Source organism: Ylistrum balloti, unplaced genomic scaffold, assembly GCF_031769215.1.
Source record: "Ylistrum balloti isolate Yb309-2 unplaced genomic scaffold, AGI_CSIRO_Ybal_v1 Utg369646, whole genome shotgun sequence".
Classification (NCBI taxonomy): domain Eukaryota; kingdom Metazoa; phylum Mollusca; class Bivalvia; order Pectinida; family Pectinidae; genus Ylistrum; species Ylistrum balloti.
The window spans coordinates 1,768,813-1,840,901 of NW_026781904.1; the positions used below are offsets into that span (position 1 = coordinate 1,768,813).

Here is a 72,089-nt window from a genome sequence, read left to right on the forward strand (position 1 = left end):
AAAACCCCTTTAATATTTGAGGATATCATTGATAAGGAAGTAAGTTTATTCCTAATCTCAGCTGCCTTCGATTAATTGAACTGGAATCAAGATAATATCAAATAAATACTTCACAAATCTAAAGAAACATAAATCATGTGCTCTTTGAGTCAAGTTTTGAAGAGATCCATACTTCATCTTAGTAGTTTGTATATTTCATACAACATTTTATATATCTGTTTCTCATTCTGAATTGGTCAGCGAAAAGAAACAAATATATTTTTTATATTGGCCTTGTTGGGTACAATGTACATATAGGGCTTCTCTACTTCATCCACTTGACCCCGGGACTCCTCAATAAATCACTTCTATGGTTTGTTTGTTTTTCTCTGGGTGATACTCCTGAAAAAATTTGGTAGGATCTTACTGGAATATTTGTATCCCACAGGAGATATGATTTATGAAATGAATGTTTAAAAGATTACAATATTAGCATGTCTTTGATGAATTCGTTTTATCATATTATCAGTTATTTAAGAAAATATAAAAATACACCTCTGACATTTCAATGGAGTCTTTCAGCTCTTTCATATAGTCTTCATTGTTACATCAAAATGCTATCTGTGTGACGTAATCTCATTATCTAAAACTGACCTCAAAATAGGTTATGTTACACATGTTAAGATACAGAACATATTACTGGGGTATACCCACTGTGTAACAAAGGCTATTGTGATAAACAGATTTCTTGTTTACAAACAAGAAGACCGTGTGATAGATCAAACATATTTTCAGAAAATAAAGATGAATTCTATTACGTACTAAACTGTAGTTGGTATTTATATACAATTACTTTCAGTATCTTTAAAGTCTTTGAAGATTTGAGGAAAAGCATACTTAATTAGTAGCTGAATTTTAGGCTATGATTTTTTTATGCAAAATATCAATATTTTTTGTCAATATTTGCTTTATAATTTGTTCACAATCATCAAGGTCCATGTAGTAACTCTCAAAGTCTTCCTATTTATGTTTATTCAGTGATAAAGAATCATCTTGCAACGTATATAAAAGAAATTATGTAAATATCCATTTTAAGTGATAAATAGTATATTCTCCTTTATCAAACTCAACTTATGTAATAATGATATAATAGAATTCAATGAAATGCTTACTTATTATTTGTTAAAGGGAGATAACTCCATGCAGTAAGAGTTGTAATTTGAATAGCCAGTATTTAGCAATTAAATAGTTAATATAGCAGTTGTTTTATAACAGCAATGGTAATTAACATAAACGTTCTGATTATCATTTCAATACTTAATTATTATTGTAACAGAGGTCATTATTTATTTCAATGCCTCCACTAAGATTTGAATCAGGGACCCCTGGCTGACTAGTCTGATGCTCAACCGATCAAGCTAAAGAGAAGTTCTCTCTAGCCAAGTGATATATTACAGCTAGTATTTACCAGAGTTATATTGTCAAGTCAAAAAAATATTGACAATGAATTGATCTGTGTAGTAAAAGTTTGATTTATTTAACGTGGGGTATCAAAATTAAAGTTGGTAACATTACTGGATTTAAATATTTTAAAAACGATTTTAAAAAGTACTTCTGACAATTGTTCAGGAATTCATTGCTAAGTCTTTTTATCTAGAGGAATATTTTCATAAGAAGAAGCACATTGTACAAGAACCATAACTCTCTTTTGCAATATACATTGATCATACTAAGAGAATGTACAGTATTCTTAATTCAAGGCCTGCAACTTCTTAATTACAGAATTACTGCCTTTTGATTAAATTTTGTATCAAATAAAGTCATTTTCTGGAGCATTCATCAGTTTCACTGATACTATTGTTTATTTTTTTTATACAGAAGCTGTTCCTTCGTCATCAAAATCCAGGAGGAGGAAAGCTATACCTGCAAAGGCGGCTTCACCAACAAAGACATCAAACGAAGATGCTGAAAAATTGAAACCTAAACCTGTTCAAGTAAGCAGAAAGAGACGCAGATCTAAGGTAGCAGATGAAGATCCAAATTTTGAACCAACAACTGATTCAAAAGCACAGGCCTTCGAATCAACACAATGCCATCGAGGTACACGATCTGCATTACGAGTAGCTCTTAGAACTAGAAAAGGCATAGGTCCAGATAAGGACCATTCATATTCATCGTTTGCGGGCTATTCCACTCCCAAAACAGATAAACCTAAGAAAGAAAAAGGTCGCAAGGAAGAGTGCAAAAATTTTGTTCCTTCTCACATTGATGTCTTTTCTCTTGATCATCCTGGAAATAAGGAAGTAGCTGATAAAATCTTGACTACGTTCCAGAAAATTGACCCCGATAAGCCTTCACCAAATTCACCAAGAGATTCATCTAAACCATGGGCATGTTTACGGTGTACTTTTGTCACAACATGCCGAAAACGTGCACTGCTTCATTTCCGGTTAGTGCACGATTTGAGGGATCTGTGGTCTCGTTTTCATATTTGTCAGATAATGCCAGAAAAAGGCAAAGAGGATGAGGAGTTGCAAGATCAGTACCGTCTGCATCGCCCTTTACTCTGTGTTTTGTGTGGTAGAGACTACGTCAACAAGTCAGCTGAGTTCCACGTCACTAAGGATCACCCTGGGATTACCAGTAAACAGATACCTCTCATCATCATTAAGAAAGAAGCTGGTCCAAAACTGATCATTCTGTATTTGTATGGTCGACCCCCAATTACTTATCTGCTTGATACCAAAGGTCGTCTTCATGAGGTCAAAAAGATCAACACCTCATCCCTGAAACAGAAAGTATCCTTTGCTTTCCAGGAAATAAAGCCGTCTGTTCCTATCAGTATTGACGGTGAGGTGAAGGAAGAAGATGAAGAAGATTTGGAGAGCACCTCGCGGTATAAGGTAGAGGTCATAATGTATGGCTGTTCTCTGGCAGAGGGCCAGCCAGGAAGTCTATCAATCTTTGCTAGTGAGGATGTAAGTAAACCTCCAGAAGATTTGTCTACGTTACGCACCAAGCTCCTAGAAAGAGTCCGTATTGGCACCAGTTTGCCTACTAAAAAGACAAAAATCAATGCGTCTAACAAAATAGAAGAACCGAGATATACTTGTAAAGTGTGCCATGCCGCGTCCAACTCTAGGAACATACAGGAAATGCACCACATTAATCATCCAAAACAAGTTGGCAAATGGGAATGTACACTTTGTGGGGAGCGCTTCACGAAAGCCAATCTCATCCTCACTCATATAGGTATCTTCCACGACCTTCTGGCACAACAGGCACTTTCTCATATGAAAGCTATTGGAGTGGAAACTTCTGCAAAATTGCTATACAACCAAGAGAAAAAAGAGCATTCAGATAACGAGAATGAGGGAGCAATTTCTGAAGGAGCAGAGGATTGTGGGACTGAAAATGATAAATCGAAGTTGGAAGAGTCGAATGGGAATGATGAAGCAGTTTGTAGTCTCCCGTCCACTGAAGAAATTAATGTTTGGAAGAAACAGCTTGAAAACATTAAGCACTGTGAAGTGTGTTGTAAGGCTATGAATACTAATGCGGCACTAATGAAACACATGAGAGTAGCCCACAAGATTAGGAACTACAGATGTCCAGTATGTAGCATGTCTTTCATTTCCTATAGCTACCTTGTATACCACATGGAGGAATCACACCAAACTAGCACCAACAATAGTAACTACCTGTGTACGTCCTGTAGCCGAGTATTCACAAGCAGAAATGACTTTGTCCAACACTGTGTTAACCATATCAAAGAAAACTTCAGATGCAATATATGTAATGAAGTTTTGTTGTCTGCAGACAAACTGAGTCTGCACATGAAGAGTCATTTTCCTAAAAAGGCACTACTTGACACGCCTTACGTCTGTCCAATATGTAACAAGGTCATCAAAGAGAGGAAGAAAGTGGAGATGCACTTGATCACACATTGTACCACAATGATAGAAGCCTATAGGTGCACCATGTGTACAAAAACTTGTGTGACAGAGCAGGGTCTACGTACACACATGGAGGGACACAAGCAGAATAAGGAGATGGTTTGCCATATCTGTGGTAAAGTGTTCAAACGACCACACCGTCTGCGAGATCATCTACGAATGCATGAAAATCCTGATCCTTTCAAATGCAGAATCTGCCACAAGATGGTATCCTCGGAAGAAGGCATGAAACGGCACATGGAGCTTGTGCATTCCACGACAAGGAAGAAAGAAGTGGTTTGTCATCTCTGTGGTAAAGAGCTTGCCAGCAATTACTCCCTTACCATGCACTTGAAATTGGTGCACAATCCAAACAAGGTCAAAAGGCCTTTGAAAAATCGTCAATGCCAGTATTGTAACAAGGTTTATATTAAACCATATCAGTTAACTCATCACATTGACGTTCACCATGCTGGGCGAAACTTTTACCCGTGTAAGTACTGTGGAGAGACATTTAGTAGTCGATCATTGTACAGAAGGCATGTCGATATTCATCCAGAGTTTAAACCATGGCGATGTAAATTCTGTCCTGAAAAGTTCGTGTTCCAGAAAACTCTTATTGATCACATCACACAGAATCACCCAGGACAGGAAAACGCTAAAGTGGAGACACGATTCGCATGTAATATATGCGGAAACACATATGGTAAGCTTTGGTCATTACGGAATCATTTAGACGTTGAACACAACGACCAACGTGAATTGGCAAACTGTGAAAAGATAAAATTTTACTGTCCTTTCTGTAATCGTGGCTTCCTCTATAAAACAGGATTAGACATTCACATGGCCAAGACACACAAACAGGAAATGGCTGTCACGAACTCTGAGCTGATTGCCGTTGAGGCTGTGGCTCACGAGGAAACAGTGGCAGCAGTGGAGGCTGCTACAGAGGCTGCTGCAGACGAAACCTGCATAATAGAGGCTCCAGCTACCATTACGCTTGAGCAAGAAGAAGCTGTACAACTTCTAAGTCAACTGCAATTCCAGGTGGAACAGAATTACATCATTCAGTAGATTTTCTACCTGTGTTAAATTTATTAAGGATTGTGTGGTTTATGTGTGTGTTCGAAGTACCAGGAAAACCAAGTAATACATTCACTAGGTATTTTAATTTTGAGCAGGAAAACAGGATGATTGATTCGTGCCAAATTAGCTGCAGTATGGATAGTATACCATGGTACTTTACTTTTGTATCCACAGGGACTTGGAATATCACGGTTATAACTATTCACTTATGTGTCTTTTGTACATCTTTATTACTTTCGTATCCATGGAGACTTGGGCTACCAAGGTAGTTTTACTTTAATATCCACAGAGACTTGGGGCTACCAAGGTAATTTACTTTTGTATCCATGGAGACAAGGACTACCAGGGTTGTTTACTTTTGTATCCATGGAGACAAGGACTACCAGGGTTGTTTACTTTTGTATCCATGGAGACGAGGACTACTGAGGTTGTTTACTTTTTTATCCACCGAGACTTGGATACGGGAAATAATTTACATATTATAAGCTTGAAAAATGGGAATGTCCATTTAAAAGAAAACCAGGTGATCGTCTTTTGATAAATAATCTTTAGCAAACAGTTTGAAATTCTACAGTGTATAATGGACAAACTAGATATATTTCATCATCAGATCAGTCATGAAGTCAGACTTGTTTCTCTAGACTTCATAACTGTCATTTATCATTTTTTATTCATGTGTTTATATAGGTATGATATATAAATATGTTCATGTTCTATTGTACATTGAGCAAGGGGAAAAACATCCTCTATACTTCAGGGGTTACAATCACTTTCGCTCTCTATTTAATGAAAGGTTTCAGATGGTTAATATCAGGTATCATACCTATAAGATGGGATGTGATGAAGAGAGGATCATGGGAAATTAGGAAAGTATGAAATGTAGTTTGTTAAGTGGTGATTTCCTTCTTGATAAGAGATGATATATTTACTCAAATTTCTCAGCAATCTTTTCACCTTTTTATAATTTTTCAGGCAAACATTTCGGTAAGTTTTCATTCAAGAGCGTAACGGTTAAGACACTATTGTAATTTCATTGAAGTTTTGAAAGTTCAAGAGACTCTTCAAAACATCCCTAAATGATAAATTATCAGATGTTTTCAAATGGAGACCATCAGGTCAAAATGACCCTTGTCCAAACTAAAGGTCAGGTTTCCTGTCAACAGAAGTTGTGTCATAGAGGTGCAGATTATAAAGTGTTAGATATGGACCAGGACCTGTAGGTGTAGACAGGAGTTAGATATACACTGGAGTCTACAGGTGTAGACAGGTGTTAGGTATAGACAAGTGTCTATAGGTGTAGATAGGTGGAAGGTATGGACTGGAGTCTACAGATGTAGATAGATGTTGAATATGGACTGGAGGTTACAGATATAGACAAGTGTCTACAAGTGTAGACAGGTGGAAGGTATGGACTGGAGTCTACAGATGTAGACAGGTGTTGAATATGGACTGGAGTCTACAGATACAGACGTGTTAGATATGGACTGGAGTCTACAGATATAGACATGTGTTAGATATGGACTGGAGTCTACAGATGTAGACAGGTGTTGAATATGAACTGGAGTCTACAGACATAGACATGTGTTAGATATAGACTGGATTCTACAGATGTAGACAGGTGTTGAATATGAACTGGAGTCTACAGATATAGACAGATGTTGAATATGGACTGGAGTCTACAGATATAGACAGATGTTGAATATGGACTGGAGGTTACAGATATAGACAAGTGTCTACAGGTGTAGACAGGTGTTGAATATGGACTGGAGTCTACAGATGTAGACATGTGTTAGGTATAGACAAGTGTCTACAGGTGTAGACAGGTGTTGAATATGGACTGGAGGTTACAGATATAGACAAGTGTCTACAGGTGTAGACAGATGTTAGATATAGACAAGTGTCTACAGATGAAGACAGGTGTTAGATATAGACAAGTGTCTACAGGTGTAGACCGGTGTTGAATATGGACTGGAGTCTACAGATATAGACAAATGTTAGATATAGACAAGTGTCTACAGGTGTAGACAGGTGTTGAATATGGACTGGAGTCTACAGATATAGACAAATGTTACATACAGACAAGTGTCTACAGGTGTAGACAGGTGTTAGGTATAGACAAGTGTCTACAGGTGTAGACAGGTGTTGAATATGGACTGGAGTCTACAGATATAGACAAATGTTACATATAGACAAGTGTCTACAGGTGTAGACAGGTGTTAGGTATAGACAAGTGTCTACAGGTATAGACAGGTGTTTGATGGTTTGCTGATACATGTGTGATTGAAGCTGTTTTTTCCTCTTTTATTTTTTTGTTTTTTGTTTTTTTTGTTCTGGTTGATTACATTTGGCAACTGAAAGGAAATGCCATGTATATTGAGGTTTTCTCTATAGTATGTTATATTTCATTGACATTTGGTATGTTTTATATCTATGGTTATACAACTGTGTCTTGTGTCTCATCTCTGCTCTACTGTGACCTTGAATCGACAAAACTATATGTGAATCAATGAAGTATGCAAATTCTGAATTCCTGGTGTGAATAAGAAGAGAAATGAGTTGTGAATTTCTACTGTGAATAGAGAGTGAAGTGAGTTGTAAGTTTCTGCTGTGAATAGAGAGTGAAATGAGTTGTGAATATCTACTGTGAATAGAGAGTGAAGTGAGTTGTGAATTTTTACTGTGAATAGATAGTGAAGTGAGTTGTAAGTTTCTGCTGTGAATAGAGAGTGAAATGAGTTGTGAACATCTACTGTGAATAGATAGTGAAGTGAGTTGTGAATTTTTACTGTGAATAGAGAATGAAATGAGTTGTTAATTTCCACCCGACTATAGAGTTGTTAAAGTTACATCATTATCAATAATTAAATTTTAAATCAGGTCTGAACATTGTATCTGATCATATTTTCCTGTCCAAGGTGTGCTGTAGAAAACTTTGAGGTTTTACAATATTTTACCAAAATTAATCTGTATATACCTGTGTATACCTGTTAATTATATAACGAAAACGAGAAAAATGAGAAATTGTGTAAAAATTATACAAGTTGTTAGCTATCGTTGAAAGTCATATGATATTGTTACTATGGTAATGGAAAGGTGAACTTCTGGAAAACATCCACTGGTTCAATGTGTACATTTCATATACAGCCACCTGTACATGTGAGATTGGAGTCTTCCAGCTTCCTGTACATACGAGATCGGAGTCTACCAGCTACCTGTACATTAGCGACTGGAGTCTACCAGCTACCTGTACATATGAAATTGGAGTCTACAGCTACCTGTACATTGGAGTCTACCAGCTACCTGTACATACGAGACTGGAGTCTACCAGCTACCTGTACATTGGCGACTGGAGTCTACCAGCTACCTGTACATTGGCGACTGGAGTCTACCAGCTACCTGTACATATGAAATTGGAGTCTACCAGCTACCTGTACATATAAAATTGGAGTCTACCAGCTACCTGTACATTGGAGTCTACCAGCTACCTGTACATTAGCGACTGGAGTCTACCAGCTACCTGTACATTGGCGACTGGAGTCTACCAGCTACCTGTACATTGGCGACTGGAGTCTACCAGCTACCTGTACATACGAGACTGGAGTCTACCAGCTACCTGTACATACGAGACTGGAGTCTACCAGCTACCTGTACATTGGCGACTGGAGTCTACCAGCTACCTGTAAATTGGAGTCTACCAGCTACCTGTACATACCTGGCAGCTTCCTGTACATACTGGAGTCTACCAGCTACCTGTACATGCGAGACTGGAGTCTACCAGCTACCTGTACATATGAAATTGGAGTCTACCAGCTACCTGTACATATGAAATTGGAGTCTACCAGCTACCTGTACATATGAAATTGGAGTCTACCAGCTACCTGTACATATGAAATTGGAGTCTACCAGCTACCTGTACATACGAGACTGGAGTCTACCAGCTACCTGTACATTGGCGACGGGAGTCTACCATCTACCTGTACATTGGCGACGGGAGTCTACCAGCTACCTGTACATTGGCGACTGGAGTCTACCAGCTACCTGTACAGCTGATACTGGTAACTTATCACTCATTCTTCAGATAACCATTACATAGTACGTTAATCAGCAGCCATTTTACGTTTCTTTGTTTTTCTCACGGCTTATTTTATTTTGTAGCTTAGGGTCATAAGTGTTATGGCAGGAGGCTGACTTTTAATGACAGAATGTTTTATTGCATTGTTTTGTTATTTGCTTAATAAATCAGTATCTCTTCAATTCTGGGTGTAAGTGTCCTACCTTACATTACAATCATCCCTGAAGATGAGTAAGTCCTGAACACATAGACTCGCCATTTCTATAAGATATAAATTACACCACAGATGGACCAGTAATTCAACATCAAACGCGCTGCATAAGAATTATCATGAGTCTAATCAAGGTAATTGGATTTCAAGCGAAGATTTTTTTTCCTTTTTTTTTTTTTTTTTTTTCCCTAAGGTATGATTTGAACAGCCCACTTTCAGATGATGGTGGACTAGTCGCACGAAGTCCTATGTTCATATAGAAACTTTGCTAACAATATTTCTTGCGAAGTTATGGAAGGATATTTCTGAAACATTGGTGGCCATCTTGGATTTTGACAGTTTATTCTTTTAAGAATTACAAAAATAGCAATACAGTTACATCTATACTGTTGTATGTAACAAAAAAATACATTTTGACTTCTGTACCCAACAAAATAAAATAATCTTCACTGTTATATATGTACTTTTTAACCATCCTTTCTTAAACTGAAGAAGAAAGAATCATTCTCATTGGGATGGTTGAGAAACTAATCGCGATTATATCACATAATCACAAAATTGGACCCTGTTCCCGTGTCAAGAGCACTCGGTCACACTTGACTGTTGCACGTGCCACAGGAACTTCACGATTAGTCACAGTGAATACGGACATTACTTTGTTTATTCGTGTTTTATAAAACTACAATCTACTGAAAAACAGGCGGTACATCATCCCCTTTTCCTGTGGTTAATTACGTTAGTGTTTGGTTACAATTAGAAGTATTAGTTGTATTATCATGGGCTCGCACATTCAATCCCAATCGCCGACTTTATTGTTTTCTTTTTTTCATTTTTTTAAATGTAATTCTAGTAACGAAAGCGGATATTAAGTAACTCTTAAATATATGCATTAAAAAATAACAGAATTATTGAAAATCAATAAATAAATAAAAATGTAAAACAAAAAAAAACCGTATTACAAATATATACATATATTACATTTTGCTCATATTTGTTTATATAAGTTTTGGGCGTGTCACCGGTTGATGTCCCTAATGACGTTTTATGTGTTGACGGGCCGTTCAGACTGTAATAATAGTAATTAATAAATAACATAAATTTTGGGACCGTTTCGTCAATTAGAAAAATCAGCAGCGTCATGACGTTGTGTACTTTCCATAATGCCTACATCGGTGAAATGATAGGGAAAGCAACATATTATGAGTCGAAGGAAACTTTTTGAAATCAATTTAAGAGGTGTAGTCTTTATCAGAATCTGACAGTTCTAACCATTTTATGTGTACATGCGAGTCAAGCTTGTACAAGGCAACTTCATTTTGTTTCACTGAAATAAAATGATGACGCCAATCGACGCTTTTCAAAATAGCATAGCTAAAATTTCTTGAGCTCATGAATTATAAACTAAATGTCATAGGGACAGAGAGTTTTTAAAAGTCCTTGTGTATATATTAAGGAATTTGTTTAAGTTTAATAAAATAACCTCATCCGATTTGTTGAAACATATGTGTGTACCTTCGCGGTGGGCCTTACAATTATGACTGTTTAAAGGGGAACGATTTAGAGTAGACTTCAGGTCTAAGGTGACACTGCTTTAATAAACAATGCTTTAAGATAATATTTTGCTTCATATAAACAAATGGATTGGTCGGGCTCAATTATAACAACGTATCTAGACGCTCTCCTCAACTATTACGTTACAATTATGGTGATAGCTATATGTGAAGTATTTATTATAGTCATTGTAGTATACACTATGTTATTGTATCAATTTTCATGGCCCTGCTGTACAATTCAAGTGCGTTATATACGAGATTCTACACTTCTGGTTCACAACCGTGTTTTCACAAGTTTTCATGCTAGACAGACATTTTGACGGAGCCATGTTTTGATGAACGGGATGGCAAGATTCGGATCTATATCAGACAGGGATCGGGATTCCAATATCACGGAATTCCTGACAGACATTTTGATGAACGGGATGGCAAGATTCCTCGGGATCAAATATCTGACAGACATTTTGACGGACGGACCGGCCAGATTCCTCGGGATCCTATATCAGCCATGTTTTGATGAACGGGATGGCAAGATTCCTCGGATTCCAATATCAGACAGACATTTTTACGGACGGACCGGCCAAATTCCTCGGGATTCTAAATCAGACATGTTTTGATGAACGGGATGGCAAGATTCCTCGGAATCCTATATCAGGCAGACATTTTGACGGACGGACCGGCCAAATTCCTCGGGATCCTATATCAGACATGTTTTGATGAACGGATCGCAAGATTCCTCGGGATCCTATATCAGACATTTTTACGGACGGACCGGCAAGATTCCTCGGGATCCTATATCAGCCATGTTTTGATGAACGGGATGGCAAGATTCCTCGGAATCCTATATCAGGCAGACATTTTGACGGACGGACCGGCCAAATTCCTCGGGATCCTATATCAGACATTTTGACGGACGGACCGGCAAGATTCCTCGGGATCCTATATCAGACATATTTTGACGGACGGACCGGCAAGATTCCTCGGGATCCTATATCAGACATGTTTTCAGACAAATATTTTGACGGACGGAATGGCAATATTCATCGGGATCCTATATCAGACAGGACAGACGGCGGCAAGATTCGGGATCCTATATCAGACATATTTTGATGAACGGAATGGCAATATTCCTCGGGATCCTATATTAGACATTTTGACGGACGGACCGGCAAGATTCCTCGGAATCCTATATCAGGCAGACATTTTGACGGACGGACCGGCCAAATTCCTCGGGATCCTATATCAGCCATGTTTTGATGAACGGGATGACAAGAATCTTCGGATTCCAATATCAGACAGACATTTTTACGGACGGACCGGCCAGATTCCTCGGGATCCTATATCAGCCATGTTTTGATGAACGGGATGGCAAGATTCCTCGGATTCCAATATCAGACAGACATTTTTACGGACGGACCGGCCAAATTCCTCGGGATCCTAAATCAGACATGTTTTGATGAACGGGATGGCAAGATTCCTCGGAATCCTATATCAGGCAGACATTTTGACGGACGGACCGGCCAAATTCCTCGGGATCCTATATCAGACATGTTTTGATGAACGGATCGCAAGATTCCTCGGGATCCTATATCAGACATTTTGACGGACGGACCGGCAAGATTCCTCGGGATCCTATATCAGCCATGTTTTGATGAACGGGATGGCAAGATTCCTCGGAATCCTATATCAGACAGACATTTTGGCGGACGGACCGGCCAGATTCCTCGGGATCCTATATCAGACAAATATTTTGACGGACGGAATGGCAATATTCATCGGGATCCTATATCAGACAGACATTTTGACAGACGGACCGGCAAGATTCCTCGGGATCCTATATCAGACATATTTTGATGAACGGAATGGCAATATTCCTCGGGATCCTATATTAGACATTTTGACGGACGGACCGGCAATATTCCTCGGGATCCTATATCAGACAGACATTTTGACGGACGGACCGACAAGATTCCTCGGGATCCTACATCAGACAGACATTTTGACGGACGGACCGGCAAGATTCCCCGGGATCCTATATCAGACAGACATTTTGACGGACGGACCGACAAGATTCCTTGGGATCCTATATCAGACAGACATTTTGACGGACGGACCGGCAAGATTCCCCGGGATCCTATATCAGACAGACATTTTGACGGACGGACCGACAAGATTCCTTGGGATCCTATATCAGACAGACATTTTGACGGACGGACCGGCAAGATTCCTCGGGATCCTATATCAGACAGACATTTTGACGGACGGACCGGCCAGATTCCTTGGGATCCTATATCAGCCATGTTTTGATGAACGGAATGGCAAGATTCCTTGCGATCCTATATCAGACAGACATTTTGACGGACGGACCGGCAAGATTCCTCGGGATCCTATATCAGCCATGTTTTGATGAACGGAATGGCAAGATTCCTTGCGATCCTATATCAGACAGACATTTTGACGGAAGGAGATATTGAGATGTTTCAAGCCTAGTGACCTCAACACTTCCCCATTCACACATGGGAAGGGAGATACCTCTGTTGTATGTGCCATTTCCCGGTCTTTGAAGAGCTACGCTCTTATTAAATTTGTACGTGAGACCAATCCGGAACTGTCAAAAAGATGCTTCCTTTTTTTCTTCTTTTGTTTTAATGTTGTTTTCTTCAAATCATGCATTCTAGATGACCATTACACCAAATGAGTAAATGAGACACAGTAAATTGTTTAAAAAATATGTTTTCGGTTCCCATCAAACCAACACAGGTAATTTTGATAATTGTTTTATGTTTTTATAGTTGGATTTTGCCTTTCCTGTCAGATCTAAACAATTTCAAATCCTTTCACAACTTCCAGAGAAGTGGATTATCTTTCGCTTAAGAAACAGGACCAATCATAGCCAAGTAACTTTCCCGAGGTCGATTACAATGCTTCGATTGTATCACAGAATTAAAAATGGACAAATTTTGAATAGAATCTACAACTTAGAAGTTCGTAATTTGAGATACTGCAGCTCTCAGCAAAGAAAAATCTAGACTAGCGTTTCCAGGGGTATAAAATTCGATAAGCAGTTGTTATGCTGATATCTTAATGGGAGTGAAAATATCTTTGCCCGCTTGCAGATCTATTAGATGTTAAAGATATTACTGCAGTTCATGTGTTTTTAACGCCAAGACCTATTCAGAAGATATCTTTACAGCGGCATTTACTACCGACGGAAGCAGACTTCCCAGCGAAGGAACCGTACACAATCTACGGAACAGCTTTATAAGTGAACCAAGTTGTATATCAAACATTTCAAGGTAAACGGCTCACATTAAACCGATATGTCCATGTATTTAAAATATGTTAAACGATAGCTGTATATAATTTATCAGTTATTTCGATGGGAAGGGGCCAAGATAGCCCAGAAGCTTGGAGTGATGGCCTTCCCAAAACAAGGAGAAGACCGAGGAACGTGGCTCGAAGTTCCTTACATGTGTCTGTTTGTGTTTCTCGGGAAGCTGCGAAACGGATTCATCTGTACTGAGGTTATTGTGTTCTTCGTCAAAACACTTTGCCGCTATTTCCTTGGATGGCATGCGACGGGCCTCCCGCACATTGTTCAGTGAGGTCACTTCTTCATGGATACCCTGTCTCAAAATAACGCATGTTGTTCACAGGGCGATAAATCCAATAACAGTCAACAAGATTTAAGGATCACCCGCCACCGTGATCTTAAATAACCCATATTTCATACTTAGACCAAAAAAAACCTCCAGAATTTTGGCGAGATAAAACTCAATTCTAAAGTCTAAATTCAATTTCTTTAACAAGAGTTGCGGAAAAAGTGAAAGGAGTCTATATCAATAACTTTTGTTGACCTGGTTGGAAGAGCACGACGGGTTCCCTGGGAAAGCAAACACGGAGACTCAATACCTTTTCACGTCCGATAGGGAATCGAACTCGGGTCACGTAAATGATTGGTGAGTCCGGTATCACTGCACCGCCCGACATCTCGTGAGTGACGGCAAATATGGTGTTTTCTGCAAACCAAAACGATATTTTAATTCCCTCATATGTTTTTCTATAGTCTTTTGAGATAGCGGAGACTCGTGTTGAGACTGGGGAAGAATATGTCTACTGTATACGTCATATGAACCTGGCTGTCAGGGTTCTCCGAGAAATGAACACTAAATGAAGCTCTTACTTATTCTGCGAACCTTCATCTGTTGTCGATATACCTTCTGGATGGATTAATATTATTAATTAAAATAAGGTTTTTAACAACTATTGATAATAAAGCTACCGTTGTAAACCTGATAGACTATAGATTTGTTTTAGTTCGCATATTTCTTTTTCTATTTTTACACTTATTACGCAAAGTACGTTTTGTTTTTAAATCGTTGCAGAAAATATTCCGATTTTCCTATTAGCGATTTGTAAGACTTCAATATTTTTAAACAATTCTATAGATTTGTGATATCGGTTCTAAGTATCTACATGTCAACACCATTTTGATTTAAATAGATGACGTCACGGCATTTTTTTGAGGTCAAGTTTCTGATTCAGTGGCGTTAATAAGCTCTATGCATTTTCTATGTACAACGACATTTTATAATTTGAATGAAATGTACAATTAGAAATGTAAACATAAGATATACATATAAAAGAACATGGTTGCTAAACTTTAGCATAAGATCATGATTTTGGTAGCTAAACTGTAGCGTGAGATAATGATTTTGGTAGCTAAACTGTAGCGTGAGATAATGATTTTGATTGCTAAACTTTAGCGTAAGATAATGATTTTGGTTGCTAAACTCTAGCGTGAGATAATGATTTTGGTTGCTAAACTCTAGCGTGAGATAATGATTTTGGTTGCTAAACTCTAGCGTGAGATAATGATTTCGGTAGCTGAAATTTAGCGTGAGATAATGATTTTGGTTGCTAAACTTTAGCGTAAGATCATGATTTTTATTGCTAAACTGATGTGTAAGATAATGATTTTGGTAGCTAAATTTTAGCGTAAGATAATTATTTTGATTGCTAAACTGATGTGTAAGATAATGATTTTGGTAGCTAAATTTTAGCGTAAGATAATGATTTTGATTGCTAAACTGTATCGTAAGATAATGATTTTGATTGCTAAACTGTAGCGTTAGATAATGATTTTGATTGCTAAACTTTAGCGTAAGATAATGATTTCGGTAGCTAAACTTTAGCGTAAGATAATGATTTTGATTGCTGAAATTTAGCGTAAGATAATGATTTTGATTGCTAAACTGTAGCGTTAGATAATGATTTTGATTGCTAAACTTTAGCGTAAGATAATGATTTCGGTAGCTAAACTTTAGCGTAAGATAATGATTTTGATTGCTGAAATTTAGCGTAAGATAATTATTTTGATTGCTAAACTGATGTGTAAGATAATGATTTTGATTGCTAAACTGTAGCGTAAGATAATGATTTTGATTGCTGAACTTTAGCGTAAGATAATGATTTTGATTGCTAAACTTTAGCGTAAGATAATGATTTTGATTGCTGAACTTTAGCGTGAGATAATGATTTTGATTGCTGAAATTTAGCGTAAGATAATTATTTTGATTGCTAAACTGATGTGTAAGATAATGATTTTGATTGCTAAACTTTAGCGAAAGATAATGATTTTGATTGCTGAACTTTAGCGTAAGATAATGATTTTGATTGCTAAACTTTAGCGAAAGATAATGATTTTGATTGCTGAACTTTAGCGTAAGATAATGATTTTGATTGCTGAAATTTAGCGTAAGATAATGATTTTGATTGCTAAACTGTAGCGTTAGATAATGATTTTGATTGCTAAACTTTAGCGTAAGATAATGATTTTGATTGCTGAACTTTAGCGTAAGATAATGATTTTGATTGCTAAACTTTAGCGAAAGATAATGATTTTGATTGCTGAACTTTAGCGTAAGATAATGATTTTGATTGCTGAAATTTAGCGTAAGATAATGATTTTGATTGCTAAACTGTAGCGTTAGATAATGATTTTGATTGCTAAACTTTAGCGTAAGATAATGATTTCGGTAGCTAAACTTTAGCGTAAGATAAAGATTTTGATTGCTGAAATTTAGCGTAAGATAATGATTTTGATTGCTGAAATTTAGCGTAAGATAATGATTTTGATTGCTGAACTTTAGCGTGAGATAATGATTTCGGTAGCTAAACTGTAGCGTAAGATAATGATTTTGATTGCTGAACTTTAGCGTAAGATAATGATTTTGATTGCTGAAATTTAGCGTAAGATAATGATTTTGATTGCTGAAATTTAGCGTAAGATAATGATTTTGATTGCTGAACTTTAGCGTGAGATAATGATTTCGGTAGCTAAACTGTAGCGTAAGATAATGATTTCGGTAGCTAAACTGTAGCGTAAGATAATGATTTTGATTGCTGAACTTTAGCGTAAGATAATGATTTTGATTGCTAAACTGTAGCGTAAGATAATGATTTTGATTGCTAAACTGTAGCGTTAGATAATGATTTTGATTGCTAAACTGTAGCGTTAGATAATGATTTTGATTGCTAAACTTTAGCGTAAGATAATTATTTTGATTGCTAAACTGATGTGTAAGATAATGATTTCGGTAGCTAAACTTTAGCGTAAGATAATGATTTTGATTGCTGAAATTTAGCGTAAGATAATGATTTTGATTGCTGAACTTTAGCGTAAGATAATGATTTCGGTAGCTAAACTTTAGCGTAAGATAATGATTTTGGTAGCTGAACTTTAGCGTAAGATAATGATTTTGGTAGCTGAACTTTAGCGTAAGATAATGGTTTTGGTTGATAAACTTTAGCGTAAGATAATGATTTTGGTAGCTAAACTTTAGCGTAAGATAATGATTTTGGTAGCTAAACTTTAGCGTGAGATAATGATTTCGGTAGCTAAACTTTAGCGTGAGATAATGATTTCGGTAGCTAAACTTTAGCGTGAGATAATGATTTTGGTAGCTGAAATTTAGCGTGAGATAATAATTTCGGTAGCTAAACTTTAGCGTGAGATAGAGATTTTGGTAGCTAAACTTTAGCGTGAGATAATGATTTTGGTAGTTAAACTTTAGCGTGAGATAATGATTTTGGTTGTTAACTTTAGTGTAAGATAAAGTTTTGGTTGCTAAACTGTTGTATAAGATAATGATTTGGGTTGCTAAACTTTAGCGTAAGATAGTGATTTTGGTGGCTGAACTCTAGCGTAAGATAATTCTTTTGGTTGCTAAACTCTAGCGTGAGATAATTATTTTGGTTGCTTAACTTTAGCGTAAGATGAAGTTTTGGTTGCTAAACTGTTTATAAGATAATAAGTTTGGTTGCTGAACTCTGGTGTAAGATAATTATTTTGATAATTACAATTGTTGACAAAATATTTACCGAGTAGCAGAATTCGATTAGGATAGCGAACTTCGTTAAAATGTTTAACGAATCATTACAACTGAAAATATGGACATCTGCCGAGTATAAATGTTCTGCACGGCGTACAATCTGGAAAGCGATGAGTTGGGGATGCGATAACATCGTCTGATTTGGCATTTTGTGTTAAAATATTCTTTATATCTACAAACATTTTTGCCATTCGCAAAACTTATTTTTACTTTTTTAAAATTTACATAACATTTATAAAGGATGCTACTTTAAAAAAACAACAAAAAACATGTTAAAGTGATGCTATCAAAAAGTTTCTAATCTTTTAAATGATAACCGTATCTGTTTTGCCGGCATTTAGAGATATCAGACTTAATAAACACGTCCATTACTGTTTGATGGCAAACTGAAGGAACGACATCAAAGATAGACCAGTTCGTACAACAATCTTCGTGAACTGTTGACATGTTTGCAGTACGATATCCCATCTTTACGATTTGTAACTTAAACAATATAGAATATCTGTAAATTGCTTATTCTTTTTTGCAAAATATATCTTTATATTATATAAACTCGACTCAAAGAAATGTTTTAAAGATGTCAGTGTTGCAAAATGTAAAGATAAGTTCTAGCCCGTATTTCAAACAGAAACGAAAAAAATATCTTCTTTCTTTTTTCATTTCTTTCTTCCTCTTTCTTTTACGATACCACATTTTAATGTTAACTCCACTTTTTATGATGCCAAAAACATATTTTGCGTTTCTGTTGGATAAACGTCTCAATTTTATAGTAATGTTCCGGCTCTGACTTGTCATCATCATCGTCGTCGTCGTCGCCGCCGCCTTCTCCGTCCTCAAAACATTAACTTCAAACAAATCTATATAAGTATATTTATACATATAAGTCTATAATCAAGGACATTTTGTAGTTATACGTTTCTTTACCAGTGTAGAACCGCGATAACACCTATTCTAAAATACGCGTATAAGGACATCTATCGACGGAACACTCCTGCGTACAGTCACCTACCGTTAACGGCTATATTTACATCTCTACACCAATCAACCTCAGCCCCGAAACATTTTGAATGAATGTATCAAGTTTTTGTAAACAGAAGCATGTTTGTCAATAGAAGTTTGTACCGATTGAATCCAATTAGCTATCTCACCAGCTGACGAGTTTAGTTGCCTTTGGAATGCCTTTTCTGTGAAGCTGGACCAGATTCTGATCGACTTCTGACCACCAAAGGCACAATGTTTTATGTCAGCTGACGGAAATATCCATTTATTGACGTAACGTATTACAATATGATGACGTCATATTTCCTTATCCTTATGGCACCATGATTTTTTAATGGATTTTGTTGTTTCATTAACGACCTGGTTTAGTGCTAGGGAAATGTCAATGGGTACACATTAACGGGTAGTCAACGTATATAGCGTATGCTTATAAAGATTTACAGGTTTAATAGCCCCGATCAGTTGATTTACTGGAAGGAATTTTGAACAAACAAACAAAAACACAACCCCAAAATATTTTTCATCACATACCTAATAAAAGTCTGGCAGGTTCTAAAGGAAAAAATATTTCGAGATAACGAATTCACGGGGCAGCCATTTTGTTGCACCATTTTCATTTCATGACGTAACATCATTATGTATTATGACATCACAATGATTTTTCACTGACGCAGCCAATGAAAAACGCTTCAGGGTATATTATTCTAGTGACATATACTTAAAGATATTAATAGACAAATTGATTTGATATCAGACGGATTATGTGATCAAAAAACAGTTATGTTAGTATTAGTATTACATGTTGATGTATATATAAACAATGACGTCACTGCCGTCCCGGCTATTTCTATTTCGGTTGGTTGGACGGCGCAGTGGTTAACACACTCGTCTTTTACCTGGTGCTGATTGACGTGTTCCTCATGTAACACATTGCCACGAGTCTAGTGTTGAAATAAAATCCCTGGGTTCGATTTACCGACCGGACATGAAATTGTATGGGTTCACCTATACTCTGGTTCCCTCCTTAGCTGAAAGTTTGTCTAAATTTCAAGTTCAAACCAATTTCTTTATTCTGTACCTCTTACAGCGTATAAAGTTCAACAACAATTACAAAGTTAGAATGATATGTAATTCGATAGCGGAGGAACACATTCTTAAACCTCATTTCACAGTTGTTATTATATAAATTTAAGACTTTTCTGTATTATATTTTTTTACTTTATCTATCTCCTTGTATTTGTGATTCTGTTTCACAAGTCAGTGTGTGCTGATATCTAACTATCCGTACTATTTCCCTCAGTACAAGTCCATTTAAATACCTCTGGGTGTAAACAACATCAGATAAAATATACCACCCCTTCTAAGCCTACTTCAACAGAGGTAAACTATTGAGTAACTAAAAGTCATTTAGTATCGTTACTCCAGGAACTCCTTAATCACTAGTCTCTATCAACGAAGTCACTGTTATCCTTCCATCGCAGTGACTACAGCGGTTGCGGAGGGGGAGGTTACACACTTACGAGAGATACTGGAGGGGCCATAACGTAAATGTATTACCAGGAGAGTTGGAGTAGGAAACCACAAGTTTCCGCGTTTCTCGTTGGATACGGCGAAAATTCGTGGGATAAATAACCTTATATATATCAGATTGTGTTTACAGTGCATTTATATGTTTACTTTTCACGTTTGAATTGTTATATTTCCACACGATAGATCCTAGTATATAACAGCTCTCGTCATCATCAATATGCCGCCGGAAGATTGTGAAAACAAAAGGTAGGTGTTGTTTATTTTTTTATTTGCACCCTTTAATGCGAAGTTTATCGTGATTTCAGTAAAACGTATACGATATCACCTATAGACTTGCTTACTGTATACTAAAATATTTATTGTTAAGTAGCAATGTACGGATGTATACATCACACAGGATAAAATGTTACTAAAGTTTTACAAATATCAATAAATAAATAAACAATTGCATTTGATGCTAGAATTTGTAAATGACAATTTATATATGTATATACGATCTGAGACTTTTCCATTGAATATTACATACAACGTACCACGACCCAAACACTACTCGGATAGAAAACTATTTCGTCAAGATACATAGTATAATCATGATTATTTTAACATCTATGTTGTTTGTTGAAGCTGTAGTATTTACATGAAAACATTGAAACAACAACATGCTTCCATTGACCTGAGACAATAGTTAAAATCATTTTTTTCATTCATGAAGTTAGCAGCACATTAAATACCATACCGCACATTGAATACTTAAACTGCACATTTTGATGTACCTAACCCACAATGAAAATGCTGAATTATGACACGAAATAGCCAGACTGAATATTGAAGTACCACACGGCACATTGTATATTTTTGAAGCTGTACTATCTTTAGATTTGTTTTTCGTGATTTATTTTTAATTATTTCTAATTATTTTACAAAAAAAAGTGAATATTCTTTTAAGAATACGTTTGCACGTTTATCAACCAATGCCTATATCGAGTCTATTATCAGTCACATAGTATATTATAATAAAACGTTTGCAGAAAGTCGCATACCTTGGCAATTCAGACGTAACGCGGCGAAAGGTTGACGTTATGGGGCCGTTCTAAGATAGCGTGGAAGCTAGACAAACGTTTTAGCTGTTACAGATGCGATCTACTTAGAGATGTGATGTAGACACGCCGGAAGGAGGGGGATCTGATAAGGATACCGCTCTTTGACAGGCTAAATAAAACGGTAGTTAGCAGAGATAATCTTTTCACCACGTTCAGTATTGTACCATTAAATTGTAGCATCCTTGAAACCGTTCATATACAAACTCTATACATACTCCATTCATACTCTATACATACTCCATTCATACTGTATACATACTCCATTCATACTCTATACAGTACTCTATACATACTCTATACATACTCCATTCATACTCTATACAGTACTCTATACATACTCCATTCATACTCTATACATACTCCATTCATACTGTATACATACTCCATTCATACTCCATTCATACTCTATACATACTCCATTCATACTCTATACATACTCCATTCATACTGTATACATACTCCATTCATACTGTATACATACTCCATTCATACTCTATACATACTCCATTCATACTCTATACACACTCCATTCATACTGTATACATACTCCATTCATACTGTATACATACTCCATTCATACTCTATACATACTCCATTCATATTCTATACACACTCCATTCATACTGTATACATACTCCATTCATACTGTATACATACTCCATTCATACTCTATACAGTACTCTATACATACTCTATACATACTCCATTCATACTCTATACAGTACTCTATACATACTCCATTCATACTCTATACATACTCCATTCATACTCCATTCATACTCCATTCATACTCCATTCATACTGTATACATACTCCATTCATACTGTATACATACTCCATTCATACTCTATACATACTCCATTCATACTCTATACACACTCCATTCATACTGTATACATACTCCATTCATACTGTATACATACTCCATTCATACTCTATACATACTCCATTCATACTCTATACATACTCCATTCATACTGTATACATACTCCATTCATACTCCATTCATACTCCTCATACTCATACTACCATTCATACTGTATACATACTCCATTCATACTCTATACAGTACTCTATACATACTCCATTCATACTGTATACATACTCCATTCATACTCTACACATACTCCATTCATACTCTATACACACTCCATTCATACTGTATACATACTCCATTCATACTCTATACATACTCCATTCATACTGTATACATACTCCATTCATACTCCATTCATACTCTATACATACTCCATTCATACTCTATACATACTCGATTCATACTGTATACATACTCCATTCATACTCTATACAGTACTCTATACATACTCCATTCATACTCTATACATACTCCATTCATACTCTATACATACTACATACTGTATACATACTCCATTCATACTCTATACATTACACTATACATACTCTATACATCCTCCATTCATACTCTATACAGTACTCTATACATACTCCATTTATACTCTATACATACTCCATTCATACTCCATTCATACTCCATTCATACTGTATACATACTCCATTCATACTGTATACATACTCCATTCATACTCTATACATACTCCATTCATACTCTATACACACTCCATTCATACTGTATACATACTCCATTCATACTGTATACATACTCCATTCATACTCTATACATACTCCATTCATACTCTATACATACTCCATTCATACTGTATACATACTCCATTCATACTCCATTCATACTCTATACATACTCCATTCATACTCTATACATACTCGATTCATACTGTATACATACTCCATTCATACTCTATACAGTACTCTATACATACTCCATTCATACTCTATACATACTCCATTCATACTCTATACATACTCCATTCATACTGTATACATACTCCATTCACACTCTATACAGTACTCTATACATACTCCATTCATACTCTCTACAGTACTCTATACATACTCCATTCATACTCTATACATACTCCATTCATACTCTATACATACTCCATTCATACTCTATACAGTACTCCATTCATACTCTATACATACTTCATTCATACTCTATACAGTACTCTATACAGTACTCCATTCATACTCTATACAGTACTCCATTCATACTCTATACATACTTCATTCATACTCTATACAGTACTCTATACATACTCCATTCATACTCTATACAGTACTATATACATACTCTATACATACGCCATACATATTCTTTACAATGTTCTATACATACTCTAAACATACTCTATACGGTACTATATACAAATTCTATACGATACTCAGTACATATTCTATACGATACTCCGTACAAATTCTATACGATACTCCGTACATATTCTATACGATACTCCGTACAAATTCTATACGATACTCCGTACAAATTCTATACGATACTCCGTACAAATTCTATACGATACTCCGTACATATTCTATACGATACTCCGTACAAATTCTATACGATACTCCGTACATATTCTATATATACTCCGTACAAATTCTATACGATACTCCGTACATATTCTATACGATACTCCGTACATATTCTATACGATACTCCGTACAAATTCTATACGATACTCCGTACATATTCTATACGATACTCCGTACAAATTCTATACGATACTCCGTACATATTCTATACGATACTCCGTACATATTCTATACGATACTCCGTACATATTCTATACGATACTCCGTACATATTCTATACGATACTCCGTACATATTCTATATATACTCAGTTGTTGGACGTTTCCATATTTCTAACCTAAGTAAATCATGAAAGTTTCTGAACTTTCTAGCTGACCTGTTCGACGAGTTTTTGAGTTGATGTAAGTCACCTGGCGCCGACGTTTACCTTGTCGTTTTTAAATGGTGAAATAGCGATAAACTGGAATTCGTCGGACCATTTCGGCGAGTTTACCTTTTACTCATTTCATCTCAGCATTGTACTTCATGTTACAGTATTTCATCACGTGTAGATACGGTAGAAGACAATGTGGTTAGAGATATCTATAGAGGTTAGATTTCGTAACTTTATCACCAGTTAAGATGACCCCGTATAGAAATAAAAGAAAACATTCACACTAGGAATTAACACTTCTCCGGATTGTATTTCGTAGTGTTGAAAAAAGTCGTGTAAGGCAAGACTGTGTAATTCAGTAGAAGTATTTACAGAAATCTTATCATCGATCAGTGAGAACATCCCTTGATTTTTATCCATGAATTGACCGCGGGGTTACCGCATCCTTGATACTCAAGCGGTTGCGATCACCTTCGGTCTCTGTACCCCTGGAACATATCATGACAAAAATGAAGGCACAAGCGAAGTAATTTGATTGGTTCAAGGAGAAAAAATCCAACAACAGGTTGATGCGCCCCTTTTGAAGATAACAAAGGAGCAACACCAAACATCAAAGCCACTACAATATACCGTTATGCTACCTCGAGATTCGTTTGCTGTGCATCAAAGGGTCAATCTAATCTTGACCACAAGGTGTCGCACATTGGCGAGTTAACCCCTGGGGTGCCAAGGTGGGTTTCCGTTCCTTTGTGAAATAAAGATGTAGAGTCCTTAAACGCCGTCGAATGGAATAGAGACAATAAAATATTTAAATAGTAAACAAGTCTTTAGACCTGTATTTCTAATGCTTTATACTACATTTCAATCAAAGAATAATTAATGATCCTTAGCGCATGAGTGGAAGTTTTTATATTTCAGTACTGAGCTGTTTTCCCGCTTATTAAATCATAGCATTGATTAAAGTCGCTTAATATGAAAAACATTTTGTAAAAAGCAATATGCAATAAATTTGTATTTTCTAAAAATCATTTTTGTTCTTCCTTGGAAATATATTTTCATTATCACACAATGCTGTCATATCTGTGTTTCCAGTAATTTTATTGCAATATTCTTTTAAAATATAAACAAAGTCGGGATATTTTTGGCTTCGTAAAATGGGAAATCTCTGCTACTGATAAAGATTCACTCATACAAATTACACTATTATCACTAAGGATGATGTTCAGGTTTTTGATGCATACTATATCTCGCGAGGCAAGACAGATAACATATAAATTTTAAATAGTGTAACTTTCTTCAAAGTTTTTATATGATTAAAACCTGTTTTCGTGTATCGAGATTTAAATTTTACACGACCGTTATAGTGAATAAGCACTTAAACTTGTGGGGAACTTCGAAAATGGTTTCCAGGCGTGGAATAATTTTCTTTCCAATCACATATATTTCTTAAATTTTCATTCAGATTATCGCCTCACTAGATTCTTCGAAATCTCTATTTCATTATCAAACCTCATAGATTTAATTAATTTTGAGTAGCTGAGGGTAAATGAAGAATATACTAACTCACAGTAACTGAGGGCAATGTTGTACGAATATGACAGCAAGAGTATTTGGGAAGTGCCTTTTCCTATGATTAACATCGTTACCAAACTAATTCTGACGTTGTATTTTTTGTGACCTACTTTGTAAAAAAAACTGTCTCTATGTTGTAGCACATAGATTACACCCACTGTGATTGTTTTCTTTAACATAACATGACTTCACTAGCGAGGTAGAACATCTATACACACATAATTTCTTTTGAAAATGTGGCTATCTTAACCTGTTTTTGTGATCACATAGGTCTCGTGCAGTTTAGTGAAGGTAGGAATAGAGCTACATCGAGTACTGTAGGTACACAACATTAGGAAATGTTGCTGCGTCCGACTGAACAACTTAAGTACTAAGGAAAGTCTTCTGGTATATCCATTATATTCACCGGCTGTCTATCAAAATGACAGCATCTAATGCACCGAAAATGGATATCTGATACATGAATTAGCCATCTGTAGTTTACTCCGTGTGCTTTTTTTTTTTCGATAAACGATGAACTATATTAGATTATAATAAATAACATATAGACATGAACAGAATGATTCTGAAGACACCTGTAATTGATAACACATCGCTTCAATCCTGCTTTGGACAATATGACAATTTCTTTATCTGATAAAAAAAAACATGTACTTGAATTTTCGTTATACTGTAAGGATGTAAATTTTATCTCAAAATTGTGTCTCATTTCAGATATTATTCAGTTTTTGTAACGAGATACTAGGGAGTCATGATTCGAAGCTACTATCGTACGTTTGTTCATCAAATACAATACGGACCCGCTTTGTTTGTTTTGGACGCATTCTACAATGTAACATGTCATTCTCTTCATATATATTGTATTAGCCGAAGATCTTGTCAGGAATATTAAGGAAACTACGTTGAGACTAGTTCTAGCCATGGTGCACAATCGCTATTTTAAAACGGCCATTATTTTATCGAGCTAAGTCGGAAGAACAATTGAACTGCCCTGCCTTGGGCAACAATTCGAAGTGGGTCGTGTAATGATTTCTATCCAGGCATCCTCAATACTTCAGCGGTTACATTCACTTTCGCTCTCTGCGCCGCTGGAACATATCATGGAAAAATTGAAGGCACAAGCGAAGTAATTTGATTGGTTCCAGGAGAAAAAACTGACCAATCACAGGATGCTACACTATTTCGAGAAGGTAGTGATCGTAACCCCTGAAGTATCGAGGATGCTACCCAGAATGGTTTGTTTTTCAGGGTGCTGAGATCTGAGTATAAAAAAAGTCTAAATTGATTATCGCATACGTTACCTGAAAAGTATCGAGTGAATGAGAACTTGCCTACAATATCATGACTTCAGTGACTAATTTTGAAAAAAATATAGACGATGACTAAAAAAATGGTATTTGCTTCCATAACGAGATTAATCGTTCTTAGTCTTACAGGAGGACAAAATCTGTTAATCTCCATACTCAATACAGTTCTTAGTCTGTTTTTATTTACAGGAGGATAAAATCTTTAAATCTCCCTTCTCCATACAGTTCTTAGTCTGTTACGGAATGTCTAAATCGGTGAATCTCCGTACAGTTACCCTTTAGTCACCTCTAGTGTTTTGATACTACTGTAATGTATAGAAACAAACTAATGATATGTCCTATACTTACTAAAAATTTAATGTAAAGCCTGCCGCACTAGTGACCCTGCACTGTACCGTAGAACAAAGGCAGCGCCTCGACCTAAACGATGGTAGTAGTGGTGTTACTACACCCCGTACAACTTTTGATAGGGGAATTCTTTTTTCTCCATTCCTTTTTGCTATTTCTTCTGAAGGCTTTATTCCCTTGATATCGTAATAACTACATCCATTGTCTTTGTGTATCACCTACTGACTGGATCCATCGGACCGGGGAGTACCTGTAATACAAAGGTTAGAAAGGAGTGTATTCACTACAGAATGATAAAATCTCTTTTTGTTACTCTCATTATTTATTTTACAGTCTTATGATAAAGGTATAATTTTATCAGAAGAAATCCCCAGTTTCTGTTTACTGGATTTATAGCAAATTTAATAGCCACGATCATTCTGTATGTGATGTCTCCTTGTAATAGCTGGTGGCTACCTCACAGAACAACATACGGGAGGCCTGTTGTAACAAAGTGATGTGAATAATTTCTTTCTTATATTTTACCCCTGTTTTTAGCGATATTGAGTTTGGATTAGGATACACCTATCTTTGGCATTTTTTCTGGTTTAGCATTACATTGTATCAGATTCCACATACTATCCTCCGACCAAAGTAGCCGTTTCTTTGAAAAGAACCATCGAGCTTTATCCCCAATGAATCTAGCACAACATGCACGGCTAATTACACGCCTCATTACCATAAACACTATACTCCACATCCTTCAATAAAATTTGACCTAATTACTAAGTCTATAGGTCGGAAGACCAAGTTCCGTTTATAGTACAATAAATTGGCTACATTTCCAAAGAGTAAGTTACAGGCATCGAACCCTATTCTATAGTTAGATTCTGCACTACAGGCCTATTAGTTCCATTACGATCGCGCTCTGCTTTCTTAGTAGTTTGACAATTTCATGACTTTATGATATAAATTAAGATAAACTTAATGTACACAAATTTGAAGTTAGTAACAAAAATGAAAGCATTATCTATAGTCTATAGAACATGGAATGTGGATAGTTTGATGTTTCGGTAGAAATTCGTCGTGCGTTGGGTTCCACATGGTTGGACAGGTAACTCTTTCTTGTCCGATCAGAGAAACGAACCAGAATCGTCAACCTGAAAGTCGAAAATAGTATAAAAACACACCCTTAAACACTCCTCAACACACACACACACACACACACACACACACTCACACACACACACACACACACACACACACACACACACACACACACACACACACACACACACACACACACACACACACCCATACACACATACACAAACCCCTAAACAAACAACAACAAAACAAAAGAACAAAAATACAACGAGCAAAAAAAAAAATGGTATTCCTTAGATATAACGGTTTATGCCAAGAGTACATTCCCGCTTTTTAGCTATAAACCGAAAACATAATTAGAATAAGTCTTGGTAATTTAATCAAAGACTGCACTATTTTTATTGTTGTAGTGGACTCTTTTCATTGCTAATTGCTAACACGCCCTACAGGTACAGTCTTGTAATTGGAAAATGTATTCTAGCCAGTACGTCGTTTGGATAATGTAAAGTTTACCATGTTCTGACTCACTGTTACCAACTTTACATAGTCACCGATCTGATACTGAATGAAATGTCGCGCTCGATTAGTTCGTCGTTAAGAAAATATTGGTGAGAGAACAACTTTTAAGCCCTGATTTAGAGGAAAACATAATCTAAGACAGGTGGCTGTTAAATTCAGTATTTTGGAAGAACATTTTCTTCAGATTGGTAATGTCAGTAGAAAAGAAGCTCGCATAACACAACCAGTAGAAAATTAGAGTGTGACGTTTCGATGACTACAGTGTCGTTTTCATCAGACAAATGACTTTTCTGCTGTTAAATAATGACCCGTAGTTTCCCTATTGTGTAGTTTCATCATCTTGCATTCATTTCACGGTCTAATTGACGTCTACCATCACAACGAATCCTTTGTTCCCTGGTGATAGTAGGTACTTCAGATTCGGGCAGACGATGGCGCTCGGGTTACGTACGTCTCCATTCACATTATTGTCATTCTCTACCACTGCTGTCCTATTACATACCCATTTTACCAATCGTTTTTACCCTTGATCTTTGTGTGGTATGCGCAAAACTGCTAGCCTAATTCATATCACACTGTCAGACCGATTCTACACCGGTCTACAGCCACGACCGCTACTACTATCTCTTTTCCAACTTGCTTGTAACCATTGCTTGGTAACCATTGCTTGGTAACCATTTCTGTAACTAGGATTTTTTAGTTTTTGGTATTAATGGTTTTCAATTTTACATTGAAATTATATTCTCTTTGGAAGAGGTACACGATGCAAAAAATAATACATTATACTATGTATATTTTCGGATTGAAACCTTTATTACACCACGAGTACACTGTATTGAGTATAAAATATGATATTCATTTTTTACTACACAACGAGTACACTCTATTGAGTATATGCTATGATGATTAATTTTAACTATAGTACGAGTACATTACATTGAGTATATTATTTACTTTCTAACTTTAAGTACATATTGACGTAAACATAACGAGCACGCGCATGTAATGGTAAACACATGACTACAGATGAAGTGTCTTGAAGTACATCAACAAGCTCTGCCAGGGCGACCAGGAGTAAAAAAAATAGACCAGTGATACCTAATGGATGAGCATGTTACCATGTGCTCCCGTATTTATGTTATGTTACAAAGCACGTGTCTGTCACAGCACACGTGCACCGACACGGAGATATTGTGATGGTACGTCCTCACGCCATGGAGTACCCAATTATCAAGACAAGTGGCACCTGTAACAGAGACATCGAGTCCTAACAATCAGGACAAGTGGCACCTGTAACAGAGACATCGAGTCCTAACAATCAGGACAAGTGGCACCTGTAACAGAGACATCGAGTCCTAACAATCAGGACAAGTGGCACCTGTAACAGAGACAATCAGGACAAGTGGCACCCTAATAATCAGGACAAGTGGCACCTGTAACAGAGACATCGAGTCCTAACAATCAGGACAAGTGGCACCTGTAACAGAGACATCGAGTCCTAACAATCAGGACAAGTGGCACCTGTACCAGTGACGTCAGTCCCAATAATAAGGACATGTGGCACATGTAACACTATTATCAAGTCCCAATCATACGGACAACTGGCACCTAGATAAGGCTGAATAGACCCTGATGACAATGGCATCAACCAAGACTGAATTGGGCTGAAAAATGACCTCTTTGATAAATTAAATAATAATACGTTCTAAGATAGAGACACAAGCTGAGTATCTATAAATTTATTAAATATTAAAGCTGTATATGTCCCGTTAATAATAATTTAAAAAAAAAAACAGATAAAAAAATTAAATAAAAAAGAAAAGAAAAAAGAAAAAAAAAACCAAAAAAAACTATTGATCCGCTCGGTTATTTCTAGATACAGTAAGCATGTTAATATCATGATATGACAGGTAAAAAAATCCCAAAATATATAGAACCAACCTGGATTCATCCTCAAACCGTTGTTTTATTAATCTTACATTTAAGTATCTACTGCTAAGGAAGCTGAATATTTATAAAGTGGAACGGTTTCCGAAGTATAAAGTGGCGCAACTGATCACGTGACAAGACAGTTGATAAAATGGTACACTTGATAAAGTGGTACAATCAATAAAGTTGTACAATTGATAAAGTTGTACAATTGATAAAGTTATTCAGTTGATAAAGTTGCATAGTTGATAAAGTTGTTCACTTTTTAAAAAGTTGTACAGATGATATAGTAGTACACATGGCTAAGTGGTACACTTGATAATGTTTGGCTGAGTATGAAGTGGTAAAGTTGATAAAGTTCTAAAGTTGGTTAAGTGGTACACTTGATACAATTGATGACATGGTACAACTCACTCAATTCTAAAGTTGATAAGGTTGTACAGTAGGTATAGTAGTACACACGACAGAGTGGAATACTTAATAAAATTGGACAATCGATAAAATGGTAACGTTGATAACGTTGTAAAGTTGATAAAGTTGTACAGTTGATAAAGTTGTACACATGATCCCTTTGATAAAATAGAACAGTTGCTTCTATATATATTTTTGTCATTAAGATATATTTTTATAAATAATGTCTTTGATCGGTGGTAGCTTTCACTCTCCTAGTACAACGGTACCACTAGTGTTGCCGGCAACATCTGATCGGAACGTCTGGGTTTCTGAAAGAGAGATGCTGTAACTCTGAAATAAGTGGGGATTTTTGGCTGATGTGTCTCCTCCGTTCTGGTCATTGTTTGTCATCATTCCCAGTTATGTGTTGTTCATTTCCAAATGTAACCTGCTAAAGACGTATTTATGGTGGTTTTTTTTGTACCTCTGATTGATTATTTCAGTTAATATATATCATAGTTTTGTCAAGTATTATAGATATTAGTAGCAATTGTCAGTAATAACAGTTCTGTTTTGTGTTATTCAGAAAAGACTGTTAATATAGAGCGAGTGCGTACAACCATTCGTCTAAATACACAGCGATACATTACTGATGTGTAACATCTCCAGGGAGGCTCCCCACTACACAGTAACTAGCACCTTGCCTAATTTAACGTTATCGTGAATGTCTTCACGCAATCTTAGTCGGAACATCTTGTTCTGGTGTCGGGCCCCTTTGTCATACTGATACACACACTGTGTTAAGTAGAAATGATTAACCGAGTGTTTTTATGGGAGAATAATTCATCTATTTGTAATGTGATCATTCAGTATATTGTGACATTTTATTTCGGGTCTCTGGAATTTGTTTGATGTTTGTAGACAACGAAACGCTTTATAGATTTCAATCCGTTTTTCTAATATCTTACGTTTCCAATATTGTGTTCTTAAACCTTTCTGTAAGTTGATAAAGATAACGGGATTATGATAATCTATTGACTGTGAACTGTAACGATACCATATCCCTAAGGTAGGAGATGGCAGTATGATATTATGCAAGGGGTGTTCTTACAAGAGGATAAGTACGGTAACAGTTCGGGGAGTAATATTACATATCATGGCGTGCAGAGTAACACATGCGTGGAGATGAGCGCCCTAAATAGGAGGATATAGGTTTACAGCTACGTGTAATATGAAAAGATTAGATGAATATCTATTACACCATGTATATCAACGTAAGGGTTTGTTTCGTGATCATGATATGTAAATATATCTGTACCATCAACACATATATATGATAGTAACATATACCACAATATATATATATATAGTTGTTTTATACCTTGTTCTCATTTGAGAACGTGACATTACTTTGACCAAGGTTAACATGACAAGTGTTGTCGATGAAGCAGAAGACGCTTACTCTTCCTGAATACCTGGTCTTACACTCCTTGTACGTTTCCAGGAGTCTCCATGTAAATTTTTCTTTTGTTCATATTTTGAGTTTTATGGAATTCGAGTATGGATTATGATTATGATGACATGGTGGTATTTTCTTGATGTTTTTTGGAACCGTGTTGAGAATTTAATTTGTAACGGACGCTTATAAGAGGTATTCAACTATGTTGATAATGATGGTTAAAAATTCACAACCCCCATCAAAAGGCATACATGTATATTTGTGTGAATGGGTTATTGTGAACAGATGTATTACATTATATCTATATGCTTTATTGAAAAACCTTGAGGAAAACACATTACTTTAAAAAATTGTTTGAAACATTTTTCAGAAAATGTGGGAAGAACGAAAAGATATTTATACTATCTTGACATATCTCAACAAATGTGTTGGCGAATGTCGAGGAAAACAGAAGCCTTATACTCCATTCATGTTTTTATTTTGGTACTTACGATAACGCAGATGGTCAGCCTTCCAAGTTTAATTGCCCATTCTGTAAATATAGAGATCCATTAATCAATGGCACTTACACCCAGACATGAACTTTCAATTAGTTTAGAGTTGCGCAGATTTAATTTCTAAAATACGAAATATCTAAATTAGCTAGATTAAAATAAATACTTTCTTTTTTAAATCGAAGTTCTAAAATATAATGAAATATGATAAAGCCGACGTCTATCAACCAGAAGCTGTAAAATGAACTTAAGTTGACTATTCTTTTTGACACTTCCCGGTAAATTTATATCTATCCTATAGTTGTCTGTCAGAGGTAAATGTTTTGTGTTCGCTTTAATCGTCGTTAGAATCGTACACTTCAGCCGTCTAAATAAATAGATGTGGGCTCTTTCGATCAGAAATGCCCAGATATCATTATCTGACAAATGGACGTTTATTTACTGTTAAGTGGTCACTATCAATCACTTTGCTTGATATCGGTATTCTAAATTCTGCTTACATATTTATTCTGACTAATTTCGCGTCTCGTATGAAATAGAATTCGAAGTTGAAGTTTTAAAATATCAAGGTATATTTAATCATAGTTTTCATTGTTGATCGGAAAGGCAAATGCTATCGCTGGATTTGTCTGTGTATTTAAACAATACCTTTTGTTTAATTCCCTGTTATTGGTTCATATTTATTTGTTTATTGTCGGATCCGGCTGGGAGACATTCATATAAAGAGTTATTCATTTTATTAGATAAATGTTATAAAATTATCCAGATTAGAATAATCTTATCATGTAAATATCCTTTCGAACAGGTCGGAGAGTGGGTGGTGGAGGAGTCGGACTCTACTTGAGAAAGTCTTGCTGGTGTTAGTACTGCTAGCATTACTTGTCTTGGTGGTTCTGGTTATTCTGCTCGCCATGGGAACAGTCTGGAACAAACAACCGGAAGGTAAGATTGGCTTAGTGTTAAACCTGTAACGACTTGTTCATCTTTTAAACTATGACCTTGACGCCTTTTTTTTCTTTTCTTTTTTTTTTTTTTTTTGAAATTCCGTGTCGAGTAAAATTAATTTATTCGATGTTTTTGATGACAAAGAGAAGTTTACACAATTGATTCTATACGTGAAATAAACGTGAATATTGAACAAAAATTGTTTGTAATTTGTCAGTGCTGGATATATAATATATTAACTAGTCCCAACATGTAAATATTACGTAATAGTTTTTAATAACGTAAATCATATAATATGCTTGTAGATGTTGTATAATTGTAACAAAAGAAAAATGCAACATCTATTCATAAATATTTCTGTTTCTGTTCTCAAAGTTACTAAATTTGCTTTACAACAAATCCAACGATTGCACGTTTTCCGCCTGGACAATATATCGTTATTACATCATCAGCAAATTGATATGTTCTTTTATTTTGCTTGCCTTTTCTCAAAAATGTGATATTTTGGAATTATGTCAGACCGTTATAGTGGTCTGAAAGTTTGGCTACAGGTATATATGACATGAAAAACTGTCTGGAAAGAAAGAGAAAAACACTACTAGTAAATACTGAACGACATTTTATTTAGTCATTTCAGTATATAATGGATATAAAACTTTGTTGAAAAAAAACTAGGCTATAGATACTAAGTATAGAGAATACTTGATAGTGTCTTCAGTAATAGTAAATATATTTCACAAGTATGTCTAATATTCAGTATCTTTTACGAGTGAGCAGCACTTGTTTGCTGACTTTCATCAAATTGAAGGTTTAGAATTATATTGAAGGTCGTGTTACCAGTTAACGACCCATTCAGGTTTCTGATTTTGTGTGTGTTTTTACATGGCTTTATGCTTTGTCAATTTTATAAGATGATTTGTGTTCAGTCTTTTCATTGGTGTAACTCTACAAAAATGTTATTTTTCATCAGTGAAAAAAAAACAAAAATGTGTTAATTTTCACATGTGGAAAATGATAATTTTATCAGTAAAATATTTCTCTATATTTCACTGTAAAACATGTATTACGAATCATATATAACAATATTTAATAATACTTACATTGTCTTCAACTACACAGCGATTTTACTAAAAGTATTTGACATATACGGAAAATTCACGAAATATCAACAGATATATGCCCTCAAATAAATATACTTCTACATCTTTGTAGTCGAGACTTGTTCGGTCAGAAAGAGAAATTGGCTATTACTGAAAAAATGTTAGGGGCGTGCCTTGTAACGTTACGTAAAGGGAACCTCTGCCATTTTACGAATAGTACCCTTTGATTCTTTTAGTCCATGACTGTGTGAGGTATAAAAAAACAGGAAGATGTAATCCGCGAGTTTAGATATGCGTGCCTTAATGTTTAAGAATTAAAAAAACGGCAACATCGTTTTCTTTTTCGGATAAATCAAAGAATTTTATACCTTGGATAACAGCAGATACACCAAGAAGAAATAAAGTAGTAAACTTGAGGTTCATATGTTAGAGGAGGCATCTTGGAATTCATTGTCTGGGTATTACGGTATTTGAGACTTTATATGCGATACGGAGAACGATTCCTCACCATCAACTACTCTTGAGTGATTTTCCCGTTGATTAGGAAGGCTGGAAAGAAAATAGAAACACGAGAAATTCGACACGAGAGGAAAGGAAAACTAATTCTGGCTTCTGCATTTGTTTATTTTTGTTGTGAAAGAAGACACATTGTGTTGATGTAGTAGCAATTACTATCTTGTTGAAGAATGTGAAATTTGCTCTAAAACTGTCAAGGTCTAGAAGTCAAGACCACTGTGGAATCCAGATGTTAGAACCCCTAGATTGACTGTCTTTTGATAGGAAATTTTGCTTAAGTGTTTTTGTTGAATAAAACATGTTCATATTTGTGATATCTACAGATGTCCATGGGCCAACCTTCAGAATTCTAAACTTCATGGCAGAGTTACAGATGATTTAATTTGAAGATTGCTAAAACACATATTTCACAAATACTTAATAAGTCAAACCTGATATGCTGAAAGTATTTCTTAACTGTTTTTTTTATATATATACAATTCAATATGTAAAACAGTTTTAATTATAAGCTGATAACGTATTATTGGAATTCAGTTATAATATGCACAGATTAACCAGGGTTTATGTTATTCTGTAGACTTTCTGTTTATAATTTTACTTGTTATAAGTACAATTATTGATTTCTTTATGCAACTATTGACCGTTTGGAACATAGAGCAGCGAAACATTGTGGAATTGTTTAAAGCTTTTTCAAATATCTATAAATTTGTTTTCAGATGATCTTTGCACGGCTCCTGGTTGCGTCCAAGCAGGTAAGTTAGTGTATATCATTGTCACCATCCCTTAACTCTGATAATGGTATTTACACACAGTACAACTTGTATATATATCATCTGCATGACTACAGAATAGCAATTTTAACCAAAGGCAATAAAACTAGTTCAAAGAAGGAACAAAGTAAAATTTATAAGGATTCCATTGCAACAGTATAATACACAATCCAGAAAGGAAAACGTTTTCTGTTCTATCGACAACATTCCGTCATCTAGCATGTAAAACTAGGTCAATTCATGTCATGTAACGTTCTCAAAGTGAGATCCGCGTTACACGGAGACAACGGATCAAACTAACAGCGGGAACGACAGATTCACTTATCCGCCTCTCAACTCAAATCGACTCAACTCAACTCAGCTAACGGCACTACCAAGAGTTATAAATTAAGATGTAACCATTGTTTCAGCAAGGTACAAATGTCTTTATATGCTGGATGTTATATCAAATATAAAGCACTAAATAATGTATTGGTATATAGTCACTTGTCTTCATTAAATCTTTAAATTGATATTGCCATTTCCTTTCCGATTTTGTAAAGCTGTATCTCATATGTAAGATTGATTTAAAATAGAATTTAGGATTGATACCGAACGTTGCATGAATGCATTAGTGTTTCTCGTACTTTACGTACTCGCACACTGTAGGATTTCACGTTTTCGTGTAAAAATATTTTCATGTAAAATATTTCGGTAGTTTTGCAGTATTTTTGACACTTGAAAACACATAGATATACACACATATAATTAATAGACAGACAATATGCGTTTGTTTTTAAATAATACGATATGATGTCTCTCGTAACAGCTGCATCAGTTTATAATGGTATCGACTTCAGTGTAGATCCATGTGACAACTTCTACAACTTCGCCTGTGGTAATTGGAGGAAAACACATGTGATCCCCGAACACCGGGCATATCTAGCAAGGTTCAGTGTTCTCAGGGAGGAAGTCCACGTCACACTAAAATGTAAGTTTTTTGTCATTTTATTGTCATGATGAAATCTGATTTTTTTAAAATCCAAAATAATTGTTCTTGTTATTTCAAGGTTTTTTCCACTCATATATTAGTATTAAGGACATATTTAGATTTAAGATGCTCAGTATCATTAACACGTTACTGGCACATCTATTATATCCGAATGTTGTAACAGTTTATGTCATGTCGTGGGCCTAAATGTTAGTATCAATGTCAATGTTTAGTCATCCTCAAATTAAAAAAAAACAAAACAAGGGTGTCAGTGAAACTGCTGAATGCTCGCCGAAAACGGCGTCATTGGCACAAAATTTAATAAAAGGGCAATAATTCTGTAATTAAGAAGTTGCAGGCCCTGAATTCGGTATGCTACACCTTCTCTTGATGTAACCAATGTATACACTAAGTTTCAATAATTCCTAAATCATGCAAAAGAGGAATGTGGTTCTTGTTCACTACACTGCTCCTTATCGAGATCTATCTTCCTATGAAATTTCATATTGATACCTCTTATAGTTTTTGCTATATGCTCCGGATAAAATATTGACAAACGGAAGGACGAACGTCCGAACGTCCGAACAAAAAATCCCAAGAAAAACAAAAAAATTTGGTTAGCGTTATTTGTGCACATAGTCATATATTGCTATATTTCACTTCCATTCCGAAAAGTTTTCGTTTTACTAGGATTATATGATGGAATATTAATTGCTGAACCAGTAGTTGCGAAATAACGAATTAATAAGTTATCTGCTATTAATGTCTAATTAAACATGCGATGATAATGGGCGTTTTTATATGACAAAATTTAAGTTGTGGACGAATGTTTCATTTAATTGCCATTCTACATTATATAATATAATTAAACGTCTTTCACTAAATACTTTCATTTTTACGCAGATTTGCTCGAAGAAGAATCCAAACCTGACGAACCAATGGCAGTACAATATGCTAAAAGAATGTACAAGTCTTGCATCAACATGAGTATGCTGTTTATTTACTGACTTTCATTTTGTCTAAACTCTGCTATACTTTGCGTCTCTGATGGGCAGTTTTCTAATGAGTATATTACGATGAATTAGAATTTACACAGTATGTATCTCTCTAATAATTGTATACGTTTTTAGCATTTAAATACTTTATTTTCACGTCATATGTTTGATTACTGAGTAATCAAATTTTATTTTGTTTGTGATATAAGAATTGACATACATAATACATAATGATCATACGGTAAAATTAATTCTAGTTAGATAATATTTTGACTTTTTTGAAAACTCAGTGAAAAACAGCTCAACAAAATAATGTAATTTACCATTTTTTTCTTTTTAGCAAACATTGAAAGCCGAAACCTGTCGGTTGCTATAGATTTGCTTGACACCTTTGGGGGCTGGCCAGTACTTGGCGATCGACCTGGTGGGAACTGGGATGAGGCATCCTTCGACCTTAGTCTCCTTTTGAGTCAGCTGATGCGTTACTATAACAACCCGATGATAGGATTTTACGTATCAGTTGACTCCAAGAACTCCAGTGGCCGAGTTTTATTTGTAAGGAACGAAAATTGTGTTATTGAAAAAAAAATTAGTAAAATTGTAAAATTATATAATAATCATAATATGAGTTATCGCGATAAGGAACTCTTTCGAAATGAAGGCGATTTTGGACATTAAATTGGGACAACTTTGTGAACGATAAAATGTGCTTGTAAATATAAAACTACCAATCGTTGTTGTTAAGCAATTTTAACTTTTTTCAAATCTTCGCGCTTGTCCGATTTTGACAGGAACAATGCATGATTGGAGATCAGATTTAATAACTATTCAGCAAACAACAACAAGACATATTTAATCAATATTTTCTATTACTTAATGTTGGTGAGGTTTAATTCCATTATGAAAATATATTTAGAAATTGAAATATTTTGTATCATTTTTCGGTACTAGTATATTGATGGTGTTAATCTTTTTTAACTCCAATGGACGAGATACAAGAAAGGGCAATAACCCGTCCGCATAACTCATATTTGAATTCTCATTAATATGTCAAACCAATTAAATAGTTCCAGGTAGCGTATTTGGTTTCCTTAACGCATAATTATTGTTATCTGTTCAAATATGTATTGATAAATCTTGTTTCAATTTTATCCCTATTTTATCGCAAGGGTTTTTTATGTTTGATCTATTGATGCGTATAATATATGTTACAAAGGTTCAGCAATTTCATTTTGATATGGCCGAAATTTAGAATTTCAAAATCCTATAAAAATTATTCTGATATCATGTATATCCTTACTACTCTCATCCTCTGTGCTCAAGTGGTTATGATCACTTTCGCTCTCTGCACCCCTGGAAGATGTTATGGTAAAATTGACGGCACAAGTAATGTTACAGTAGAAAAACCTGACTAATCACATGCTGTTACTCTCCTTTTGATAATTACAATGAAGTGACAACTTCTAAACCATTACAACATACCGTTATGCGACCTCGAGATTCGTTTGATGTATATCAAGAAATCAAACTTGTTTTTTCGTCTTGTTGACACATGGAACCTTGACAGGACATGTTCCAGGAATGCAGGGGGTGAAAGTGATTGTAACCCTTGCGTATCGAGTATGTACTTACTCATTGTGTATAAAACACAGATGGACCAACCTGGATTAAACATGCCGGGGCGTAACTTCTATCTAAAAGGACGTAATGATGAGAAGTTGGTGGCGTACGAAAACCTTATCAAGTCAGTGCTGCACGATTTTGGAGCTGATCCCGCTACTGTCGACGATGACGTTAATGATCAAATAGAATTAGAAATCGCTATTGCAAATGTACGTAACAAAATTATCTAACTTTACTGATCAAATATTATCTAACGTTACTAATAACAAAATGATCTCACTTTACTGATAAAATATTATCTAACGTTATAATAACAAAATGATCTCACTTTACAGATAACAATATGATCTAACTTTACAGACACCAATATTATCTCATTTTACAGATAACAATATGATCTTACCTTACAGACAACAATATTATCTAACCTTACAGATAACAATATTATATTGCTTTACAGATAACAATAGCATCTCTACATATAAGAATATTGTCCAGCTCCGATCTTTACAGAAAACAATATTATCTAACTCAGATCGTTTTAGATAACAATACCGAATCAAAGAAAAGTATTAGCACTTTCTCCGAACTTTTCAAATACAAAACGATTTCACTTCGATCTTTTCAAATCGCATTTCCATCTCACTCCGATCTGTTCGGATGACCTTTTTTCAGTTGACCATACCATCAAGCCTGCGGCGAAATAGCGAGGATTTATACAATAAATACAGAGTTGGTGATCTCGAGACCAATTTTCCTGAACCGACTAAAGTAAGTAAAACTCGGACACAAGTGTGTATACAAAAGTGAATGTCTGATGTTTTCTAATATAAACAGTTCCTTGTCATTTATATTTGTTTACAAAGTGAATTTTATTGATTGCATTCACATCATAAACATGGATTTTTTTCTGTGGTGAATAATAGTCTTACAATTATTTGCTTGGTGACGTTTTATCTTTTTTGTTTTGGTCCACATGTCAAATCTATTCCTCTTGATTTTATGTTAAGGGGGTTGACGTCATAGCGAGATCTTTGAAATAGCCTCTATTTGTGTTACAGTTTAAGTTTGTATGGAAGGAATACATCAATAACGTGTTTGGAATGGAACGAATAAATATGCATATCGAGGACGATGAGCCAATCATTGTTGAAGAACCACGATATTTTCGCAAACTTTTTGCAACTCTTGAAAAGTTCTCGAAAAGGTATGTTCAATCTTATAAAGATACTTATTTTGAAATTTACTTGTTATTTATAAAGAGTGTTATCAGATACTGACAAGAAAGTTATAAGAATAGATACATATTCCCTAGAATATATAGTATAAATTCAAGAATATCTTTGATTACAAATATATATATATATATATATTTGTAATCAAAGATATATATATATTTATATATAAAGGTGAATATCACAATAAGAACTTGAAGATAGTCTACCCATGACAGTTGTTCGCTATAATAAGATATGAGATATTTGAATATTAATGATTTACCTTTTCAGGACAATTGCTAACTATGTTATATGGAGTATTATGCAAAATAGGATTGCGAACCTTCCGTCCAGATATGAGAATATGATGACTGAATACAACAAGGTAGGTAAGATAACTTATACTGTAAAGGAATTGCTTTTTAAAAGTTTTAATGAAAGAAAAATGGATGCTGAAAGTTAAATCGATAAAAAAATTTATGCTGCCGAAGGGTAAACATATGGTCCGTCCGTGCGTTTGTTCGTCCGTCCGTCATAATGTTGTCCGGAGCCTATCACAACAAAAACTATAAATGGTATCAACATGAAACTTGATTGGTAGATAGATCTCGATATGACAAAATACACTGTACATGAACCACAACTCTCTTTTTTTTTTAATAATTTAGGAATTATTGAAACTTGGTGTATATATTGGTCATATTAAGAGAAATTGCAGTATATCAAATTCAAGACATGCAACTTCTTAATAACAGAATTGTTGCCCTTTGATTAAAATATGTGTCCAATTGCGGAGAGCATTCATCAGTTACACTCATACTCTTCTTTACACGAACAAATTGTAGAATCAAACCAGTTTGATAATGTTTACATACTTTTTATATTGATTGTTCTTTAAATGCTATTTGGATGGACTTTTTCCAGGTGCTTACAGGACGTGTTGGAAGTCGTCCTCGATGGCAGAAGTGCACATCCTACGTGAACAGTAATTTCGGCACGGCTGTTGGACGATTATACGTCGAGGAGAAATTTGTGGAAGAAGCTAAAAATGATGTACGGGTCCATAATTAAACAATACTAGGATTTGTACCATGTTAATTATTAAATCTGTATTCATTCATTTGTTCGTATTTACATATAATATCGAGTATGGTGAGATCCATTTTGTGTCCTTTATTCAAACTGACATCTATCTAGGACTGTCCATTGATGATGTTTATGTATATTGTGATTGAGATTTTACTATCTAACTTGATATGTTTAATTAGAGAATTACAGTAGTGTAGATGTATCGCAATGTCGAATTATCAGAACACTGGTCAGTTAAGTAGATACCAAAAAACAACACGGAACAAAAAAAGGCCGGATATTTCATTTCAGTGATAATCGTAATCTTTCTACAGATAAATTTGATGATAGACGGTATACAGAATGCCTTCGGTGAGTTACTAGAGGAACTAACATGGATGGATGACGACACTAAGACTTTAGCAAGAGAAAAGGTAGATAATCCCAATATTTAAAAGTATGTCCTTCAGATAAGAAAAATATGATGTAAATTTACATTATCCTCTATGTTCTGTCAGTCATTCTGATATTTGTAAGTCGACATCATTTCAGGGAGTATGTTAAGAAGGTTATTAGATGTCAATTGGTGCAATCAATATTTGTCTAGTAGTTTGTTCACGTTGCAGATTGTTGGATCTTTTCAGAACGTAATTTGAGGAAAGTTTAACATTTTTTACTGGTGATATTGACTTATTTCTATTTTCTGAAAAAATAAAAAATATAGTGAAATATCACCACTCGCTTTTCACCCTTTATAAAAATGGAGGATATTATTCAATATTCATTGAATGATGTCTATTGCAGGCTTATTATATGCAGAGAAAAATTGGATATGATGACTTCATATTGAACGATACATCGCTTGATGCTCGCTATCAAAATGTAAGTATGAGAAGTAAATTTACTTACGTTAAACTGAAAAATCAGCCTCGCCTATAGGACAATAATATACCAAACTATTAATTGGTAACCTATGGACAAAACAACAAAGACAAAAACAAATCCATAAAAATCTTTTTAATGTTTAGCTGTTGGTATTTGCCTTTGCTATCTGCCGAGGATGCCTATCATCTAGTTATCGACTATTTTAACCTGATATATACATATGGTATTTCATTCTGAATAATCAGTCTATTTGTGAAATTTCAAATTCAATTAAAATTTTTATCTTGGGCTAAGTGGAAAAAAGATGCAATTCCCTGAAATCGCCTAGTCATAGAGCATATTAAGTAGCTTTAGAATGGAATTCAAAAACTCGATTTCAGCTTTCAAGGACTGTTACACATGTAGACGTTTTACGTCACTTTTAATACATTATGCTGAAGGTTCTTGGAGAGTTTCTGTTCTATACTGCATTAATAATAGTCTCTTATATCAAGTGGTAACATCTGAATCTAGGAGGTATAGTGGCTGATTTTTGCCATTTCGTTATTTCGTCAATCCGCTGCGAAAAGACGAGTATCAAATCTGTAAATTCTCGTTCTTTCGTTTTTTTTTTTTGGTCCCGAAAAGACGAGAAATAACAAACCTTGATTTTCATTTTTACGCCTTGAAAAAACGATAAATAATTCGCGAAAAGATTGAATTAGCGATCTTAATTTTCGTCTGTTCAGGTTCAAAAGCATCGTCTTTCGGTGTTATCGCTCCGAAAAGACGAAAATTGCTAAACCTATGAGAGGAAACAGAATTTATGTTTTTGATTCTCGTCATTTCGCGTCGAAAAGCCAAATTATCGATATGGCAAAAATCAGTCACCGTAGTGAGGATATGTAAAGCTTAACGCACCACAAACGAAAAATGTTAATTACAATAACGAAACCATTAATGTATCGATTACTTTCGTGTTATGTTAATATAGTATATATATATATATATATATATATATATATATATATGAAAGTGACAAAACCATAGACAATATTGACAAAAATTTTACCAAGAAAATACTTCATTATCAACATTTTTTTAAGCACCATCCAATTAGGTGTTCTGTTATACTGAGTGGAAAGCCTCCTCTAATAAGATTGAGTAAATATAGTAACAGGTATAGCAGAAACAAGCAATGACCAGCAGGCAAAAGCATTGTAACTTATCAATACAGACACGCCTTTTCTGGATATGGTGATCTATAACTATTCTTAATACGATGGAGCGAGGCAAATGTGATTTTCTAACTACCTTAATAGGAGAGAGGTCTAGCAATAATTTCTGATAGACATTACATAATGGTCTTTGAGTTTCTGAATTTGTTTCACTTATCATTTTCAATGTTATTCAGACCACATTTGTTCCATTTTGTCTTTGTAATTACATAATATACCAAATATGTCCTAAAACAATTTTAATCTTTTCAGTATTCGATGAATGAAAACACGTACTTTGAAAATGTCCTCAAGTTACTTAACTTGTGGATAACTGGTGATTTTGGCAAGCTGAGGAAACCTGTCAATAAGGATATGTATGTTTCACTTTTGATGTAATTTCTCACTTCATGCAGCAACAATTCATATGATGGAAAGATATAATCATTTTTATTAATAGATATGTTTGGTAAAATAGGAAGATATTGCTGTAAGTTGATATATTTTCGTGGGTTCAATTTTCGTGGGTTTTTCAAAAAGCAATATTACTTCAATGACACTTGAATTTGTGAATACGCATCATTCACTAAGTCATGCTAATTTTATCAGTTTGTTGGCACTTGCATGAAAAAAGAGTACCAATGAAATCAGCGAAAATAAAATCCAAACGAAAATTAATGATTTCGCGTTACATCGTATATGTTTGGACTGGCATCAATTTGTCACCCATTGTTTTGTTACAGCTTAAATAATTGAAAGTGATTTGCCACGATTTTGTATTCACGTCTGTTTGTGCAAAAACTATTTTGTTAATGCATGGAACGTAAGACTATGACTTCAGGAATATTCAATAAAGCAAGAATATTTCATTTTAACTGTTCATTAATAATTTGTATTTTACTAAATTACACTAAAACGAAAATGTCAGAAGCATGATAACCTCATCTGTGACATTGTACCATTGTTATGTTCATAAATTGCCCTACTTATGATTTAATAACTATCAAAACCTATTCGTAACTTATGAAAGTTTTAACACCTGTTTCAGATGGACGAATTCACCGGCCACCGTGAATGCTTACTATAGTTCACCATACAACCGGATCAGTATGTTATTTTACATTACAATTTACCATATTTATACAATCACCATGTGTATTTTATATACTTTTATAGGACAATACGCTAGATTATTTAGTATTGGCAAAGTCACATACACTTGTAACAATATGTAGTTCATGTAATGTTACACAAAATGATCTCAATAGTATTTCGCATAAAATTACGATCTATGATAATGTCATACATAATATACGGCATGTTATATATTATATTATATCATATTATATTATATTACATTATAGATGGATGATATCATGACTTCCAATAATTGATAAATGTATTTCTTTTTTCAAAGTGTTTCCTGCGGGTATCCTTCAGCCTCCGTATTATCATAAAGATCAGCCACGGTAAGATGAATATTATCATCGTTTGATTAACATTGTTTATAGATAACATACAGACGATCCTACAGGTATTCACTAAAATGAGTAATAATAAGAGCGTAGCTCTCGCGCGAGGCAGGCTCCCGAGCGGAGCTCTTTAGAAGAGTTTGGGAGTTAAAATAAGAAAGAAATAAGAAAGAGTGTTACCTCTCTTTTCCCATATGTGTTGTCTTTCTTTTGGTGGTCGAAAACCGGAAGTAGTAATTTAACGACAATGTTTCATTAAACCAGACCTCAGGGGTGACAATCACTTTCGCTCTCTGCACCTCTGGCAAAGTTCACCGGCTGATACGCTTTTTTTTTGAAGATTACCATGGAGCTAAACCAAACTTCTAAGCCAATGCAACATACCGTTATGCGGCCTCAAGATTCGTTTGATTTATGACAAAGGATCAAACTAGTCTTTTTGTCTTGTCTACAAGGTGTCGTACATGGAACCTCCAATTTTGCCATGACATGTTCCAGAGATGCAGAGAAAGAAAGTGATCGCAACCCCTGGAGTATCGGGGATGGCTATTGATTTGCTTTGGCTACATTTAATATGATACCTCTGTTGCGGTAATCATAAATACAGAAAAAGCCACCGAATGCTACATTCTATGTTATGCTTAATAAGAAACACTAAATTCTATATACTGATATTTTTATTCGAGTATGACGTTTTGTAACTATATAAATAGATGTTGGGATACAGGACGTTCGTTTAGACATACGAAATCTATACAGACGTCAGCAAAAGAATGTTATAGTATACCCTCTAAATATCTTTGTTGCTAACACACATACGTGTGCATGTGTTATCAGTTTGAAAACCACACATCAAAATCTTAACGATTAAAACATGATATCAGTACAAATGCCCTCGAGTAGAAAACGACCGACTGCAATCGAAGATAATGTTACTTAACTTCACAAGCTCTGAAATATTGTGAATTTAATACAAGAATTATTCTTGAAATTCATGTACCAATCTTACTATCTACAAATTGCATATTTACTACCATGATTCTTAGTCTCGTTGAATGCTACTAACAAGGTGGCAGAAACCAAACTTTTTCTTTTGTTTGATATCTATGTCTTGTACGACAGGATCTTGACCTTATCTTGTACTGTTGCTGTGTTACACTGCCCAGGGTGGTTGATAGAATCCTATTGATGGTGTGAGATGAGGGTAACATATTGAAGCTATTTTTATGAATCACAGGTCACTGAACTATGGAGGGATAGGTAGCCTAATTGGACATGAATTAACCCACGGATTTGACGACCGAGGTATGCTATATGTTCGGTGTGATGTCCACAGTTTCTCTCGTACGTTATCTTAAGGAATGTTCAGTGAATATGTGTTCCACGCATGAACTTCAGCTTTCTGGTTAAAACATTGTGAATACAAAATGTCAAACTTATGAGTACAGTTATATGTACATGTGATCACGTGATGACGTGGAGAAGAGTTTATCGTAATAGTAATTGTAATTATATCACTCTAGAGTTTTAGCTACGAGGGAGAGGACATGATTCCCTTTTTATTTTCATCAGCTGATGTTATCACAAGTATTAGAAAGCATGTTTATCGAGTTCATTTGATTTCTTTCTTTCCGATACAAATCGCACTATTTAAAACTCATTAATTCACTATTTTACCTAAAAGCTGAATACATCAGTGTGATAAGTGTCTCGTAGAGGAGATGCATATTCTATTGTCAATTCCATAAATAGGTTTGGTTATATTACCTGCAAGTACTTTTTAAAAAAAAATTTTCGTGCCAATACGATAGGAGGTTTAATTACTACATCTGGAGAATGAATAGTTTCCCAGGCGATAAAAAGTTATGTTTTTCGGTGTTAAAAATCGTTTGGATTATACCTATAACTTAAAGCATAAATGATGGGTTGTTAATGTATATCATTGAACAGAGTTAAATTTTCTGTATAAATTTTATTTTCGAATGACTTTTTTTCAAACTCGCAAATTGCGCCAAAAACGACCCATCAAAAATAACAACATGAATTTCTAATGAGGAGTGAAATTTAAAACAACTGCGTTCTTATAAAAACCTAATTCCTTTTACGCGTGTCGTTTCACTAAATAAATGATATGCTTGTTATCATGAGGTTGTTTGCTTTATTGCCGTAATAACTGTATTTTTCTTGCAGGGCGTCAGTATGATAAGTTAGGAAACCTCAACCAATGGTGGAATGATGACGTCATCGATAACTTTATCAATACCTCAGACTGTTTCATTCAGCAGTATGACAAATACTCCTACCCGGAGGCCGGTGGTAAATATGTAAGTCAAAATTTTGTGCTTCGTAACATCACTTAACCTCCAAAATTGTATGTGAGGAAAGACATCACATTGTTTAGGATGAGACGAGACATAGTATGCATTGAAATGAACATTCGTATAAAACCTTGGAAACCTTGTTTGATCGTTCATTTTTATAACCAAGTCAATGCAGATGGATTAAGATTATGGGGAAGTTTTGCAGTGATCTCACTGAGTTATTCTATTTCCTTGTCTGGCATGGAGCTGGACGTGTTTGATGCTTTTTAGTTTGCCTGTTCGTTTGAGAACCTGACATTAATTACTTCGGTTGACGAAGATTTACATGGCGGGTGTCGTCGATGCAGCAGAAGACACTTATCCTTCCGGAACACCTGGTTTTATTCTCCTTGTACTTTTTCAGGAGTATCTGTGTAAATCTTACTTCTGTACATATTTTGTCCTTATTTTATTGAGTTCATTGCTGACAAAGATATGAAGAACAGTTATAATTATCTAATAACACATGATACGTTATCTTTTCATTGACATTTATGTATGTAATTCGTTCCCACTTCACATGGGGTTGTTTCAGCGAATTTTGTATTGAAACATCAGCGCGAAGGTGAAAAAACAAAATCTGTAATTTAATTTTAAAGTAGGTTGACTTTAAGTGGACATATATTTCTGTGTTAAGTAAAAATTCTTTACATCGATATTTATTTACATTACAGATGGACGGGTACCAGACTTTGGGCGAAAATATTGCTGACAACGGAGGACTTAAACAAGCTTTTAAGGTTCTCGTTTTGTTCTGATATTTTATTTCAATAATTACAATGGATGACAAAATAAGATCCCCTTTTCATCAAAACTGATTCAATAGCTCAGAAAAAGCAGATGAATGACCATTTTCATATTTTGTTAAATGTTTTATATAAACGTTAGATACACATAATATAACGCCTCCAATTCTTTCAAAAAAAAAAAAAAAAGATTACCACACAGTTTCGTGTGTCGTCATATCCGGCGTTGGAGTCGTAACATTGATATTGATTTCCCCATATTTTGATTCCGGATGTTACAACGCACGGAATACTGAAGCACTAAAACTATTTAGATTTTTCGAAACTTTTCTTTAAAATTGATGTTGTTTGTCATTTGTCGATCCGATAGGGATACAGGGCATGGGTGTCGTCGATGGGGAAAGAAGAACCTTCGCTTCCAGGATTAAACCTAACACACAACCAACTATTCTTTGTCAACTTTGCACAGGTATGTAACACAAAAATATGTACTATCATAAAGACTGCTTCTTTGACTTTGTAATCATATAGAACATTTTATTTATGTTGGTAATGTATATAGAATAGAAGTTCTTATAACACAACCAGTAGAAGATAGCCACTGCAGTGAACACACCTAGGATGTGCTGCAAGCTCCACAAAAAGTGCAATACATTACAGCCTGTACTGGATTATACTGGCTCCAGTGGTTACAATGTCTTCAGGTCACTAGAAGACATTCTCGTACCTTTGGTGGGAAAATCTGAACATCAATTGAAAAACTCGACAGACCTTGCAGAAAGTATGTCCACGGTCCAAAACCGTCAGGGATTCATTTTGCACGATGTAATGTCTCTTTACACCAACTCACCCACTGACAAAGCACTTTGTATCAGTCGGAGCCACCTAAAGCAAGACCGGTCATGGCGAAAGAACACCAGTCTCACCATCCAAGACTTAATGGATTTCCTGTAATGTTATCGAATACAGAGAATCTTACTAGAATGTTGTCAAATACATTACATGTTATTAGTATGTTACTGAATAAATGAACTCTTACTAGAATGTTGTCAAATACATGCAATTTTACTAGAATGTTGCCCAATATATAGTCTTACTAGAATGTTGCCGAATACATGGAATTTTACTGGAGTGAACATGTTTTTGTTTTTAGTTCCATATTATAATGTCGTTGTTTATGTTACAGATCCGATGTAGTAATCATAGAAAGGCTGACGCTATTCATCATATTCTGACCGGCGCACACAGTCCGCCAAGATTTAGGTCTGTCATTTAATTTTGTAAATAATCTATTTCTTACAATAACGAAATGATTATTAACCTCCGTTAATGGGTTATCAATCTCTATATCAAAGTTTACAATGTTGTTTGCTTATCCTTGTCACGAATTCTGTGAAAAAGAATAACACAATGATAAACCCTTGTTGATCATTGATGAACTGCTACAGCAGCGTAAACAAGAGTTTCAAAAATTGTTACCAAACTTTTCTCTTATCGTTACAGAGTAATTGGAACTCTTCAGAATATGAAGGAATTTTCCGATACCTACAAGTGCCCTGTAGGAAGTTATATGAACCCGGTACACAAATGTCGGCTATGGTAGACGTGTTTACTACTTGTGAGAGACGCTTTAATTAACAATTAACTATGAAGGTGCGATAGACGTCTTAATGAGTTATGACAAACGTTATAGGTAACGTTATATTTGGTTGCTATGGGTAACGATGATATTAGTTGGCATGGGTTACGAATATATTGGCTGCTATCGATGTGAGTAAAGGTGATATCAGTAACGTTGATATTGGTCTCTTTTGGTTACGGTAAAATTAGTTGTAATGTGTAACCATGACGTAAGCTGATATGGCATTGTAGATGTTATTGTCTGTCAAAAGTACATGTAATTTTTTGGTAATGAAATCGTTGTATACTTTATAATTTTGACCACAAACGAAACAATTATGAGGGTCAACGATTGCTATTATTTTCTTGAATACAATTTTCTTATTATAAATGTTTGTATTTCACACTAAAACCAAGTATGGATAAATTCATTGTCGACTACTTGGAATGGGCTGTGTAATGTTAATGCCATAAAGCATATGTTTTGTCGTTTTGTTAACATATATCACCTAATTGAAGGAGTGGATGGATTTTCTCATTTATACGTATATTGTATGTTAACTATTTTATGTATTTGTTGTTTCTAATGATGCATAACGATTTCTGGTATATGAAAGCTATTTGTTTAACGACCTTCTGTAAAGACACAGAAACAATTAATATAAATTTGTCCCTATACCACAGTGGAAATAATTTGTTGATGCAATTGTTGGTTACGTTGTTGCATACGTCGTTCTCATTTGAGAACGTGACATTACTTACTTGGATTGACCAAGATTTACATCGCGTGTGTCGTCGATAAAGCAGAAGACGCTTAATCTTCCAGAACGCTCGGTCTTATTTTCTTTGAAATTTCAGGAGTCTCCGTGTAAATCGGGTTTTCTTTATTGATAGTTTGCCTTAGTTTTATTGAATTTCATTTTGGATTTTGCTTATGTTGACATGTTGTTACTTTGTTCGATGACATTTCAGTGTCAATGTTGATTAAAATCCATAATTCTTATGTAAAATAATTTAATCCAACATATCTTTCGGACAATGTGGATATAAATTTGGTGTTTGTTACGTACACAGTTTGTATGTATAATTGTTTCGATAATATTATGATTTTAGTCATATTTTCTCTTGTATCCCTTCTCAATTGGACGGCACTTCAAATTGGATTCATTTTGTCGTTTTATTACTGTTTTCAAATCCAGTTTCATGTAACCTCATATTACATTAATATAATTCCATGACTTAGTAAAGAGTGAATTAGTAAAAATATGGACTCCGTGTTAGAATGTCTGACGTTTATCATATATTCATATATATTTATTTGGTGAGAGTTATTAATCATAATGTCCTGCAGCTAATCTTGAATTTGAAAAAAAATATATGTCATCCACTGCGAAATAGAAATATGGTACAGTTCCGTGGGATGTTTTTTTATATAAATCATAATAATTGAAAACAATATGTCTTACTCGGCAGGTCAGCTGTTTATGACACTTTATCATGAAAAGTATATTTGATAGATATATTTCAATTTTGACATACTTTTTAGACACTGTTTGAAATACATTTTTAATTTTAGACATTTTTTTTTAATTTAGATTATTTAATTAAATTTTCTTTTACCTGTTTATCTTAAATTTTTATTTTCAGATTGAATGTTCTCACAATCCCTTTCTGTCATGTTGTAAGAGTTCATTTTTTTGTCCTATGTACAACTCAGTGTGGTTATATACGACGTCATAATATGTCATACATAAGTTTATACTAATTCGTTGTAAGTTTTAATATGTCATAATATCATTATTTCATATTTTGCTAATATGTATATAAATAACATTACTTACCTTTTTTATATAGATATAATATAATATATATACATATATATATATATGTTTATGTACATTTGAGAGTGTTTCCTTCTCTTCTCAAGAAAAAAATGGTGTTTAGTTTACCTTAATGATTTATTTCAATATTTTAGATAGTTTTGTACATTAATAAATTACATCATCGAAAAATGTGCGTGTTTATTAAATAACTATAAAGATCATTGATTTTCATGGGGGTATATATATCTCAAAGAGATGAAATACCATTACAAAAAACAAAACAAAAACCCCATGGAAACTGAGCCCCTCGACAATATACGACTTTACAATATAATTCACTAGAATCAAGATCATTCATCATGATCATATTTTATATAAATATGTATTTCCAATAAACTAATCGATGTTCTTCCATCGGAAATAAAAACTAGCCGGATTTTGTTTTTTCTTCTTTACTGTCCAAAGAATCATTATCTTGACTTTTTTTATCATTATTTAAATGTGGTCACTTATAACAAATTATACGGTATTTGTAGACTGCAGAGCACGATCTGTAAACAAACACGAGCCCGTGTACATTCAAGATTGGGTGTCAATATGTTTTACAATATGAAGGCAAGCACAGTTTCCCAAATATACCCACGTGATCGTTTCTCACGAAAAGCGTTCAATCGTTTCTGTTTTTCATCTTTATGTATATCTCTTCAACATAAATAGAGAATACACGTTCAGTGTCTTAAAATAAAAGCAGTATTTTCGCAAGGGTGATGAAAGACACATGAGCCACTTTTGCTTTTTGCCCCAAACCAAAATGCAGCTTATATCCCAAGACTCTGACCATGTATTCTATTTTTCCTGGAACATGGATTGAATGTCAGACCATCAAACTTTCAACAGTTTTCTAGTTAATCTTTGTTTACTTATCATTAACGCTAAATTTTGTCTGATGACTTACGCCAAAGTAGTTACTCCGCGCAGAAATGTAGTTCCAAACTTCAACAGATATGACAGCGACTTTATGAATTTTCTCAAATAAACTTGTTACAACATATAAAATCGCTTATTTCAACACTTATTTATGTTATTAAATGCAATTTGAATTATAAGCAGAAATTAATTCTGTCGAATTCACGCACGTGTTTTCCATCACTACCGAATACAGCAAAAACGTGTCAGCGCCATATGCAGAATAAAAGACAATATCTCATGACTTTAGAATATCAGATTCTTACCTCTGACATTAGCATTACATACATGTATTAGCAAACCAAAAGCAACGTAACAAAAACAATGTCGAAGCATTTTATTTAAGCTTATAATTACAACTAAAAAAAAATATATATAAGGCGTATATAACAATTCAAAAATATAGTTATATAAGGTGCAAATTCATTTGGTCTTTGATTAGATCTACTTCCGGTCAAACCCGATTTTCATATATCCGTAAGTCTAATGTGACAACAAAACTCATTTTTATACCAGAAATTAGTAGTCTTGATATCTTTCTAAACCAACTCGATCTGTGTTGGAACAATCAAAATTTAAACCAAAGTTTCTGCTCGGGGTTTAATTTCAATTTCATATTCGGAATAACACAACATTCATGTGCAAAACATTTTCAATTCGAATATACATTTTGGATTGAAAAACGATTCTAATAATAATTAATGATGTTTCAGTGCAAGGTACATCTCTCGAGATCTACAGATTTCTGGAATGCTTACATCTTTGTTTCTTAACATCATGTCCCTGTCTGTCTAAATCGGTAAATCCGAGTCACAGGGCCGGTTGTAACGTCGAAAATGGAACCCGGGTCCGTATTCAACGAGGGTCAGTTTTCAACGTTACGCCGTAAACGAGATTAATAAATTCGTTATGAATTACGTAACAGTAATAATTACAGGATTCCTCCTTTCAGAGTGTTTCTTACTAACTCTTCTTTTCTACCATGTTCACTAACTTACTTTAAAATTGGAAACCGCAAACTTAATATGCTTTTTGTATTACACTAATTATTATTATTGAGTATTAATATAATACAAAATATTACTGCTTTGATGAGAAAAAAAAACATAAAATTTCTACACTTCAATAAATTAACAATTTTCTATTTTCAAAATTTACTTTTTTCTCTTACAAAATAACATTGTTGATATTTTTTTCCAAATATGTAATGCTGTTGTTGTTTGCTGCTGTTTTGCTGTTGTTGTTTGCTGCTGTTTTGCTGTTGTTGTTTGCTGCTGTTTTGCTGTTGTTGTTTGCTGTTTTTCACAGCTGTTTGCTATTGTTTTGTTGTTTTGCTGCAGTTTTGCTGTTGTTGTTTGCTGTTTTTTCCTACTGTTCACTGCTGCTGTTTACTATTGGTATTTACATTTAAAAAAAACTTAATTTTTGCTGTTTTTTATTGACAAATTTTAGCTTTTTACAGTTTTGACTTACAAAAATATAACTATTTTACATTTTATACTGACATTGTTTTTGCATTTCAGGAGACTGAGGTGAATTAACATCCATAAACATAAAGCTAGGTCACATTCTGGTAACAAAATTTGGTCATTTCCGATGTAATCTTAAAATTTCATGAGTGAAAAAACATTTTAACAATCGTACAACATTTTGGTTATTTGAAGCAACGCTACTTTCTGTTTGCTATGGGGTGGGGTGGGGTGGGGGAAATTGAGGTGAACTCTTCATGTAGTGATCAATAGTGCCCCTATCTCTGCGTTCATATGATACACTGTACGATATGTTGTAACTTAATCTAGATACTATCACATGACCATTTTGATATATCACACACCTTATCACCCCGAGAGTCCTGATATCCTTCGGCCTTCTGGCTGATATCAGAACCTTCAGATTGATAAGGGGTGTGATATCAAAATGGTCATATAACAGTGTTTTTATCCTATGTTTTTTTGTAATTAATCTTGCTTCACCATCTTCAGTCCTAGTCGCCATGCTTAGCTGTGCACGTTCGCGGACGACAGTTGCAGGTGTATCACTAGTGAGAAAATAAACCCGGAAAAGGCACCATCCGGAAATTTGAGTGGGATTCTAAATTATTTTTCGTACGAAAAAAAACCGCATTCGTTCCGTAACAATAATCCTTATATTCAAATCAGACAGTGATATGCGGTAGCGGCAGAATAGAAAAATCTAAGAGGTGAAAGGGGTGTGAAATCACTTTCTACGAAGTGCGACATCATCCGGGTTGATATCAACTTGTGGAAATTCAGGCTTATCTCACATACAAAAACGTTGTTATCAATATGATGAAAAAATTACACAAGCTTGTTATGCAGATACTGCGGTATTCTTTAAGTTTAAGGTATACCTTAAGTATACCGTATCTTTTCTTATCTTTTTCAAGTGTTGCATACGTCAATATGGAGGTCACATAAAACTTGTGATACAGTCTGCGCTATAATTTGCTTGGTCAGCATTGTGTCTTACTGAACATTCGTCTGTTGATGTGTTAGTGTCTATCTCACTAACATTGTTCTAACTTTCACGTTTGGCGAAGCATGAGAATCTATCTCACTAACCTTGTTCTAACTTTCACGTCTGTCGATGTGTGAGTGTCTATCTCACTAACCCTGTTCAAACTTTCATGTTTGGTGAAGCATGAGAATCTATCTAACTGACATTGTCCTAACTTTCACGTCTGTTGATGTGTGAGTGTCTGTCTCACTGACATTGTCCTAACTTTCATGTCTGTTGATGTGTGAGTGTCTGTCTCACTGACATTGTCCTAACTTTCACGTCTGTTGATGTGTGAGTGTCTGTCTCACTGACATTGTCCTAACTTTCATGTCTGTTGATGTGTGAGTGTCTGTCTCACTAACATTGTTCTAACTTTCACATTTGGTGAAGCATGAGAATCTATCTCACTAACATTGTTCTAACTTTCACGTCTGTTGATTTATGAGTGTCTATCTCACTAACATTGTTCTAACTTTCACGTCTGTTGATGTATGAATGTCTATCTCACTAACATTGTTCTAACTTTCACGTCTGTTGATGTATGAATGTCTATCTCACTAACATTGTTCTAACTTTCACGTCTGTTGATGTATGAATGTCTATCTCACTAACATTGTTCTAACTTTCACGTCTGTTGATGTATGAATGTCTATCTCACTAACATTGTTCTAACTTTCACGTCTGTTGATGTGTGAGTGTCTATCTCACTAACATTGTTCTAACTTTCACGTCTGTTGATGTATGAGTGTCTATCTCACTAACATTGTTCTAACTTTCACGTCTGTTGATGTGTGAGTGTCTATCTCACTAACATTGTTCTAACTTTCACGTCTGTTGATGTATGAGTGTCTATCTCACTAACATTGTTCTAACTTTCACGTCTGTTGATGTGTGAGTGTCTATCTCACTAACATTGTTCTAGCTTTCACTTCTGTTGATGTGTGAGAGTCATTATTAAGCTTTTAATACAACATCGTCATATTTAAATCATCATCATCATCATCGTCGTCGTCGTCATCATCATCATGATTTTCATCGTTATTATTAAATCATCATTATCATCATCATCATCATCATCATCATAGATCTGATGAAAATATAATACAATTGTAATAGATCTGATGAAAATATAATACAATTGTAATAGATTTGATTCAGTAGGAAGGGTTAATTATCCCCTAATGTTTCACAAAATGTTCATACCCTTTGTTTTCATTAAATGATCTCATTTATCCATTTGTTTCATCCTTGGATAAAGGTCGTGGATATCAGGTTTAGTTCACGCCTGTAAACCACTCCTAGGTTTCGTTCTTTGGTCGAAACAACATGGTGATGTACACATGCTTAGCTGGCTCTTTCTTGGTCACAGTCACATTTGTTTCACGTGACAATATATATTACGTCACCGGTTCTCAGGGTGCACGGTCCAAGCACTTGCTTTAAATGTAACTGACGGCAGAGTTTATCTGTGAGGAGTCAACGAAGTGAAGCAAACATATTGTAAATTCTTCTGATAATGATAAATCTTAGTTGTTTTTTAAGATTTAATTTGTTAACGTCTGCTTGAAACAAGTTAATCACTGTATCGGGAAATAATATTTCAAAATATGCATTAATTGAACGTGTAATTGTTTAAAATAAACAAAACACATTTTTTCAGTAGAATTAGGTTAACTGCTTTTCTACAAAATCCCTTAGAAACAAAACTATGTATACATATGTAGAGAAAACATTACATTCTTTTTTAACCGACTGTGCATTAGTTGTCATATGAAGAACTCTTTTTGGGTCAAGGACGCCGGTGTATCACTGACCGAACGATTGGCTCTAGGCCTACACGTGTCTTCGCCGAGGTTCCCGACCGATTTATTTCTTTATGTTTTGTGAAGATGTTACACCCGAAGCCACGTTGACAACCAGGAAACTAAGGAACGTTGTGCACAAGGTGATAATTTGACATTGACGTTTTTCCGTGTAAAACTTTTTACATTTTGCTCCAGGTATTCAATTCACAACCCGTCTGCTAGAGGGAGGTCTATTTATTTCATCACAGTGTCTCTGAGCACACAGTATCTATTTCCGGTAAGTAGATAATATAGCTTGTATACTATACTCCCGTAACATTGTATTAAATCGCTCAAGCTGTTATATATTGTATATACTGTAAACGATACCCTACCCATGCAGTATACACAACAGTTTTACAGCTGTTACGACTATACTGAATATTGTATGTAGACATCTATACTATATAAAAAGATGACTATGTTTTGCACATTGTAAATCAGAGTTGTAATATTAAATACTACACACATTTGTACTAAATATTGCAAATTGTAACAATGAATACTGTGCAAAGTGACACCTGAATATTGTACACAGTAACACTGAATACTGTACACAGTAACACTGAATACTGTACACATTTGTGCTGAATACTGTACACAGTAACACTGAATACTGTACACAGTTGTACGGAATACTGTACACAGAAACACTGAATACTGTACACAGTTGTACTGAATACTGTACACAGTTGTTCTGAATACTGTACACAGTAACACTGAATACTGTACACAGTAACACTGAATACTGTACACAGTAACACTGAATACTGTACACAGTTGTACTGAATACTGTACACAGTAACACTGAATACTGTACACAGTTGTACTGAATACTGTACACAGTTGTTCTGAATACTGTACACAGTAACACTGAATACTGTACACAGTTGTACTGAATACTGTACACAGTTGTACTGAATACTGTACACAGTAACACTGAATACTGTACACAGTTGTACTGAATACTGTACACAGTAACACTGAATACTGTACACAGTAACACTGAATACTGTACACGGTTGTACTGAATACTGTACACAGTAACACTGAATACTGTACACAGTTGTACTGAATACTGTACACAATAACACTGAATACAGTACTCAGTAACACTGAATACTGTACACAGTAACAATGAATACTGTACACAATAACACTGAATACAGTACTCAGTAACACTGAATACTGTACACAGTTGTACTGAATACTATACACAGTAACACAGAATACTGTACACGGTTGTACTGAATACTGTACACAGTAACACAGAATACTGTACACGGTTGTACTGAATACTGTACACAGTAACACAGAATACTGTACACGGTTGTACTGAATACTGTACACAGTAACACTGAATACTGTACACAGTAACACTGAATACTGTACAAAGTTGTACGGAATACTGTACACAGAAACACTGAATACTGTACACAGTAACACTGAATACTGTACACAGTTGTACTGAATACTGTACACAGTAACACTGGTTACTGTACACGGTTGTACTGAATACTGTACACAGAAACACTGAATACTGTACACAGTAACACTGAATACTGTACACAGTTGTACTGAATACTGTACACAGTAACACTGAATACTGTACATAGTTGTACTGAATACTGTACACAGTAACACTGAATACTGTACACAGTTGTTCTGAATACTGCACACAGTAACACAGAATACTGTACACAGAAACACTGAATACTGTACACAGTAACACTGAATACTGTACACGGTTGTACTGAATACTGTACACAGTAACACTGAATACTGTACACGGTTGTACTGAATACCGTACACAGTAACACTGAATACTGTACAAAGTTGTACTGAATACTGTACACAGTAACACTGAATACTGTACACAGTAACACTGAATACGGTACACAGTAACACTGAATACTGTACACGGTTGTACTGAATACTGTACACAGTAACACTGAATACTGTACACAGTAACACTGAATACTGTACACAGTAACACTGAATACTGTACACGGTTGTACTGAATACTGTACACAGTAACACTGAATACTGTACACAGTAACACAGAATACTGTACACAGTAACACAGAATACTGTACACAGTAACACAGAATACTGTACACAGTAACACAGAATACTATTCTTGAGTAGGATTGTTTAATTGTATATATTAAACTCTATCTAACAACTTTACATTGTAGACACTGTAGTGTATAAAGTACAATATATTGTGTAACTATACCAAACCTTATACATCATCATATGTTATTATTATAATATAGAGTAAACAATATACTATATCATACGTATATATTGTGCACTATACTCTACAATTAATACGTGTAATGTTTTTATGACGTCACGTGGAATAGCTACTGTAATACGTGTGATATCATTGTGACGTCATATGGAATAGCTGCTGTAATACATATGATATCATTATGACGTCACTTGGAATAGCTGCTGTAATACGTGTGATATCATTGTGACGTCACGTGGAATAGCTGCTGTAATACGTGTGATATCATTGTGACGTCACGTGGAATAGCTGATGTGATACGTGTTATGTCATTGTGACGTCTCGTGGAATTGCTGCTGTAATACGTGTAATGTTATTATGACGTCAGGTGAAATAGTTACTGTAATACGTGTGATATCATTGTGACGTCACGTGGAATAGCTGTTGTAATGCGTGTAATGTCATTGTGACGTCACGTGGAATAGCTGCTGTCATTCGTAAAGTTGATATATACATAGTGTATATTACAATATATTTTGTAACTATACTAAAATTATACATTAACATGTGTTATTATTATAATATAGAGTAGACTATATACGATATCATACGTATATATTGCGTAGTATTTTGCAATTACACTTTATAGTGTACTGTGGAGATGATCATATATAAAGAATACATGGCCAGTGTCTTAAAATTGAAAATGAATTTTGGCGAGAATGAAGAGAGATGAAAGGGTCGACCCTTAAATATGGCGAAACAATTTTGTCTTTCTGTCCCGAGCCAAAATGTAACCTATATCTTAAGACACTTACCATCAATTCTATTTCTCCTACAACATTGATTGAAAATTCAGACAATCGAAATTTCCACTGTTTGTTATGTCTATTGTGTGTTTGTTTACATATTACTTATTCATTATTTCAAATGAATTATCTAATTAAATCAGAAAGGTGATTCAGTAGAATAAATGCACGTGCTAAAATACATCTGTTTTCCGTCACTGCGAAACTATATGTCGTAGATGTATTCCGACGAAGTCAGCACAGTTACGGGATAAAGACGCTTATAATGATGTGATTATAGTGATAATTTGGAAACAATGTGACGTCATTATCCTTGAACTAACCACACCAATTAATTGTATCACATGTAATGTCATCGGTACGTCTCACGGAATAGCTGCTGTAATACGTGTTATGTCATTGTGACGTCACACTGATTAACAGCTTTTATTACGTGTCACGTCATTGTGACGTCTTGTGGAATAGCTTCTGTAATACGCGTAATGTCACTGTGACGTCCCGCGGAACAGCTTCTGTAACACGAGTAATGTGACAGGGCAATAAATTGACACTATTTCCTGTGTTATTATGTTTTGTTATTATGTCATCTCACGGACTTATCTGCTGTAAAACGTGTTATGACATTGTGACGTCTTGCGGAATAGCTTCTGTAATACGTGTAATATAATTTTGACGTCTCGCGGAATCGCTTCTGTAATATCTGTTATGTCATTGTGACGTCTTGTGAAATATTTGCTGTCATATGTGTTATGCCTTTGTGACGTCTCACGGAATAGCTTCTGTAACACGTGTTATGTGATTGTGACGTGTCGTGGAATGACTGATGTAACACGTGTAATGTGACAGGGCAATACATTGAAATAGTTCCTGTGTTAGTTCTGGAAAATAGAATATAGGTTGTACATGTGTACCTGTTGTGTAACTTTATCAGATAACTAGCGTTATCCTTAGTCATCATTTGAACATGATAAGTCTGATAAAGAGGGGTTACCAGAAGTCAATACGTATATTTCTCTACAGAAAATATGTATGTGTGCATAACAGTAAAACCCAATGGAAAGAAGTCAAGTGATATTCAGAATAGGAGTCATTTGGTACAAATTGTGTAGAGGGATTAGGTAACGCATTTACAGGACAGAGGATTAGAGGGTACGCGTTGAACAGGGACGAAATAGGTTACGTAATACAATTTTTTTATATAACGATCGACCGAGTGAATTACGGTAACCCTAACATTAGAAGATACAGGACCAAACACGTTTTCGTTTCCTTTTTCTCGCACTACGTAAGTAGTTTTTGCAAAACACTATCGTTACATTTCAGTTCTATATAATTTACAACACAGAGTTTCTGTCATATCAGGACGGGTCGATATATATTGGTTTAATATAACACTGCGTAATACTTGTCGGGAGAGACAAGTTGTATTATATTACGACATAGTACGGGTCGGTATAGACAGATTGTATTACATCACGGTTAAAGGACGGGTCGGTGTAGACAGGTTGTGCTATGTCACGGTGAAGGTTGGGTCAGTGTAGACAGGTTGTGCTATAACAAAATGCAGGACGGGTCGGTATAGACAGGTTGTATTACACCACGGTGTAGGACGGTCGGTGTAGACAGGTTAACTTATATCACGGTGTAGGACGGGTTGGTGTAGACAGGTTAACTTAAATCACGGTGCAGGACTGGTCAATGTACAAAGGTTGTATTATAAATCATTGTAGGACGGGTCGGTTTATACAGGTTGTGCCATGTCACGGTGTAGGACCAGTCGGTGCAGACAGGACGTATCATATCATGTTGTAGGACGCGTCGGTATAGACAGGTTGGCTTATATCAAGACATCGCATGGCTCGATGTAGACAGGTTGTATCATAATTAAATGTAGGACGGGTCGGTATAGAGAGGTTGTATTACAATACTATTTAAACAGGTCGGTATAGACAGGTTGTTCATCTTTTCTCATACATCATTGTGATAGTTACTTGTGTTTTAGAGTTTGAGGAGTCATATAAGTTACACATAAGTTATACATAAGTTATATATAAGACAGCTATATAGAGTCAGTTAACCTTGATAAGATGGCGCACCAATTTATAATTATATTTTTACAGTCTAAAGTGTTGGCTGTGCTTCGCGAGAAAAGAAAAAAAAAGTATTTTTGTAAAAGTATTGTTTTACATATAGACAACTAGTTCTGAACAAACAGAATTTAATTGGTAGTCAGGTGGTACCTGCAATTGAAAAGATTGAAGTTTACTACATAAATGTAATGAATAATTATCTGTATCCAAAATTGTATTTATATTGATATTTAACGTAACAGAAGATTTTTTCAACAAATGACCAGGTACCGACCACAGCGACTGCATTTAGTTTTCTGTTAAAACACAATTACTTCAATTTACGGAGACAACCAACAACTATGCACGATGTTGGGTCCAGATACGGCGAGCAAAAAACTTCGTATACAACAAACATACGGGCTTTAAAGTGCGATTCAAGGCCTGATTTTAATGATTCTATATTATCAACTTTTAGTTTGGTCACGTTTCGGTCATGGTACAATTACATAGCGAATATAAATTACTATTAACTGGGACCCAGAGTGATTTAGCTTGTATAACTGTTGTTATTGGAAAGCGAGGACAAACTAAATTGCATTTCAATGCGCGTAAATGGAAATAATTACGCGTGGAAAGCGTATGAAATTTAAACAGATAGGATTTATGCGCGAGAATGATCATAGTTAATTATTTTGAGATTAAACTCCATTTTGAGATAAATAAAACATGTATAGAAAGTCCATGTTAAAAAATGCACCCAAGATCGTGAGATACACATAAATGAAGAATAAAACACCATTTAAAGTTAACCTTAATCAACATATCATAATTTATAAAAATATATATGTATATTCAAAGTTCGCTTGCAAACTTTCTTTGTTTTTAAGTATATTAAACAATCTTGCACCTTACTCTCCGATTTATTGCCGGCAGATATTGGAAATCTATCTCCATTCAAATTACGTAACTTCCACTTAGGTAACAACATTCCGTCTTCCACTAATCGTAATCTAAGCATATAATTAGCACACTATGGAGCCAGAAAATTAAATAGTCTTCGTTGTCGTCTGAGAAATCGAGCGGGCACTCTTAGTTGTGATCTTCTCAGAGCAAATCTTATAAATCTGCTGAGTGTCAGTTTTGACATCCCGGTAAAGATTCTTATCAGTCCTTGTTTGCTTGTCCTTTATATGCACTAAACGGAGAATTAGTATGGTACGACCGGGATATAAATGTTGACATACTTTGTAAAGGTGATCCCCATATCTCACTAAATGACAAAGCTGCATTTCCCTATGAAGGTCGGGTAGACCTCTCTGTCTGTCTGTCTGTCTCTGTCTCTCTGTCTCTCTCCTCTGTCTCTCTCTCCCTCCCTCTTTCCTTCCCTCCCCCCCCCCACCTCTCTCTCTCTCTCTCTCTCTCTCTCTCTCTCTCTCTCTCTCTCTCTCTCTCTCTCTCTCTCTCTCTCTCTCTCTCTCTCTCTCTCTCTCTCTCTCTCTCTCTCTCTCTCTCTCTCTCTCTCTCTCTCTCTCTCTCTCTCTCTCTCTCTCTCTCTCTCTCTCGTAAAGTTAATTGAGCTATATGTAGCACTAAACTCATAAAGTTAATTAAGCTATATGTAGCACTAAACATGATAAAATGATTATGTAATCGCTTCATATTTCACCTTAATCATGTGACTATTGTTATTTCATAATCGTATATTAATATGTAGGGAAAGGTCACTTACAAATTCATAAAACTTACTAACCAATCCTTTTGGAAATTCTAATATGATTTTTTTAAACTAGAACAGATATGACGTGCCCAACACCTATAAATGCAACATGAGTGAAACAAAATCGTTAGAGTTATGTCCCTTCCACTGCGTAGATCGGCAGTTACGAAGGGACATAACTCTGTTGACCTTAATTCTCGATATTTCACGTAGAGTTTAATTTCAACAAATATCGTGCTCACAAACAAAATTTTACTTCTAACTTGATACCGACAACTTAAAGTTAAATAGATATGCATGAAGTAGCAATGATTTTAAAAATCAATATAACGAGAGCAAAACTTGAATAGAAGGACGATTGTAATGGATACCCTTGAAAAGTATTAGAACGAGACAATGTAATGGGGAAAGATAAATGTCTTCTAATCTGGGTCTTTCAAAGGAGCACCACGAAAAAACGAAGCACACAAACAATCGTAAATAATTCCATCTTTCCAAATATTTTATTTCTCAGATTTGGAAATGAGTTGAGGAATCCTGACAGTGACTCGACCAGGAAACAGTTCTTCACTCTTTGTGAGTAGTTATAAACAGTCAACAAACGTCTCGGGAATCGTAATATCGAGAAATTATTAAAATGTTAATTAACAAGAAGGTAATATTTTCGTCCATTTATCAGTTTTTTGTTTATTATCGTATGATATTTAACTTTATAAATCCCTGAGGGACAGACTTGACAAGCACGAGATATTGCCTCTTTAATCATACGTACATTTTCAGAAGGGTTAATTTGCGCCATTTCAGAGTGAACGATAAAATGGTTGCAAATCAGACGTACTGGGTCTTTTTTCAAACCATTTTCATTTTCCGTCGTTGTCTCGGAAAATTTATGGTTTCACTTTAAACAACGAAATGTTCATATCAAAATATATATGTCAACACAATGGAGTTTTTTCTTTCTTTAATTTTTCTTTATTTTAATTACGATTTTATTTGAAACCCGCTTGTTTCAAAATAGCAAAATGAAATACAGTATACAAGCCAAATGGCACCGAAGCGTAAGGTTGTGAAATATTTCTGAAATTTCACTTTTTCACGAACGTCAAACCTTTCTGAAACATTGGCCGGATATTCGTGACTTGCATCGGAAAACAAAAAATATCTGTACTGTCAATAAACACCACTAAAAAATAACACCGCAAAAAAAAAAAAACCGAAATCATTTATATAGATCAGTAGTACTCTGTCATACCTGTCCTTGTCTGGACAAAGCAGTCTGACCAGATATCCTTAACCAGTAGCGTGCTGAGTTATATCTTGTTTGTATTGACTCAATATCACTCGTTAAGCACACTGATGAAGTTAAATAGCCGTGAAAACCCACTTAAAATTCTTTTATCAGGTCTGGTTGACCAGTGGTCAAATTTGTGACATGTTAACACCTCCGGGCTAAGGTAATTTTAGTTTTGTTGACATTTCTGTTTACTGACCACTGGCCTAAGTGGACACTGGTCAGTATTGTTGTAAAATCCGTTTTTATTACGCGAAGGAATTGGGGTGGGGCATTCTAGCGACAGTCGTCTTACATGCCGTCGAGGTATTTACGTGTCAAGAAGTCACCAACTGACGGACAAAAGGCAAATTCGTAACGCTGGCTTTCGAGAGATGAAGGTTGATAAAAGATATGGGAAGTTTAATGGTTTAATGAGCGATCTCATTGAGAAATATTCTATTACTTTGTGTGATATGAAGCTGGACGTGTTTGATGTTCGTTAGTTTGGCTATTGGTTCCGTTTTTGTATACCTTGTTCTCATTTGAGAACATATTACTTACTCGGATGGACCAAGGTTTACATGGCGGGTGTCGTCAATAAAACAGAAGACGCTTACTCTTCCTGAACACCTGATCTTATTTTGTTGGTACTTTCTCAGGAGACGCCATATAAATCATTCTTTTGTTCATATTTGCCCTAGTTTTATGGAATTTTCAGTTTGGATTTCAATTCTGTTGACATGTTGGTATTTTTATTTTATCTTAACTATAGCCTGGATACTTCTCAGATCCATCGTTTGGTTTTTGCAACATAGCAGGTTGAAGAGATCACTTTTTATCGGTATCATTCAAGGTCGAATTCAGACGGGATTTAAACTGATTTAGTGTCTCTGACGTAAATACTTGATCTGGTTGTAAATAACATCACACGCTGTGAGAAACTTTTGTTTACCATGTCCTCTCGTGTGTTAGGGTTGATTGTGATAAAGTATTTCACACTTATCAATGTAGTCCATAGCTTTGAGCACTTCATTGATACCATGTAAGTGTTCATTCACACGGGATATATAAAAAGTGCCATTGAAACTTTCAATTTACTGTGTCTTTGGCGAGGAAAACTAAAAATAATTCGTGACGAGTTTCAGAAATTTCACACAAAATGGAATTCATTTAAGATTTTATTTACCAAATAACTGAAATGTTTTCGCAAAATTGTTACGTAAAAAGCTAAATTGGTGATATTCTCACTCCTTACTTCTTTGGCTTCGGTGACGACACGGCACATATGACGTCATGAAATTATGACATCACAATGGAAATATTGAAAAAAAAATCATATTAAAATATAAAGAATATAGTGTTGTGTGCCTTTATAATAAAGCAACGTCATTTCGTTCTATAAAAAATCACTTGCACCAAGAATTTTGTTCGTGTTTACAACGTATAAACAGGCTTACGTGATTTCATCCTCGCGAATTAAACAATGACACCTTCTAATACTCCATAGTTTTAGTAATATAAGAAGGTATTATACTTTTGTCATTAAAAACAAATATGTAAAGCTGATTAGCTACAAACCTCCAAACATTGTCAGTGCTACAACAGCCGAAGTAAGTTTTTTTTTCTGATATTTGATAAAAATCAATTTCAATAAGCTAGATGTCTTTTTACATTGTAAACGTTTTGTAACATAATTCAGAACCAATGATGCGTGAATTTATTCTATATATTGTCAGAAATCTATGTATGGATGTTCTATAAAAAATATTTTCCTCAAGAAAGAACTGTTAACCGATATTGTTCTGTATGATGCAATGGACGATATATATCAACAGTGGTAATTTGAAATTCTTTATGCAAACTAATTATATACCAACAAGCACATCGCACAGTATACTTAATGCCTTATTACAATTCGACCTTTTTATGTCCGTAGATTTTTCTCTATCTACTTATATATGTAGTCCGTGACCCCTGTAAACCGATTCCTTGCACATAATTCTCAGGTGTGTGTAATATCATTAAATTAATTCTCTCGTGGTCCACATTCCTTTACTGCTGTCATTAGTACCGAGTATAACAAAGAAAAGTTAGAATCATTACGTTTTTACTGTAACGAAAGATAAGACAATTGTCAGATATATAGAAAGTATCACTTCATAGGTATTGGCAGGAAAGCTCGACCATGTGAGAGAAATGACTGTTACGACTGAGTTGTAACATAACTTGACCGCATTAGAGAAATATAACCTGAGCGTAACGGAGGAGAAATCAGCCTAAAAAAGAAACATATTATAGAAATATGTAAATAAATATCCCGCATTGTAAAAGCATGACCGCAGTCAAAATAAACTGGCCGCTTTATAGAAATATGACCGCATTATCGAAATATGACCGCATTATCAAAATATGACCGCTTTATAGAAATATGGCCGCATTATCGAAATATGACCGCTTTATCAAAATATGACCGCTTGATAGAAATATGGCCGCATTTAAGAAATATGACCACTTTATCGAAATATGACCGCTTTATAGAAATATGGCCGCATTTAAGAAATATGACCGCATTATCGAAATATGACCGCTTTATCAAAATATGACCGCTTTTGAGAAATATGACCACTTTATAGAAATATGACCGCATTATGGAAATATGACCGAATTATGAGCGAATTCAAATAATTTCACCGTATCATGTATACAAATATGATCGTATTTTTGAAATATGACCACAATAAAGAAATACGACCGCATTTCAGAAATATAACTGCGTTGCAGGACGATGGCCGCATTACAAGGAGATGACTGAGTTACAGAAATATGGCCGCGTTACAGGGAGACGGCCGCACTACAGTAAGATGGCCTCATTACAGAAACGTGGCTGTATGATATTAGGAGATATGACCACATATTAAAAATGACCCGATTGTACTAAGGAAGCATACATACTAAAGATATTGAGGATCATACTTTCTAGGTCTGTGGGTTAATACGGCTTGTACACGGTTTATGACCTATGTTCATACGTGACCCCGCAGGTGTGCAGTAACACTGACAGATAAGCAGCTTATATATTTCGTACTTTCCGATTTTGTTTTGCAATTATAACTTTTAAAATGTACATTATATATTAATTTGTATATCAAGGGTGATATCGAGGTTGTGTGGAACTCGTTGTGATGTGTAGCGCAGTAGTTTTCATGGAATCATACAAGTTTTTTTATATATGATATTATACATGTATGCACGAGATAGGATTTTTAGTAAATGTTGAAATCAACATGCACGCGGATGTTTGTGATCTTGCCATCCATTTGAAAAATATGAGAATTTATCATATTATCTGTCAGTTTTTCTTTTCATTCGCCCATATATTTTGAATATTTCACTGGTGTAATAGCATCGGAATTACGTTTTTCATTGGCTGCACCAGTCAGAAATCGATTGTGATGTCATAATACAAACAATGACGTTACGTCATCAGTTGAAAATGACAGCCGTTTAATTTTGTCCTGCATATTTGACATTTGATTAATTTCAGATGAGAAATGAAAACAAATTTAATATCCACTTTATCACATAACTCGAGAAAGTAACATCTGATAAGTTTAATATTTAAGATCCGATGTGTACGTAATTAATAATATACCTATCGGAGCTGTGTTGTGTTGTCATTGGTTCGATTCTACGTGTTCCGTATGACGTCACCACTGAATAAGATGTCCTCTAGTTAGCACAGGAATATACTATTTTGTGCGATATGAAGCTGGACGTGTTTAATGCTCATTAGTTTGTTGGTTACGTTGCTGTATACCTTGTTCTCATTTGAGAACGTAGCATTATTTACATATTTTACATGGCGGGTATTGTCGATGTAGCAGAAGTGCTTGCACTTCCGGAACGCCTGGTCATTTTCTCCTTGTCTCCAAGAGTCTCTGTGTAAATCTTTCTTTTGTTCATATTTGCCGTGATTTGCTGTTTTTTAAGTTACAAAAGACTCGAAAAGATTAAGCGTGCTTACGACTCGGGTTTCATATATCTGTTACGCCATAAAGACCGTGTAAGGTCAGCTACATCAAACAGAGGTACTAGTGGCGAGATGCTGTGGAATGTGAGAAAACCTTGTAAGTAGGATAGTGACACGGTTCAGAATGATTTTGTATCAGTGTAGTCGTCGCTTATATTTCCACAACTAAATCTCTACGTGTATCTAACGACTCCTGGAAGGATGATACAGCCGTGTAATAAAGCAGTTTAATTCCTGTTCAACTGTCTTTTGTTCAATATTTGTATTAAATGTTAATGTAATCATTTGTACCCCCGGTCGTGTTTCACCGTAACATGAGTTTCACAAAGATATTCAGGGACACCCGTTTCCAATAGCAATAACATAGAAATTATAGTGGCTACTATACTCCTCAATCCAACTTAATCTCTCCTGAATATTGAAGAAACCTTGGTCAGTTGATAGGAAATCTTTTAGGCACATATTTATCTCTGCAAAAGCAATGTCGTCACAGACATGATATATAATGTCCTCCTGGTGGGTACGAGGAAGAGAGAAGACGAAAAATATCATTTTGCCGGCACTATTGAGAAAAAAGTTTGTGCGGACACTTAATAAAGATGCAATTTCCTCAAAGTCATAAGAGTGTCCCTACAACCTGGGTAACGATCAGAGACATATCCCCTTAACTAAAGTGTTACAGGACTTCTGTCTATTTAAGTCTGTCTCTCTATCTTAGTCTGTCCTTTCCCCCCCCCCTCTCTCTCTCTCTCTCTCTCTCTCTCTCTCTCTCTCTCTCTCTCTCTCTCTCTCTCTCTCTCTCTCTCTCTCTCTCTCTCTCTCTCTCTCTCTCTCTCTCTCTCTCTCTCTCTCTCTCTCTCTCTCTCTCTCTCTCTCTCTCTCTCTCTCTCTCTCTCTCTCTCTCTCTCTCTCTCTCTCTCTCTCTCTCTCTCTCTCTCTCTCTCTCTCTCTCTCTCTCTCTCTCTCTCTCTCTCTCTCTCTCTCTCTCTCTCTCTCTCTCTCTCTCTCTCTCTCTCTCTCTCTCTCTCTCTCTCTCTCTCTCTCTCTCTCTCTCTCTCTCTCTCTCTCTCTCTCTCTCTCTCTCTCTCTCTCTCTCTCTCTCTCTCTCTCTCTCTCTCTCTCTCTCTCTCTCTCTCTCTCTCTCTCTCTCTCTCTCTCTCTCTCTCTCTCTCTCTCTCTCTCTCTCTCTCTCTCTCTCTCTCTCTCTCTCTCTCTCTCTCTCTCTCTCTCTCTCTCTCTCTCTCTCTCTCTCTCTCTCTCTCTCTCTCTCTCTCTCTCTCTCTCTCTCTCTCTCTCTCTCTCTCTCTCTCTCTCTCTCTCTCTCTCTCTCTCTCTCTCTCTCTCTCTCTCTCTCTCTCTCTCTCTCTCTCTCTCTCTCTCTCTCTCTCTCTCTCTCTATATGTAGGTATACAGATATATGATATTAAATCTAATATTTGAATCAAACAAAGTTTATTTGACTACACTGTACGTTATATAGGAATGATGATGCATAGTGATGAAAATAACATTTGTGTGGGTGGGACATGACCTTCATGGCGCAC

The 72,089-nt window shown here is 35.1% G+C and overlaps 2 protein-coding genes across 2 annotated transcripts in view; both read left to right on the forward strand.

Moving 5' to 3' along the window:
* Window positions 1–5,366, forward strand: part of LOC132555264 (uncharacterized) — an 11,977-nt gene extending 6,611 nt beyond the window's left edge. The window contains exon 6 of the mRNA XM_060219619.1: window positions 1,858–5,366. Coding sequence (XP_060075602.1) covers window positions 1,858–4,988 — 3,131 coding nt within the window. The 3' untranslated portion in view covers window positions 4,989–5,366. The remainder of the gene's footprint in view (window positions 1–1,857) is intronic.
* Window positions 5,367–20,976: 15,610 nt separating this feature from the next.
* LOC132555273 (neprilysin-like) lies at window positions 20,977–53,028 on the forward strand. Its single transcript, XM_060219630.1, has 22 exons — window positions 20,977–21,005; window positions 34,578–34,714; window positions 37,050–37,085; window positions 37,912–38,073; window positions 38,977–39,060; window positions 39,409–39,623; window positions 40,721–40,900; window positions 41,367–41,462; window positions 41,753–41,898; window positions 42,200–42,293; window positions 42,833–42,961; window positions 43,312–43,410; window positions 43,781–43,858; window positions 45,331–45,434; window positions 46,106–46,164; window positions 46,475–46,526; window positions 47,767–47,834; window positions 48,720–48,853; window positions 49,564–49,629; window positions 50,006–50,104; window positions 50,822–50,898; window positions 51,139–53,028. The coding sequence occupies exons 1-22, from the start codon at window positions 20,977–20,979 to the stop codon at window positions 51,236–51,238; spliced, it is 2,244 nt and encodes a 747-aa protein (XP_060075613.1). The 3' UTR covers window positions 51,239–53,028.
* Window positions 53,029–72,089: the final 19,061 nt, after the last annotated feature.

Coding starts and splice junctions, on each gene's coding strand:
- LOC132555273 (XM_060219630.1), top strand. CDS start 20,977: ATGCCGCCGGAAGATTGTGAAAACAAAAG. Junction 38,074..38,976: donor AGTCCACGTCACACTAAAAT/GTAAGTTTTTTG, acceptor ATTTTTACGCAG/ATTTGCTCGAAGAAGAATCC. Junction 50,105..50,821: donor TCTTTGTCAACTTTGCACAG/GTATGTAACACA, acceptor TTTATGTTACAG/ATCCGATGTAGTAATCATAG.